At 37.4% G+C, this 72089-nt stretch overlaps 4 protein-coding genes and 3 long non-coding RNA genes across 8 annotated transcripts; 3 read left to right on the top strand and 4 right to left on the bottom strand.

Moving 5' to 3' along the window:
- Window positions 1-539: 539 nt before the first annotated feature.
- Window positions 540-1461, bottom strand: LOC145816133 (uncharacterized). Its single transcript, XM_082912380.1, has 2 exons — window positions 1210-1461; window positions 540-803 (listed from the first exon to the last, which is right to left on the bottom strand). Exons 1-2 carry the CDS (start codon window positions 1459-1461, stop codon window positions 540-542), a joined length of 516 nt encoding a protein of 171 aa, XP_082768506.1.
- Window positions 1462-17477: 16016 nt separating this feature from the next.
- LOC145816127 (uncharacterized) lies at window positions 17478-26452 on the top strand. Its single transcript, XM_082912374.1, has 6 exons — window positions 17478-17551; window positions 22249-22396; window positions 22728-24994; window positions 25098-25403; window positions 25504-25591; window positions 25679-26452. Exons 1-6 carry the CDS (start codon window positions 17478-17480, stop codon window positions 26450-26452), a joined length of 3657 nt encoding a protein of 1218 aa, XP_082768500.1.
- A 1377-nt stretch (window positions 26453-27829) lies between these two features.
- LOC145819630 (uncharacterized) lies at window positions 27830-46885 on the top strand. 2 transcript variants are annotated; one of them, XR_014360392.1, is made up of 2 exons: window positions 27830-27960; window positions 46594-46885. It is a non-coding gene; the product is annotated as an uncharacterized LOC145819630 (long non-coding RNA). The 2 variants fall into 2 exon arrangements; XR_014360391.1 differs by lacking the exon at window positions 27830-27960 and adding an exon at window positions 44205-44607.
- Window positions 46886-49741: 2856 nt separating this feature from the next.
- LOC145820221 (uncharacterized) lies at window positions 49742-51365 on the bottom strand. The gene is made up of 2 exons (XR_014361400.1): window positions 51096-51365; window positions 49742-50043 (listed from the first exon to the last, which is right to left on the bottom strand). It is a non-coding gene; the product is annotated as an uncharacterized LOC145820221 (long non-coding RNA).
- Window positions 51366-51461: 96 nt separating this feature from the next.
- Window positions 51462-53139, bottom strand: LOC114315660 (uncharacterized). The gene is made up of 3 exons (XR_014361399.1): window positions 52729-53139; window positions 52370-52644; window positions 51462-51575 (listed from the first exon to the last, which is right to left on the bottom strand). It is a non-coding gene; the product is annotated as an uncharacterized LOC114315660 (long non-coding RNA).
- An 8045-nt stretch (window positions 53140-61184) lies between these two features.
- Window positions 61185-70541, top strand: LOC114309050 (putative disease resistance protein RGA1). Its single transcript, XM_082912371.1, has 6 exons — window positions 61185-61628; window positions 63418-63530; window positions 63639-63803; window positions 64616-64679; window positions 65373-65556; window positions 66718-70541. Exons 1-6 carry the CDS (start codon window positions 61329-61331, stop codon window positions 70539-70541), a joined length of 4650 nt encoding a protein of 1549 aa, XP_082768497.1. The 5' UTR covers window positions 61185-61328.
- Window positions 64738-66479, bottom strand: LOC145820222 (uncharacterized). Its single transcript, XM_082915245.1, has 2 exons — window positions 65271-66479; window positions 64738-64950 (listed from the first exon to the last, which is right to left on the bottom strand). The coding sequence occupies exons 1-2, from the start codon at window positions 66334-66336 to the stop codon at window positions 64916-64918; spliced, it is 1101 nt and encodes a 366-aa protein (XP_082771371.1). The 5' UTR covers window positions 66337-66479; the 3' UTR covers window positions 64738-64915.
- Window positions 70542-72089: the final 1548 nt, after the last annotated feature.

Below are 72089 nucleotides of genomic sequence, written 5' to 3'. Positions count from 1 at the left end.
AGCACATTACAACATATATATATATATATATGCTTGACTAATCTAATTGATTAATCAAGGTTTAAGATTAATCAAATAGGCTTAATTAAATTAAATTAATCTAATTATTTTGATCCGAATCAATTTTTAATTAAATTACACCGTAGTCTCCAAAAATTATGCTAATCATAATAGTACAGTCAATTTTGATTTATGTTGCCTCTACGGCCTTCAATTTCAAATTATAACGGAATACAAAACAGATTTTCCTACAATGGACATATATGAATTCAAAAACACATATAATCACATGATTAGCATCCAAATTCACATTAAGAACATAATCACAAGTATAATTAAAGATTAACGGCATACCACAGAATGGGGTTGTCACATTCTTGCCCCCATTAGGACGTTTTGTCCTCTAAGCTTATGTTACCTTCTATTAGAAACAAATGTGGGTACTGTTTTCACATCTCATCTTCTTTTTCCCACGTGGCTTTCCTTCCATAATGCTCTTTTCATTCCATTTTCACCATTAGAATGGATTTGTTTCTCAGTTATTTCACTTGTCGATCAATGATCAGTTCATGCCATTCTTCATATTCCATATTCTCATTAAGAGCTATCCAGTGGTAGTCTATAACATGAAATGGATCCCGGAGGTAGCCCTTCAACATTGACACATGGAACACGTTGTGCATTTGTTCCATACCTTGCGGTAAAACAACTCTATAAGCAACTGGATCAAGTATCTCCAAAATTTGAAATGGCCTAATGTAAAGGGTTGACAATTTACTCTTCTTACCAAATCTTGACTGGCCCTTCATCGGGATGACATAAATAAAGACATGGTCGCCAACTTCATATTCGAGAGGCCTTCTTCTAACATCCGCATAGCTCTTTTGTCGGCTCTAAGCAGTTTTGAGCCTTTGCTGAATACCTTTGATCTTTTTAGTAGTCGTCTGTACAATCTCAGGCCCAAGTAAGATTCCATCCCCAACTTCAGTCCAGCATATTGGAGATGTACATTTTCTGCCATACAAGGCTTCATATGATGCCATACAAATACAGGAGTGGAAACTATTGTTATACACAAATTCGGCCAACGGTAAGTAGTCCTTTCAACTCTCCTAAAAATCCAAGGCACGCATTTTGAGCATATCTTCCAGAGTCTGTATGGTCCGTTCTGATTTCCCATCAGTTTATGGATGGAATGCAGTGCTAAACCAGTTCTGTTCCCATTGCCCATTGCAAACTTTTCCAGAATCTAGATACAAACTTCGGATCTCTATTCGACACAATAGACACCGGCACTCCATGTAGACAGACAATTTCATCAATATAAATGATAGCCAATCTATATGCATCATAACTAGTTCTAATAGGAAGAAAATGTGCATATTTAGTCAGTCTATCAACAATAACCCATATAGAGTTCATACCTCTCGGAGTTCGAGGAAGACCAACAATAAAATCCATAGTTATATGCTCTCATTTCCATTTTGGAATAGGGAGAGGTTAAAGTAGACCGGCTAGTTTCTGGTGTTCAACTTTGACTTGCTGACACTGAAGGCACTTGTATACATATTCTGCAATTTCCCATTTCATATTAGGCCACCAGTAGTTCTGTTTCAAGTCTCGATACATCTTGTTGTTACCCAGATGCATGGCAAATTTCGACTTATGGGCATCATCTAGAATTCTCTTCTTTAAATTAGAGATGTTCGGAACATACAATCTATTCCAAAATTTTAACACTTCATTCTTAACACTATACCCCAGTTTCGGATTCACTTCAAACTCATCAATCACCTTTTTGAGGAATTCATCCTCCCATTGCCTTTGCTTAATCTCATCAATAACTGCCAGCTGAGCTATAACAACGGCTATCATTCCATTATGTTCATGTAATAACACTTCAATTTCTGATCTTTCAAAGTCTTGCAGAAGGTCTTTTTGTTTAGTGAGTAGGCAAGCTAAGTTCCCTGTTAATTTTCTACTCAAGGCATCGGCAACTGTATTGGCCTTTCCTGGGTGATACTGAATTTGAAGATCATAATCTTTTATCAGCTCGAGCCATCTTCTTTGCCACATGTTCAATTCTTTTTGGGTAAAGAAGTACTTTAAACTTTTGTGATACTTGTAAACTTCACATTTGGTCCCATACAGGTAATGCTGCCAAATTTTTAAAGCAAACACAACTGCAACCAATTCTAGGTCATGCGTTGGGTAATTCTTTTCATGTGGTCTCAATTGCCAGGAGGCATAAGCAATCACTCTTCTGGTCTGCATTAACACACAACCTAAACCTTTGTAAGAGGTATCACTAAATATCACAAAATCTTTCGTACTTGAGGGCAATGTTAAAACTGGTGCAATAGTCAATCTTGTCTTCAATTCTTGGAAGGCAGATTCCCTTTCATCATTCCATTCAAACAGTTGTCCCTTGCATGTTAGTTGGGTAAATGGCACAACTATCTTGGAGAAGTCTTTTACAAACCGTCTATAGTACCCTGCTAAGCCCATGAAGCTTCAAACTTCCGTTACATTTGTTGATGTAGGCTAGTTCACAATTGCCTCAATTTTCTATGGATCCACTAAAATTCCATTTTTGTTAATAACATGGCCTAGAAACACAACGTCATCTAACCAAAATTCACATTTCTTTAGTTTAGAAAATAACTTCTTTTCTCTAAGTGTTTGCAAAACAGTTCTTAGGTGTTGTTTGTGTTCAGTTCTACTCTTTGAATATATCAAAATATCATCAATAAAGACCACGACAAATTCATCAAGATAGGACTTACAAATTTGATTCATAAGATCCAAAAATGCTACAGGTGCATTAGTCACTCCAAATGGCATAAGAAGAAATTCGTAGTGACCATATCTTATCTAAAATGTGATTTTCTCAACATCTTCTGCTTTTACTTTTAATTGGTGGTACCCGGATCTCAGATCAATTTTCGAAAATACTTGTGATCCTTGCAACTGATTAAACAAATCATCAATATGGGGCAAAGGGTATTTGTTCTTGATCGTTACCTTATTCAATTCCCGGTAGTCGATACATAATCATGAAGTCCCATCCTTCTTTTTCACAAAAAATACCAGCGCACCCCAGGGCGAAGTACTCGGTCTAATAAAACCCTTATCAAACAAATCTTGTAACTATTCTTTCAGCTCTTTCATTTCAACAATAGACATTCTGTAAGGAGTTTTTGAGATAGGTCGGGTGCCTAGTACAACATCAATAGTAAACTTTTTTTCTCTATCAACCAATTTCCCTGGCAATTTATCAAGAAATACATCTGAAAGTTCTCTAACAACAAGAATACTCTTTAATTCAACATTCATAAGTTACTCAGTCATTACACTACATAGGTAACCCTAACACCCTTTCCTAAGCAGTTTACATGCTTTCATTGCTGAAATCAGATAAGGCGGAGGTACTACATCGTTACCCACAAACACAAACTCATCATGTCCTGGAGGTCTAAGTATAACTTGTTTTGTTACATAATCAATAATGGCACAATACTTTGATAACCAGTCCATTTTCAAAATTATATCAAAATGTCTAATATCCAAAGGTAACAAATCCACATATAAGGTAACACTTCCAATATTCATATCATAAACACGGTACACATATGTACACAACACAGACTCCCCAAATGGAGTAGATACACATAACAAGTATGGCAATGATTGTAAAGGTCTATTCAATCTAGATGAAAATGTAATAGACACAAAGGAATGTGTTGATCTGGAATCAATTAACACAAAAGCATCTTAATTACATATAGAGATAGTATATGAGACAACAGCTTCAGTATTTTGCGTGTCACTTGGGATGAGTGCGAAGACTCTCCCTTGCCTCAATGTGTCTCAGGTAGCAGTTGGTCTCTCAATATAAGTTCCCAAATTATGGTTTAGTACCTCGGTGCCCTAAAGACACCTGAACAAGAAGAATCACAAGGAAAAAATTACAAATGCTCTTTCGACCTACATACTCATCGAGGTCCAAGAGATAAGGGATAACACCAACCATTGTACTCCCAAGGACAACAATAACTCCCTACTAACAATAACACACACAACAACCACCGAATAAACAAAACCCAATTTCAAAGGGAAAGAAAACCACCATAAAATCATAAACACAGCCAACACTGGCAAAAACAAATGATACACTACAATGCACGGCTCAATACAATAATCCTAGATAGCCTCACACTTAGCAACATCACCAATTCTTTATACAACCTGGCATTTAAAAGTAAAACAGTGAAAATCGTTCATGTGTATATGTAGTTTTTTTTTATCAAAAGGTATTCTAACTTATACCATTCACCATCAAAACACATTACAATCCATAATTTATATATATATATATATATTTTGAAACGGAAGGTGCTATTTAGAATACTAAACTAGTTACATCCTCAAGACTCGTCCATATTTAGTTTCCACTCAATCAACAAGCTATTTATTAACACAACTTAGTGTGGACTCGCTGTTTTCTCGCGCCCCTGCCTTTCGAAAAGGGTTTGAAAAGAAAGGCCTCACAGTTTGGACTCCCGCGGTTCTGAATCTAGTCTCACGAGTGCAATGTGAAACTGATAATCACCAAAGAGTTCAAATCCGGCAAACCTTTTGGAAAATCGATTTTCAATTAAATAATGCCAAAATTAGACTGCTTTGCCAGATTACAGAGTCGCCACCTAAATATTTTGTTTTGGAAAAATTTAGGAAACCCTAACTCGTGCCAAAGGCCATGCGTCCGTCATCACCAAAGTTGCCTCGGCTCGGGAACTTGGGTACGAGGGGGGAAGGTCATGAATTGAGCACCCCCGCTCGCCCAATCAAGGATCGGCCTCTATTAATCATGATATGCTCTTTTATAAACATTATGCGTCCTTGTTCTGATTATTAAACTAGCTTTACTATGTGATGCGCACATGCAAGTATAGATTAAATTTGCAAGAATTGAAACAATTCAACTCATGTTTGTTTGCAAAAATGGTTTGAATTTGCCACCCTCAAGTGGGCTTAAAGATGTGGATTTGCCACCTCAAGTGGGCTTAAAACATGATTTGCCACAACGAAGCGGGCTTAAAACATACATTTGTTGAATCGTTCCAATTAAAACAACAAAGCCTTCATCCACAGGCATTCATGCAGTTTAGCATTTAAACACATAGCCTCATGGTAAGCATGCGAAACATTTCAATATGGCAATCACACTCCTGCAAGTATGCTAAAGCATAAAACTTACCGAGTACTCCAAGCCAAAACAGAAACTAGTTAGAAAGATGTATGATCCTAACTATGTTAAGTGTCTAATGCAACACATGCAATATGCAATTAATAGGCTCGGCTACTAATATGGAATTTGCAACACTTTGATAGCATGCGTTGAAACATGTATTCAAAGAAGTATTGAAATGACAATGCAGTTTAAATGATGCGCCGGGCCTCGGTGCATGCAAGACAAATGAATGGATGCAAACATGCGAGCATAAGGTATGCTAATTGAAAATGTCCCTAATCTAACCATCAAAAGCAATTAAATAAAAGAGAAAAAGACGTGGGATTGGAAGACATGCACACCCGCACGCACACTTATTACAACATTATGTCCTCACGAAGGAGGGTCCGAATGAATAAAAGCTAACTAACTAGCTACGCTAATTAAGCTAACTAATTACAACAATTGAAATGAATTAACTAACTTATTCTAAGCTAATTAAATATTACAAACCGGAATTAATGAGCTAAACACTAACTAATTAAGTACCGCACTTTAATTAACTAGCTATTCTAAGCTATCTAAAGCAATTAAAAGGCCCCGAGGGCGAGGGACACATGCATGCTTGGTTGGCTTCCTCCCAAAAATCCACCGCCTTGCCATCGGATGCCTCTGTTTGTGCTTGTTTGAACATCGAAGATTCTGCTAACTTCCAGAACACCTCTGTTCCTCTTCAGGAACACACTGAGCAACTTTTTCATTGATGGCCGGTCGGCTACCATTGGTGGCCGATTGGCTACTACTGGTGGCCGTCGGCCACCCCTTTCCCAAACCTTTCTTTTTTTGCTGCAACAAAGATCAAACAGAGGCAAAGCAGTGTATTCTCAAGGTTTGTGTGTACTATTACCCTCCTTATCATTACACAAGTTCAAAGAAGTGTAATTCTTGGCCCTCAAACCATCAACCAAGCATTTCCATGCATGATGGTCAAAGAACTAAGTTTGTACAAGCTTAATAAGTGCAAAGCAAGACTCAACAAAACCACAACCCTATTATGCATGATCAAGGGTGGTGATGACAAAGAAAAGTGGCATGTTTCATCACTTTGAGTATAAAACGTCCCATTTTCCTGGTGTTCAAATTAACATCCGATCCGAACACATGCAATGCAACACGAAGATGTTTTATCTTGCCTCTTTTACTTTTTCATTTCTATTTACTCATTTTAGCTTACCAATCCATTCTTTAATTGATTAAGTCCAAGGTAAGCGTCCTCTAATGGAAGAGGCGTCAACCAAGGGATGGTTTAAGGCAAGAGAGAGGTCATGCCTTTGGTTCATAGAAACCCTTAAAAGAGGATTGAAACCATTAAGCACAAACCTCAATCTCAAGCTTAAACACAACCCCAAAGCTAAACAACCCTCAAAGCCAATGAAAAGACGTAGAAAGGAGGGAGGTGGCAGATATTTAGGTGCTGGAATTAGGCATGAAAAAGCATTAAAACATCCATCCAAGGCACACAAATGATGCTCAAGGCCCAAAAACACTAAGCTAGTGAAGGAAATTGCACCACAAGCACACAATACAAAGCTCAAAGGACTTAACCAGCCCTAAACAGAGCTAAAACAAGTCAAAACAGTAGCAAAAACATGCTGAGATTAAGCCACAAAATGCTAGAAAAACATGCTCACTTGTTAAGCTATCTAAGCATGTAAACAAGACACAAGGAGGGGAGGCTAACCCCTCCAATTTTGGACTTCAAAAGAAGGTTTTTTTCACTGAAATAACTCTGATTTTCAATGGTTAAAAGGCCCAAAATATTTGATTTAAATATGAGAAAAGATGGCACAAAAAGCTTCACAAGCTAAGAAACAAAAGAGGGGACAACCCCCCTAACTCACAAAGACTCAAACTACCATTTTTATACCTCAAAATAGAGTTTCTTATACCTCAAAAACAGCTTTAAAATAGTTGAAAAGGATGGCAAATCAAGCATGCACAATAAGCTTAAATGAGGAAAGTTTAATACCTTTGAAGCAAAATGTAATTCAGCCACAAACTCAAGCTCAAATCCCCTTCTAAGGCTCAAACCAAGCTCCAAGAGACCTCAGCTCAAAGGTGAGAATGTTTGGTTAAGGGTTGATGTGCAAAAGTGTAGAGAAAACTAACTACAAAGCACAAAATAAGAAGAGAGAGAGAGAGAGAGAGACAGAATTTTGATCTGAAGTGTCTAACTCCCAAAAATGGGGGAGAAACCCCCTTATATATAGAAAAACAAGCTTTGAGCTTCAATACATCCTACCATACATGTGTATGAAGATGCAGCTCAGTGAGCAACAGCTGGCACATTTGGCAAACAAATATCTGAAAAAAAGAGACTGGTGGCCGTCGGCCACCACTAATGGCCGATAGGAACAAGTCATGGCCGACAGGCCACCCTCTCCTCCAGGTTTGAAACAACAAGCTCTTGATCCACAACCAAGCACAAAATAGATAGGTTCAAAGACTTTAAAGACAAGGCGCTCGCCAAGAACGCTGGGTGCTCAAAACAAACACAAACAAAGATAATCATCGAGTGTTCAAATGATGACATCCAAGTCTTGAGGACGGTCAAAAATGGGGTGTCTACAGTTGTCCCTCTTTGACAGAACTCAGAAGTCATGAAATGACGTGAGTGAACATCAAAGCCCAGAGACTACCCATTTTTGATAGGGCCGAAGACTTGGACAAACAAACAAGCGAAACAAAGAACGGTTACACCCACAGGCTGCCTACGTATCCCTTTGCAAGGAATCAAGCCATCGTAGTTCTGGGGTAGAATGCAAAATGATACATAATTGAAATAAAATAATGCAAAACTAAGAAGGTTACAATGTTTCCACCCCTAACCCGAGGAGTTTCCATCAACTCGAGACAAGCTTCACCCAAGCCTCACCACTATATATAAGAGACTTAACACTCACAAAACCCTTCCAAGACATTTCTTAAACTTGTCACTTTACTCATATTCAACCATTCTAAAGTGACTATTTGTCAACCAAACCCTAATATTAACCAATCGACTAACTACTCAGTAAAACTTTAATTTTGACTCTCAAACATCCACAAGTTGCCCTTGATCGTTTACTCCGAGATGGAGCTCCCCACACCATTCCCTACGCTTTCTAGAATCTCACTATATTCCTAAATATATATATATATATATTGCAATAGCACTGTTTCCAATAATCCCATCACTCTTATGCCGATAAGTAACACCCTTCCCTTTTTGCCTGAAACAAGACCTATAAGGTCAATTGCACTCCATCTATTTCGAACCACATAAACAATCGTGGTCCACAATATACCTGTTACTCGAAAACACAACCCATACTTCCTCCTAAGAATCACTTCTAGCATCTAGCTATTAAGTTCCCTTCATACTCATGAATCCTGAACACGCCTTGACCATGTCACTCAATACTTGAATATCTCAAACCCCCTCTTTACCCACACATAACTTCTAGCTTATAATAACATCACAATTCTCACACATCTTCCAAGTCATCCCAACTATAACCCTTTTAAATCATACAACTCCCACTTTTCATAAACACTTTAATTCAATGTAAGGCTTATAAGTCAATATATTCTTCATTCAGGGAATAGAAACAATTACAACAAAATATTAAGATTTATAAATTTTAAAAGCACTTCCCAATAGAAATAAGTTCCAAGGTTTAATTACATTACTACACAATTGGGTTCCAAAAATATGCATACATATACATATACAACATATGTCTGCACAAAAGCCTTACTTACAAGGGAAAGTGCATCACAATACCAAAACACAAAAATCTTCACCAAAACACCACATCACAATCATCCCTGTCTAGACTGCTAAGACAAACCCTACCCACGCGAAGGGCAACAACGCCTAACATGGCCCATCTATCTACACTTAGAACAAAAAGGTGGTCTTCTACTCTGCGACCGACTCTAGGAAATCTGAGTCTGGCTAGATCTTTGTAACAACCCCACTCCATGATTAGCTACTAATCCATAATTAAGAACATTAATCAAATGATTAGATGAAATCATGTGTTAATTGTGCATTTCATGTGTTATTTGTGATCATATCTGTCTGACGTAGGAATATCTGTTTGAATTTCCTTTTCGACATGTGAATTGAAGGCCTTATCGGCATCCAAACATAAAATCGATTAGGTTCACATGTTATTTAGGAATTTTAGGATTTTATGGTTAGTTTAATTGGAATTCGATTCAGAATCAAATAATTAGAATAAATTAATTAGTCTAATCATACTTAATTAGCCTAATGTTAATCAAGCCTATATAAGGCACTCGTGACTTCTAGACCACCATATACACATACATTTCATTATCTTTGTGAGCTCTAAGCTGTGAGTGAGAGAGAGAGAGAGAGAGAGAGAGAGGGAGGGAGAAAAAGAGAGAAAAGATAGAGATTAGAGCTAATTTTAAAGAAGAATTGAGATCAAACTAGGAGAATTGTTTGAAAAGTGAAGGAAATTGGAGGAAGCAAACAAGAATTGCTAGAATCCAAGGGAATTAAAGCTTCAAGGTAAGAAATCAACTCTAAATTTATGACATTGAGTTAGATGAAATGTGAATTCAAGAGAATTTAGCGAGTAAAAAAACAAGGATTGAGCTTAGAAGATAGAATTGAGATCAATTCATGCATTGCATGCATAATGCATGATTTTTGAGTTCTATTTTCACAAATTCTTACATGCAAGTGCATATTTTGGCTATAGCTTGAGAGTTCACCATGATTTTACATGAAAACATTTATTTATTCATGTCTTAGAAGTTTTCAACTCAAAACAATGCATGTGTTATACATGAAGTTTTAAGTTTGACTTTGAATAATTGACATACTTTCGGGCCTTGAGTTTGCGAAATGGTCTTTGATTCATAATGTTGTACAAATTTTCAAGAGTTTTCTCAAGTTTTGGCCCAAAACAATGAACTTTGAAGCTTTGAAATTGGACTTTGAACTTGGAACTGAAATCTGGAAATTCCAAAATTTGATCATATCGCTCGAGCGAACAAACCGTCGCTCGAGCATAAATTTTGAGCTCTCAGAAGTTTTGTAGAGATTGATGGTTGGCTTAAGCGACCAAAAGACTGCTCAAGCGACCACCTTTTGTTTTGAACCTTGGCTCGAGCGACCAAAAGTTGGCTCAAGCGTGAAATGAGAGCTCCCAGTACTTTTGCAGGCTGTGCAGACCACTCGAGCGACCAAAGCTTCTCTCTAGCGAATTGCCATATTTTTTGAAATTTTGCAAAATGTTTCAAAGTGCATAATTGCATCCTCATTCCATCTTAGGCATTTTAAGCCATGGTTTAGGCTATAATCATGACGAAATGAATTAGAAACACACCAAGAACAAAGTGAAATAAGTCAAGTGTTTTCCGAGCGTGTGTTTCAATGTGTATCTGTAATGTGTTTGTGTAGGTCACGTGTTATCGTCCACTTGATTAGTTTGCTCTGTCTGTTTTGCTTCTGGTGTTATCTGTGAGTAATAACTCTATAAAGCTATGTTGACTATAAGTATTTTTCGACTGATATCACATGATCTATTTTTTGAAATGCTATTTTGTGAATCATGAATGAATGTCCAATTTTCTGAAATGCATTCGTGGCATCCTTCGCATCATGTGCATCTGTCATGTGTTATCTGTTACCTAGTACTAGGGTTTCACGCGGGTTTCATTCATGGAATTGATTATGCATAATCATTTACTCTGCACATGGGTCTTAATGACCGTCTCATGTGAATATGGATCTATATGACCAAGTACTTTGCACGTGGGTCTTTATGACCAATCAGATCTATTAGGATGTACCGTGCATGACTATTTACAAATTTGAAAGAAAATCCATTAGGAATTTGGCATGTTTGCTCACTGGTCAAAAAGAATTGTTGTGTGACTTAGACAAAAATGAAATTGAAATTGTTTTGCGTGAATAAGGTGGAGTCTTAGTTGTTATTTCTGCATAGCCAGCAATTATTGAGGAAGTTAAGGAAAGCCAATTAGAAGATGAATTTCTGAAAAAGATTGTGGAAGAAATTGACTTTAAACCGAGACCGGGATTTATAGTTAAAACTAACGTGTTGCAATTTAATGGTAGGCATTTGTGTACCAGATTGTTCAGAGCTGAGAAAACGTATTATGACTGAGGCCCACAACTCTAAATTTCCTATGCATCCGGGAAACATGAAAATGTACCATGACTCGAAACAACATTTTTGGTGGCCTAGAATGGAGAAGTATATTGCTGATTTTGTAGCAAAGTGTTTGCATTGCCAACTAGTGAAAGCCGAATATCAACGACCCGCTGGATTATTTCATCCACTTCCAATACCGAAATGGAAATGTGAACATATTACGATGGGCTTCATTGTCTGTCTACCTCGTTCATCTAGAGGTATGGACTCTATCTGTGTTATTGTTGATCATTTGACTAAGTCTGCTCACTTTTTACCTGTCAAAACTTTTTATAATGCGGATAAATTGGCTAACATCTATGTGAATGAGATTGTGAGACTACATGGGGTGTTGATATCTATTGTATTTGACAAAGATCCACTATATGTTATTAAGCCAACTCACGTGTTTTTGAAAGATAACTATACTTATGAAGAACGACCAATACAGATTGTGAACTGCCAGATTAAAAGATTGAGGAACAAAGAAATTTCGTTGGTCAAAGTTGATTGGCAACAACACGGAGGAACCTATGCAACGTGGGAAACGGAGGAAGATATGATGAAAAGATATTCGGAATTGTTTCCACTAGACCCGATGTTCTTCTGATATGAAAGTGCTTAAAGTTTGAAGGACCAAACTATTTAAAGGGGGAAGAATGTAACAACTCCACTCCGTGATTAGCTAGTAATCCAAAATTAAGAATGTCAATCAAGTGATTAGATGAAATCATGTGTTAATTGTGCATTTCATGTGTTATTTGTGATCATATATGTCTGACGTAGGAATATCTGTTTGAATTTCCGTTTCAACATGCGAATTGAAGGCCTTATCGGCATCCAAACACGAAATTGGTTAGGTTCACATGTTATTTAGGATTTTTAGGATTTTATGATAAGTTTAATTGGAATTCTATTCAGAATCAAATAATTAGAATAAATTAATTAGAACTAATCACACTTAATTAGCCTAATGTTAAGCAAGGCTATATAAGGCACTAGTGACTTCTAGACCATCGTATACACATACATTTCATCATCTTTGTGACCTCTAAACCGTGAGAGAGAGAGATTAGAGCCAATTTTGAAGTGGAATTGAGATCAAGCTAGGAGAATTGCTAGAACAGTGACGGAAGTTGGAGAAAGCAAGCAAGATTTGCTAGAATCCAAGGCAATTAAAGCTTCTAGGTAAGAAATCAACTCTAATTTATGACAGAGAGTTAGATGACATGTGAATTCAAGAGATTTTAGCGAGTGAAAAAACAAGGATTGAGCTTAGAAGATAGAAATGAGATCAATTCATACATTGCGTGCATAATTCACGATTTATGAGTTCTATTTTCACAAATTCTTACATGTAAGTGCATATTTTGGCTATATATTGAGAGTTCACCATGATTTTACATGAAAACACTTTATTTATTCATGTCTTGGAAGTTTTGAACTCAAAAAAATGCATGCATGTGTTATACATGAAGTTTCAAGTTTGACTTTGAATAGTTGACATACTTTCAGCCCTTGAGTTTGTGAAATGATCTTCAATTCATAATGTTGTACAAATTTTCAAGAGTTTTCTCAAGTTTTGGCCCAAAAGAACAAACTTTGAAGCTTTGAAATTGGGCTTTCAACTTGGAACTGAAATCTAAAAATTCCAAAATTTGGTTGCATCACTTGAGCAACCAAACTGTCGCTTTAGCATAAATTTCGAGCTCTCAAAAGTTTTACGGAGATTGATGGTTGGCTCGAGCGACCAAAAGACCGCTCAAGTGACCACCCTTTGTTTTGAACCTTGGCTCAAGCAACCAAAAGTTGGCTTAAGCTTGAAATAAGAGCTCCCAATACTTTTGCAGACCCTGCAGACTGCTCGAGTGGACTGCCCTATTTTTTGAAATTTTACAAAATGTTTCAAAGTGCTTAATTGCATCCTCATTCCATCTTAGGCATTCTTAAGCCATGGTTTAAGCTATAATCATGAAATGAATTAGAAACACACTAAGAATGAAGTGAAATAAGTCCAGTGTTTTTCGAGCGTGTGTTTCAATGTGTATCTGTCACGTGTTTGTATAGGCCATGTGTTATCGTCCGTGATCAGTCTGCTCCGTCTACTTTACGTCTAGCACTATCTGTGAGTAACAACTCTGTAAAGCTATGTTGACTATAAGTATTTTTCAACTGATACGATATGATCTATTTTTTGAAATGTTATTTTGTGAATCATGAATGAATGCCCAATTTTTTTAAAATGTATTCGTGCCATCCTTAGTATCATGTGAATCTGTCATGTGCTATCTGTTACCTAGTACCAGGGTTTTACACCGGTTCCATTCATAGAACTGATTATGCATAATCATTTACTCTGCACGTGGGTCTTAATGACCATTCCATGTGAATATGGGTCTATATGACCAAGTACTCTGCACGTAGGTCTTTATGACCAATTTGATCTGTTAGCTAATGGATGTACCACGAATGACTGTTAACAAATCTGAATACGTATATGAATCTATTTCTAATCTAAATTCTGATTTCTAAATATGTTATGGACATCATTCATCACAACCTTTACTCCGTTGTTATTCACTTGGCTCCAGCTCGTTATTTTATATATGTATGTAGGTGTTCAGGTGCGCAACCAAGCTTAGGACTTCAAGTCTGGATCTGTTCTGTCAAGCCAACCACCGTGCCTCACGTAAAGGTTCCTTGAATTTAGTGTGGTCAAGTTTGAAATGAAGTCTTAAGTTTTGGTTTACTTTTGTTTATCTGGACAAGCTTTTGTTTATTTTCTATATATAAGGCTATGTCCCTTTTGTTATATCTGTACACGCAATGACGTCATCATATATGTAAATAAAGTTTTAAATTTTCTATCCCATATAAGTCTGCACAGCTTTATGGACATTGTACTTTAATATTTGTTTCCCCTAGCCCCTTGTCTTGTTAATATGTTTCAGAGGCCTTCGGTAATCTTAGGATTACTGGCCGGTGATGATGCTAAACCTATCGGGGCAGGTTTGGGTCCTGACAATCTTTTAACAAATGAACCTGACGAGGTAAAACTAGATTGATGCTGTGAGTGGGATGGTGATTGAAATTCAACTCTCTGTTGCCTCCTACTAGGTCTCGTGTGCTCTTGAACCAAAGAACTCGCCAATATGCCCCTTTCTCTTTCATACTGACCAGCCTCAAGATTAATGACTTCCACATGAGCCGCCGCTTTTACTAATGTGTGATAGTTCCTATGCATGCACCCCACTACCTTTCATTGGATATCATCGCATAACCTCTCGTCAAACTCAATACAACACTGCTCCTCCGTTGCTACCAAATTTGGAGCAAATTCACACAAACTAAACCTTGCCTCAAAGTGTGCCAGAGGTGTAGTACCTTGGCACAACTCCACAAATCATTTCCTCAATCTTTCGCGAGCAGAAGGAGGAAAATACGTGGCCCAAAAGGCCTCAGTGAATGCAGCCCAGTTGGTGCCTATGGTATGGCTTACATACTTCCACCAATACCCAACTTCTCCATTTAGTGAAAAAGTTGTTTATGCCACTCTCAATCCCTCATCTGTGACTCTAAGCATATCAAGAGTCTTAGTGACTTGCTCTAACCAACTTTCTGCCTCTAGCGGTTCTGACCCTCCTGTGAACTCTGGTGGGTTAAAGCGAAAGAACTCCTTAGTGGTCTTGAAGGCATAAGACTCGTCGCCTTCATTGCGTGTTAAAGCCTCACGCACAGCTCTCACTATCTCACGTGCGATCTCCTCACCCACAGCCAGTGTTGTAGGTGCGGGTACTACTGGGACTGTTGTGCCCCTATCGGTACCCTTAGTTCCAACACAACCTCTGCTAGCTTGTCCTAACATCATATCAATGACAACATCAAACATCAGTCAACCAAACTCTAAACCTTTCCCGAGACACTTACTCGTCCTACCAAGACGCAAAACCAGCTTAACATGTAATCACATAGCACATAAACAGTTTCAAGTAGCAAACCATGTAATCGAGTTAAGTCTACAAGGATGACCACTTGTCCCGGAACTTCCAAGGAACTCCAACTGAAAACCATGTTGATCAGACGCGTTTCTAATGAGATCTCAAAGCAAGTTAGCTGGCTACAAGCACTACCCCTTAAACTTAACTTATACTCACACAATGTAACATATAATGTCCTACACCTCATACTTCTTATATACAAACGTCCTCACCAACCGAAGCTAACCCATTGTGGTAAACACCGTTTCCCATGATCTCAAGGTTTTCAAACCCGGTTAGCTCTGATACCAAGTTGTCATCCCCCAAATTTTATTACCCGGAAACATTACTAAAACCTTTAATTTAAGTTCATTTACTCAATACATTTATATATACAAGTGACCATTACACTTGAGTAGAAGAAAAATGATCTCTCACGAATGAATACAACAATATTACATGCTAAGATCCACATGGAAATACCCAAGACAGATAATTACATGCGAAGATACTCAACAACCTCAAGCCATAGTATACATTTTGTTTACATGCAAAATGACAAATACACATAAAAGAAAATAAACTTCTTGAAATCTGCAACTGGTGTTTCTGAATCTTTCTCCCTGAAAATGGTACAAATACATGGAATGAACAAATATATCTAGTAGGAATTTTCAATGATTCTCAATAATAAGATCTCTAGATACATGCGATCATGAATGCTAAAGAATGATACATGAATAAGTAATGTGCTATTTTCATACTCAAAATACAATACATATAGGTAATACCTTTCTCATACAGAAGTCCATGAAAATTTTCAAAGAAAACTTTTTTTTTTTTTTGTTTCCGTATCATTCTAGTATAGTTTTTCCAAAGTTCTTTCAAGAATCCCTTGTTAACATTACTTAAAGGTCAAGAACATAAAAATCAATCATTCTACCATAATTCACACCAAGCCATCAGCCCATCATAACCCACATAAAATGAATCAACTCAATTTCATCTGTTCAACTTTACACAATTAACTTATTCATTTTTCATTATCACAATCACATATATAGATCTCATTATAATTATTTTAGATAAGTCCAAATAGAAACTGGCTCCATTACCAAGCCACATTATCACACCACACGCTTTTCCAGGCACCACTCTGGAAGGAATGCAGAACCTCTGTTAAGCGCCATGCTTTACCAGTCACGAGCCAGAAGGAATGTGGAACCTCACGCTTTATCGGGCACTACTCCGGAAGGAAGACGGAACCTTTATCAAGTGTCACGCTTTTACCGGTCACAAACCGAAAGGAAACGGACCCTCAACATATCTCAACAGACCACATGCTTTACCAGGCGCTACTCAGGAAAGAAGGCGAAACCTCTATTAAGCGCCACGCTTTACCGGTCACAAGCCGAAAGGACACTACAAGAATTTACACAATTGGCGACCACTTTTGCCGACCAAAAAAATTTTTGTCGCAAAAAAATGCCATTTGCCGACCAAAAGTAAATGCCGTCGCTAAAAATTAATACTATTACCGACCAAAATTTTTGGTCGCAAATAAGTAATTTTTTGTGACCAAATTACACCATTTGTCACCAAAAATATGGGCAGGAGAATGACATTTAAAAGGGAGCTGTGTATGTTATTTTAGCGACTAAAAAAATTTGGTCGCTGATACCAAAACGACGTCGTTTTGGTATCAAAATTCATTAGCCGACCATCAGTTTCGTAGGGGATAACTTTACTAATTCAAACACACATAAGAAATGCTTACGCGCCTCTTTTAGACCTCAAGCGAATTCGATCAAAGCTCATTCGCGCCAATCATCTCACCTTACCATCAACCTTGCTGTCCGCCGTCAGCGCCTCTCCACCGTCTGCGCCTCCGTCCCTCTTCACCATTTCTGTTTCGTCTTGGGGATTTCTGATTCATCTAGGTATTTGTTTCAACTTATAATAGTTTCTCTCCGTTTATGTCTTTGTGTCTCATTTTTTCTGTTTGATTCCTCATACTCGTCTTGTTCTACAATGTCTCACCCACTAGGGCCCTTACCATCGCGATTTGTCGGAGCATCTTCAACTCGCCCTAAAATCAATTTCAGGTATAAATCTTCTGTATCACTCTCATGAACTCAGTCTCTGCCTGTCTCCCTCTCACTGTCAATGTTTGTGTTGATGTTTGCTACTGGGATATGTCGATTATAAGATTTCGTTATGTTGTTTGTGAAGTCCCCCAATCTGTGATGTTCTTGTAGTGTTTTTTTGCTCCTATTTCTTTTAAGTATCCCTATTTATATTGGGAAATATACTTAATGGGAATAAAATTTCTTTGGGTGCTTTTGTAAGTTATTTGGAATTTGATTTCCGAACAAATTAGTTGGTTAATAGATTATAAATTCCTGAGATTTTTTAAGTACCCTTAAATGAGCCACAAGCTGTACAAGGACTTACCATATATACCATCCTTTAGAAGTTGGAGTTGATTTTTTATGAAGAGACAAGGTAGCACATCTTATTTTAGCCAAGTTGGACTTACCATATATGCTCATCATTTTTCAGTTTGAAGTTTCTTTTCCCATTGTGCTAGCAAGTTCATAGTCATGTTTACTCTTAAGGGAAAGGATAATGGTCTAGCTAATACCGTGGATCTGATTTTTTTTCATACCATGGGATGTTGGATGGATTTATATTTATTATGAAATTACAGTACTATGTTTAGTAAGAGTTGGGATGGAGGAAAGTTAATCCGACGAGTACCCGTACGAAATTAATTATGCCAAGGCACTGAGAAATTTAACCCATGGTTTTGAGGGAGTATTAATCTATCCGCACAACTAATCCCCTTGTTGGTGAATCAAATGTGAGACATTACAACATTAGGAGACAAATCCTAAACATATGGGGTCTTATGTTTTTTAGTTTAATACCCTAATCCTGACACAATCATGTCGAAAAGGGTAGAATATGTATATGTTTATCTTTCATCTTCAATGTTGATATGTACAAGATGTTTTGAAGCTTTAAGTTTTCAGCCCTTGAACTACTTATCAAGTTTTTATATTGTTCATCCTATAATTGCTAAGAAAGGCTTGCAAATTGCTTTCTTAATTTGCAAATATATTTTTTCGTAGGCAAAAAAAAATAAAAACAATATAAAAGCAATGAGACTTTTCAAACTTCAAAAACAACAAAATAAAAAGGATAAATTACGCGCAAGTATTCCTTGTAGTTTGCTCTCTGTAGTTTTAATTGACTGAATTTTAATCCCAGATTTCGAATTATGTGTCATTTTGGTCCAACTAAAAATATAGGTTAAGAAACATTGGATGGAAAATTAGCATGTCATGTGATTGGTTTTCAAGGGCAAATAGACATTTCATTCGCCCCTATCTTTCATCTCCTTCCTCACTCACAAACAGAGCCACCAACCCACCACTGTTCCACTGCCATCAGGAGCCGGCAACCAAACAACAATCCCAACATCCATTTTATATCTGCAAGACATCATAACTATCGAAAATTATAAAACAAAATCCAATTTCCATCCCTAACATAAAAATCACAACACAAAACAAAACTAACATAAAAAGTATGAGATACCTTTGCCAATTATTTTCAAAAGTATTATTATTATGTAGCCCTCTTTTGGATCCCAGAAAAATGTTGGGTTATGTGTCTCATGAAGAGCTTTGGGAAGACAATTGTAGCAAGATTTAATATATATATTATGAGCCATTACTTAACATCTCATTTGGGACATCTAGACAAGATATATAGTTATTATTTATGGCGCCTCATAAATAAGAGTTCAACTTATACCATTCTGTCATGCTCAGAACCAGATTTGACATATTTATTTATTTGTATTTTTCATAGCCATTCATAATCTCGTGCTCTTGATTGGTTGTTTTTTATTTTTATTTAATGTGTTGATCTTCATTTCTTAGTTCAAAAAAAATGATACGAAACATGATACCAGCAAATTAAGTGTAATGAAGATAAAACACTATATGCATATTACCTATTAACCTCTTGTAAACTCTCTCTATTGTGAGTGGGAGTTTTGTACACTTACAAAATAATTAGCATATAAGTTTTTCGGCTGTGAAGCTGTGACTTTTAGGAAATGATTGCATGGGTAAAAAAATTTTAATAATCATAATATATTAAAGAAAGAAAGGAAAGAAAAACTATTAGCCAGCACCAATAATTGGAACGGACACTAAATAAATAGTTGAGATGAAAAATCAACATATGAAGCATTAAAGTAATTAGTACAAAAACAATTTTAATGATGTAATTTTCAAAATTAGCTGCTGAATTCAAATGGGTGCTCATCAAGTGCTCAAAAAACAAAATCAAATCGGGTAATGATTTCCACAATAGTAGGTTGTTTGGCACAAAAAAGTTATCTCATATTAAAAAATATTACACATAGAGAGAGAGAGACAGAGAGAGCATCATTTAGGGTTGTCCCAGTGCTGGGATCTAAGACTCCAAAGGCAATCTAGTTGATAGGTTAGACTTTTTTTTAGTGTTTCCCCCATTCAAACTTTGGTCTCTATGTCCACTTCCCTATCCGTCCACTGAGCCTCTTTCCCACACAGAGCCTAACCCTCCCAGGCCCCTACAGACCCCAATACCATTACCAACAAAAGATACTGTCAAAAAATCATAATACTTAAAGTCACCAGAAGATGCATGGAAGTTCCAAGCTTCCTTGCTTATTACACAATATTTCCTATAATATGCTACACATGTTACCTCGACCTAGATTTGATTTATCACTGGATTATTTTTGTTTTGTTTTGTTTTGTTTTTTTTTTTGGTTTTTGCCTATTATGCAGATCGGCACAACAAACACCATGTACACACCATATTTACAAAGTTTTATATGCTAATGATCACCCAATGATTAGTACTAGTCTTGATATACGTGCTAAATATGTATCAAAATATGTAAAAATTTTAGTGTTCTAACTATTTTGGTATTACCTTCCCTTAAAGATAGACCATAAGTTGTCATTAGCATGATCCGTTGAAAAATAATAGTGGATCTTATTATTTGTACATATGATAGGTCCTATATTTATACATATGGTTCGTACGTAGGAGGTAAAAAGAAAGGGGGGTAAATATTCATGTATCATTTTCTTAGTCATCAAACCAAGACATACTCTCTCAGGATGAACTGTCTAGTACAAAAGCTGACTCCATTTTCATTTGGCAGACTTAGCTCTAACAGCATTACACTCTGGTAGGGGCCTCCGCATCAACCATAACTCAGTTGTACCAAATTTGCAGTCATGTGTGAAGAAATTGTTTCTCTAGTCGATTATAAACGTACCTATTTGCCTTAAAATAGCAAGAACATCAAGTACCCAAGACAAAATAGAAACTTCGTTGCAAGTCGGTAGGGGCCGCCCCATCGATCACTCTCGGTGAAGAAAGACTATTGACTAGTTATATACCAAAACACAGAAAAAAAATCTAGACTACACATTAATTTTTCTTTATCACTCTCAGTGAAGAAAGACTATTGACTAGTTATATACCAAAGCACAGAAAAAATCTAGACCACACATTAATTTTTCTTTATCACTCTTGGTGGAGAAAGGCTATTGACTAGTTATATACCAAAACATAAAAAAATATCTAGACCACACATTAATTTTTCTTTACACTTTTCTGTGCAGATAAGTTTCCCATCTACTAAATATGATAAACTAATGCATGAATACAAAATTTATCTTGAATAATAACTAAGGCAAAAGTGTAGCACATCCTAGTACATTGATACATCTGCTAAAATTAGCGAAAATAAAAGGCCACAAGGAGGATTGAGAACAAATAGTATTGTGATTGTAACTGTGTGGAAAAAACGGACCAAGGTAAGTGGAATCTTTCTATATTTTATGACTTCTCTTGGAGCACAAAAGGGAGAAACAATTATTCGCAAAAATATTCAAACAATAAACAGTCTTCATACTAGTTTCACCACTGGTATATGTTTGACTGTGCTGAATGGATCACTCAATGCCCATTAAATTCTCCTTCCATCCTTCATTTCCTGGGCCATTCTAAAAACTCCTCTCCTCTTACCTCTATTCAAATAGGAACTCAAATATAAATTTATTGAGCAATGTGTTGTTCCAAAGAAACACAAAAACTTGTGTAAAAAGAGATTGGTATCGTCATAGACTCATTTTCCAAAGGCACAACAAGGAAAATGTGTTGTTCCAAAGAAACACTTGGTAGTTTGTTCTAAAATGTTTCCAGCTCCTCCTTCCTCCTCTTCCTCTTCTTCTACGTCACCTCCATTTTTCTTGCCAAACTCTTTCACTATTGTGGCAGTCCAATCTTCCACTATTCTGTTCTGCTGATCTGTTTCCCCTGCTGTAGTGTTCCTCTGCTATGTTGATCCATAAAAGAAAATAAAAAATAAAAAAAAACTCAGATTATTGCTACGACTGCTAGTTTGTTAAAAAGAGGGTCTGAGGGTTGAAGCTGTTAGTCCTGCTAATAGTCTGCTAGTCTGTAATAGTGTTGCTGATCTGTTCGTCTGCCAATATTCTTGGAATTAGTCTTCCATTGAGTGTAGCTGGCTGCTTTTGTTGGGCTACTTGAACTAAAGACCTCCAAACATTAATGGAGTATAGTCTAATTATATTAAATTGATGAGATATGTTGTATGTTTTCCAAATTCATAGTGTAATTTATTTATTTAAAAACAAATGTTGTTCATGTATGTAGAATCAGCTCTTTTACTCTGCTGATTTTCAACTCTTGGCTGTGTTAGTTGGTTTGATTGTGCTCTGCAGTGGCTATTGGCTGTTTTGTTTGTTGGTTCTGTTGCTTCGCTTTGTTTGTTGGTTTCTCACCAACTGAAGCTTGGAGCTTGTGCTAGCTCCAAGCTCCTCTTTATTGAAGGATCTTTTCATACTTTGGTTGTATTCATCAATAACTTTTCTTTTGCTTATCATTTAGCTAACGAATATTTGTTACGGTATCCATGTTAGCATTGTTCTTTTGATTGCTTTGTTTCATAAGTGAAACATAAGTTGTTTCATTTGGTGTGGAATTGTAGATCCCTATTTGAATAATTCTTAATGTAGCAAGCATTGCATGCTTGTAGGTTGCTTAATTTAGTTTATTTTATTTTCATTTTTGTGAATCTCTCCTTCCCGTTACTGTTAGGAAATTTCATTTTGTAGTTTCTAACACTTTCTGTAATATTATGTAGATTAATTATTGTAATGGTTGTCTTTAACCTTTCAGATGGCCCAAACAGACAAGGGTTGGATGACAATAAAAAATAGATTAAGTAGTAGGGAGTATCAAGAAGGGGTGAATTCATTTATTGAATTTGCGATGAGAAATGTAGGCTTGGAGGATAAGCTTCGGTGTCCATGTATTGATTGCTTGAACGACAAAAAACATACGATCCACGTTGTTAGGATTCATTTGATTCGAAGAGGGATATCTCTTTCTTACAAGACCTGGGTGCACCATGGGGAACTTGTTCCCGTGTTTGAACCTCACATACCGAATTCAGGTCACCATGACATATATAGTGAAACTGTAGGGGAAGATCAGGATGACGGGGATGATTTGCCGACTATGTTGGAAGAGGTTTGTAGGGGTTTTGCAATGGATGATGAAGGGGATGAATTACCTGCTACTTTTGAGAGTGTGGATGGGCGAAACTTTGATAAGTTATTTGAAGATGCTCAACATAAACTATACCCGGAATGCACAAGGTTCACAGTGTTGTCATTTATTATTAAGATGCTTCACATTAAGGTGTACAACAAGTGGAGCAATAAGTCATTTGATATGGTTATGAAAGTTTTCAAGGACACTGTACCTGAGTGTGATGAGACTGTTCCATGGACCATATATGGTGCGAAAAGATTCTTACGTGACTTGGGTTTGGGCTACATTCCCATTCATGGTTGTAGGTATGATTGTGCACTATTTTGGAAGGAGCATGCACATCTTCATAATTGCCCCAAGTGTGAAGAGCCTAGATACAAGTTGGACAACGGAAAGGGTAAGAAGATCCCTCACAAGATTTTGAGGTACTTTCCATTGACACCAAGATTGAAGAGAATGTATATGTCCAAGAAGACCGCTACAGATATGAGATGGCACAAGGAGAAACGTGTGGATGATGGAATCTTGAGGCATCCAGCTGATGCTGAGGCATGGAAAGACTTTGATCGGCAACATCCTATGTTCGCCATGGATCCACGAAATGTAAGGCTAGGGCTCGCCACCGATGGTTTCAATCCATTCAGAAATATGAGCACTTCATACAGTATGCGGCCTGTTATCCTAATGCCTTACAACCTCCCACCATGGAAGTGTATGAAAGAGCCTTTCTCCATGATGTCATTGCTTATTCCTGGACGATCGGCTCCTGGAAGAGATATCGATGTTTACTTACGGCCATTGATTGAGGAGTTGAAGGAGTTATGGGGGGATGGGGTGCGAACTTATGATGCGAAAAACGAAAAGTCATTTAGAATGCATGCTGCACTGATGTGGACCATCAACGACTTCCCTGCATATGGTAACATGTCCGGGTGGACTACTAAAGGTTATTTGGCTTGTCCCACTTGTAATGAGGATGCATCATCACAAAGGTTAACAAGTAAGATAGGGTACATGGGTGCTCGTCGTTACTTGCCCGAGAACCACAGATGGCGAAGGAGCAAGTTGTTTAATGGACAAAGTGAGGTTAGATGCAAACCGTTGGAGTTATCAGGGGAGCAAATATTAGAGCAAATTCAAACTGGGACATACAAGCCGTTTGGAAAACATCCAAATAACAGGAAAAGACAAAGGGACAAAAATCCAGTGTTGAATTGGGCAAAGAGAAGCATTATGTTTGAATTGCCTTACTGGAAGACGCTTAAGCTTCGACACAACCTTGATGTCATGCACATAAAGAAGAACATTTGTGACAATTTGATGGGGACATTATTAAATGTGGATGGGAAGAACAAGGACACAAAAAAAGCACGGATTGATTTAGCAAATTTAAAAATTCGAAAGGAGTTACACCTACAGAGTCGTGGTGATGGGTCATTTGTGAAGCCTCCAGCTGTGTACAGATTATCCACGAAAGAAAGACAAGGCTTTGGTGCTTTTTTGAAATCAATCAAGTATCCCGATGGTTATGCAGCAAACATCTCCAATTGCGTGAATACTGACAGTGGCAAAATCTCAGGACTCAAAAGTCATGATTGTCATGTGCTTCTACACCGACTACTTCCGGTTGGGATGCGCCGGTATCTTAACAATGACATTGGTACGACTTTATTTGAGTTAGGAAATTTCTTCCAACAACTGTGTTCAAAGATGTTGAAGGTGACAGATTTACAGAAACTAGAGGACCAAATCATACTTGTACTGTGCAAGCTTGAGAAGATATTTCCTCCAGCTTTCTTTGATGTCATGGTTCACTTGGTTGTTCATTTGCTGCGCGAGGCAATATTGGGAGGGCCGGTGCAATATCGATGGATGTACCCAATTGAACGGTAATTATTTATGCTCTTACCATATCACTGTCATCAACCTTTAATGGTAGTCTATATTTTGGCATTGTAGTATGGACATAGTAAAAAAAATTTTCTCTTGTAGGCTACTTGGAATGCTAAAAGGATTTGTTGCCAATAAAGCTCATCCTGAAGGATCAATTGCGGAGGCATACATTTCCAAAGAGTGTACAACTTTCTACTCGATGTATCTTGATGGATTTGAAACAGTGTTTAATCGAGAAGAAAGGAATGATGACGGTGGTGATCACGGCTTGGGGTTAGCCATCTTCTCTCAAAAAGTTCGTCCATTTGGTCTAATCAATAGGGCACTAGATGTGCCTCTCCACGAACGAGAGATGGCTCAGTGGTTTGTCTTATACAATAGCTTTGACGTGGAACAATATCTACAGTATGTTTTCAGGCCTCAAAAAAGTTAAATTCGCCATAACACGTATTGTCTGATTATTCGTAATCATATGTCTTACTTATCTACTATTCTTATTAATTAGGGAACACAAGAACATTTTGCAAAATGGAAGTACATGTGACACCACAGAGAGGCAACGGGATGAATTTCCTAAGTGGTTCAAAGAACGTGTAAGACATACCTATCTATCCAACATGTGAGCACATTATGCTATAACCAACTTGAACAAAGTAACATAACACGTATTGCTTATGTAGATAAATCAGTTGCGGAATCAAGGGTCGCCGGAAGCAACGGATGAATTGTGGTCGTTGGCCAATGGTCCTAGTGCAATAGTCAACACATATTCGGGATGCATTTCTAATGGTGTTCGATTTCATACCATCGATCGTGATAACCGTCGTAAAACTCAAAATAGTGGGCTGGTTGTAGAAGGGGAGCATGAGGGTCATTCAATGCGTTTCTACGGTTACTTGAGGAAAGTGTGGGAAATGACATATTTTTTTAGACATCGAGTTGTTTTGTACCAATGTGAATGGTATAACACCGGTAGCAAGAAGACTTGTCTCACGGATACACATGTCACAAGTGTCGATGTGAAAAGTCGATGGTATGAACATGATCCCTTTGTATTCCCAGCTCAAGTAGAACAAGTATTCTACGTTAATGATACCAAATTATGTGGGAATTGGAAAGTTGTAGAACGATTCCACTATCGAGGAATATGGAATGTGCCAGAGATGGATGGTTTACCTGATGATGCTCTAAATAGTGTGTTCCAACAAAATGAAACCACCGAGGTTGTACCAATTGTGAACGGAAACGGTATGCAAGTTGAAGGCGGTGGCAATCAAGGGGTTTTGTGTAGAGATGATATTGAAGGTGAAATTATTCCAAATACAATGGTTTCACAATCTCATAGTCAAACACAAGTCGAGGGTGTTGTTGATGCTTTCATTTGTGATACCGACGAAGATGACTTCATTGAGGACGATGATGAGCAAGAAGAAGACGAATTTGACATTGTTTAACTATATAAATCGTGACATAGAACCTTGATGTATTTAATACATATTGTTTGAGGACATACTACAACACTTTGTGCTATATATGTTGCTGCTGTGCTGTCCGTTTAGTTGGAGAGTTTGGTCTAATATTAACTTGTAAACTGCTGCTCTGGTTGTTGTTCTGTTCTGCTGCATTTGATTTAGAGTGTGTTCAGTGCTGTATGTCTACTGTAGTGCTTGTTCTGTCTGTCTACTGTAGTGTACATAACTGAAGGGCTAGCTGTCTGTAGTTCCTGTTCTGTTTTTGCTGATGTGTTGATCTGTGGTGACTGTTTTGTTTTGCTTTGCTCATGGCTGTGTATCTGTTTTGTTGCTGTGTTGGCTTAAACAATCTTGGTGCTTGTAGTGGATGTAGGGCTGCTGTAGTTCAAGGCAGTGGTTGTCTTCTCTGCCTGTCCTGTTTTGGTGATCTGTTTTGGTGCTTGGAAGGGCTGCTGTAGTGCCTCATCTGGTTTTTATTCATGGCAGTGCTGTAGTGCCTAATATTGTTGGATTTCCTGGCTTTATTTGCTTTTGTGTTGGTCTCTCACCAACTAGGAGGTTGGAGCTTGTTATAGCTCCATGCTCCTCTTTATTGATGTACTTATTCATATATTTCATCAATAAAGTCTTCTTTTTGCCGATCAAAAACCCAAAAAATTTAATATGTCATCAATATCACTTGTAAATTTATGTAGATGGATTAATATATATGTATGAAAGTAAGATTTTCATGGATGTTCATTTCTTAGTTATTTTATTTGTTAATTATTACTGTTGACGTATATGTATGTGTTCACATTAACAATTTGTGCTTATCTATGTGCTCATTGTGCACTTCTCGTTTGATAATGTTAAAATGTAACAGAATGGCTCCTGCAAAGAAGATGCGCCGTTTACCACCACCGAAGAGGGCATTACTTGAACCCTACTCATCCTCGACTGATACATGTACACCTTATCCGGAAGGTCTTGCAGCAGATGGATTTGAGCCTATTGGACCATCTCTGTCTCAAATTAATGTGTTGTCAGGGTCTGAGACTATTGCACCAATGCCGTCTCAAACTAATGCACCACATGGATTTGAGATTTGTGAAGCATCCCTGTCTGAAACGCAGGCACCATCTCCTCAAAGTCAAACAAGTGGCGCAGGTAATTAAATATGTTTCATCTACCTTCAATGTATCCATTGTTTATATTTTTACATTAGTAAATACACTAATAACATTATCAAATATGTAGGTGCATCTTCATCAAGGCAAGTGTGGGGACCAACAGTTGGAAAAGCAACAGCAACAAGAGTTACCAACAATAATGGGAACAAGCTCCACATTCCAATCACTGAGACATTCAATGCATTCGAATGTGTGCTAGCGACCCCAGGAGCTAATGAGATTGGCATTCAGATTAGGAGGATGTGCCCCATTCAAGGTGTTAAAAGTTGGACTGTTGCTGATCCTGCGACAAAAGGGGTTGTTGTACAAGCTGTCCGGGTATGATTTAATTTCTTTCATAGTATGTGTGGATTATGGAAGAAGTGCACTTTTCATGTGCATGTAGGATGGGAATTTGTTTTCTTTGTTGGTTATGAAAGCTTGTCATGCATAGTAAAACTCTGCATATCTCGTTTCACAACAGTTTTGATCATGCATAGTGCACTTTCGTTTCATGCATAGTGTATTTTTTATCATTTTTCATGTATGTACCGTTAGAGGTTGGAATTTATTGTGCAGGTATTTCTATTTATAGGTTCTTTGCTTTTTTGACAGTAATGTCCCAATTAATATTACTATAGTTTAGATTCAATGTTTGGGAAGACAAGTTAGATTCAATGTTTAGGAATAGAGTTTTATTTGTCAATGTTTGGAATACCTATAGTTATTAAATGTTATATATATATAGAATGGTATAGATTTATTTAATTTTGTAATTTCGTATAGAATGATATAGATTTATACTAAATTAAAAAAAATGTTATGTATATCAAAGCGGAAGAGGGGGTTATAATTATTAATGAATCGTGTTTCATTGATACTCTAGAAGAATTATATGATAATAATATTTTAAACGTTATCTTACTGAGTACTTTATTTAAAATAATAAATTACTGAGTACTTCAGCACATCAGCTGATGTGTAAGAATGAATAAGAATAAGAATGAATCACCATATACTAACAATGAATCGTGTTACACATCAGTTGACAGGTTCATATGAATATGTCTATCAGTGTAGCTGGGCCTAACTTATTTTCGCTCTAAGGCGACCTAGGCTTGTTCACGAGCTTAAATCTCCTGATTCAAACATAATTGGTCTAATGATTATATTCAAGAAAATAAATCCAAAGAAGGAGAAAATGGCATATGAATATAATGTCCAAACAATTTAGCGCTTGTACACGTATACAAAACTCAACTTCTTGTGATATGATTAGAAGGTCTGTGTTATCTGTGCTCTTTAATCGATTTAGCGTTCAAGAAAATAACTTTTCTGGACTGCTCTACCCTTAGTATATAAAGTATGAGACTTAGACTAGGATACACTGTGGTTGAATCCACACCTAAAGGATTTTAATTTCTCAATCCTTTATTTCATCTGTAATATAAGCCAGATCAGATTGTGTTGTGGAGGAGCACTGATGCAATGAGTTGTGATGAGCCCATTGAGCTGGAGGCAGAGCAGCTCTGTTATGATATAGTTTTTAGGTGTTGTTCTGTTTGCTAGTGAAAGGTCTGATGATCTGCTGTTGAACTATCTGCTGATCTGGTGTTCTGTGGCTGGTTAGTCTTCGTTGAACTATCTTTTAGTCTATTTGGCTTGTTGATCTGTTCGTCTGCTATCAGTCCTTGTGCTAATATCTTGGTGCTAGTCTGGTAGGTTATGGTGACTGTTAAGAGGGTGTGATTGCTGAACTAATCTGTTGGTAGTCTGCTGTTAGTGGCTAAGAAGCTAAACTAATCTGATAGTTGCCGATCTAATCTGTGGGTAGCTTGTTAATCTAGAGGAACCTGTTAATGTTGTTTTTGCTAAGCTCATCAGTGGCTGCATGTAGTGGTTGTGTTGTTGGTTGCTGAATATTAGAGAATTAGAAATTAGAAATTAATTCATTTCCTGAATATTTTATTTCATTCTTTGGAGGCTGCTGAATACATTCTTAAACTATTTATCTGCTATGCTTCACCTAACCTAGTTTTGCTGCCGAGTGAAAACTTTGACTAAACTATATTTCGCACTATTTTTTTAATCTTTATTTCTTCTGAAATAAGCAGTAAGTAATGCTTAGATTGCTTATTTGAGAGAACCACTGTTTGCCATTGCCCTTGGCAAGTGAAACTGTTGGCTATTATTTCTTTTGTATTCTTCTTGACAAGCCCAATAAAACTACTATGACCATTGGTGCATCTATTTCAAGAATAGTGAACTCCCTTCTGAAAGTGTGTTTTGAAAGAAAGGGATAATACCAACATCTATGAGGATTTAGAGATGGAAGTGGATTTTATCGGTGGTGTTTTTTGTAACTGTTCTCTTTTAATGATATTGAATAAACTAGTTCGTAATATATTTCACATTATTTTGTGGTTAAAAGGATCATGGGCTTAAGTTTTAACTTTTTATGCTGTTAATTTGCGTTTAGTGTGAAAGGGAGTCTCTAGTTAGGTGAAAATACTGAATCTGTGACTTTCAATCTAGAGATTCTGAACTTCACTTTAATTACTATGTTATGTAGATGATCGGTCTATTGGCATCAAATCAGCATGAAAGTCATGGCTGGGGAATTTGAAGTCACAAACTGACGTAGGATTAAGTTTTTAGACACATATGTAACTACTACTACAAATTTGGGGCACTAGAGCCTAAGGCCAAAACATCAAGCATAGATGGGTTAGGCATTGGGTCTCCAAATTCATGTTTGTTGCTCATCCTGATGCAGAGTTTCCAGATAACTTTATTAATTTTACAATGATGAAAGTAACAGGTTTTTTGTTAACACGACTAAGCACTCAAGTTTGTGTACTTCTAAGGCTTCTATTCAGCAGCCACAATTGGAAATTCTATTAAAAAGGTCCTAAAATTTTAGTTAGACTTAATTTGTCACTGAATGTTCAATTATCTTGGAGGAACATGATTTTCACTTATAATCTTGATAGACAAATTTATTGCTCAGTTTTCAATTTTCAAATGTTGTACTTGAAAGTATTTAGTCTAATCAAATAGGAGGGTATGTTGGTCCTGATGAAATGCGTGATTGTTCCCAAAGTAAACTCGAACACCATGTCTTTTTTTTTTTTAAACTGTGTGATTGCCATGTCCCTTTCATGTCGTGCCTTGGTCTTTTTTTTTTTTGATAGTTTTTTTAAGTTGTTGTGTAGGCGTTTCTATCTCATTTCCATATATATATATATATATTTTAGCTTTGCAGTCATTGTCCCTTATGTTTCGAAGACTGCTTTCCAAGAGCAACTTGAGGAAACTTTTTTGATCCAATAAAGTTTTAGGATATGCTGCCAGTACGGTCATAATATTTTCCAAACATCAACATATTATTTATTCTCAATTCGCAATGGTTTTTTTATCCAAGGACAAAGTTTTGCATTGTCTTCTTTCTTCCTCTTCTTCTTCTTTATCTTTTTATTTATTTATTTTTTTGTAGTATTTTCCTGTCATCAAAATGAACTAGTGCATATTTAGTATGTTAATTTTGTAGGCAAGTAAGTGAAACTGATAGTCATCTCTCAACCACTCTCTCTCTGCTATCCATTCAGTAGTGATATTTAAATTTGAAATAAGAGGATTTGACACTAATCATTAGTAGGGAATAGCTCAAATTTAGATTTGATAATTTAGATATAGATTTTATTGTTGAACTTGATGTCGTTAACGTGATAGACTTTTAATTTAAAAATGTAGTAGTTGTTATTTTAAATCCTTCATACTGAAGTTGTACAGAGATACTAACAAAAATACTTTTCTTTGTTCCCTTTCAGATTCCCAATAAAACTATAGTAACAAACGCTCCTATTATTTTGTAAAATTTGACCTCAAATTTCCTTCATTTGAAATCCATCTATACAAAAAGAGTCTAAATTTGTTGTCATTGAAATGATGCAGATTTTTACCCTTTCATTGTGAAGACAGATTTGATTTCTTATGAAGAATTGTACCAAGACTGTGATCTGAGATTCACTAAAACTATTACCAAGCTGTTGATTGAAGACTGAACCAGATCAAGAATATGTCTTTAGTTTTGAGTAGGAAAATTAACTTGGAAAGTAATTGTTACATTAGCAGAAGTTTGTAGCTTTCTAAAAGGTGTCAACTGTCTCTACAATGTTTTCTACTGCATCTCCTCTAGATTTAGAGATGGAAGTACAACAATTGGCATCTCCTCTCCTCTAGTTTTAATAATGGGATAAAAAAGGTAAAGAGCTATGCATCAGTGCGTTGCTTTTTTGCATGAATGAGACACCTCAAAAAAGTATTTGACCACCTTTTAAAAGTATTTGAGTCACATAACTAGATTGTAACGCCCTCAAAATAAACCCATAATAACCATAACATTAACATGCATTTATAAAAGAAAATGAATCATTTGAGTTAGTCATCAGAGTATTCTTATTGACAGACTCTACTTGTAACATCCTGCAACATCAAAATAAATGCCCTAAGGGCTTACATCTTTCCAAGCTAACACTTGGACACAAAAAGGATGAGTACTAACTCATCTACAAGTTAAGCCCTAGGCTTGAATGTTTACATGAAATCCCAAAAATAACAAAATAAAACATATAACTAAAGACAAGTCTTCGACATCCCAAACATCAAATCTTTCCAGGCTAAGTCCGTGGAGGAAGCTTATCACCTGAACCTGAAAATGATGTTCCCATGAAGGGTGAGCCACAGCCCAGTAGAAAAATACTAAACCAAATATAAGCATTGAATAAAGCTATAGCATTCAATAGATGGTTAATCAAGATAATCAATTTTATTATTAAACAGTCTCGTAACACTAATGTCTAAGACACATTTCACTTTCCATTATTATCAACATGGCTCAGAACCTGGCCAAACTTACAACAATGAATTATATAACATAATCACATTACTTCCAATATCAACAAAACGAATGAGACTCATGCTCATATCAAAACACTTCATACTTCCCATTTGATACACATTTTAGTGCTGTATCAATAATCATGTAGAAACACTTCAATATAATAAGCACACATAAAAATGGTGCTAATGGAGTCCATCCCCTATCTCCTCCCAAACAAAAATCCGGTTTAGAGGTCCATCCCCTATCTTCCCCTAAACCGTGGAGTACATCCCCTATCTCCTCCCACACACAAAACAATGTATGCAAATGCAATGCTCAATCAATACACGTATTTTCTATATTAATGCAATAGTCAAAATTAATGACTTAACCAATGTGATTAGTTTCAGTTATTCCTAATCCACATGCAATGTCTACAACAATCATGACTATCCTCCACCGATAGCCCAAAACAGTTATTTCTAGACTGGAAATAAATATCTCAACAATTTAATAGGTGAGTGATTTAAATCATCCAACTACACCATTTAATCAATAAATTCCCCAATTTCATGGGTTTAACCAAATTCCCCAATTTTCCTTAAATTAATTTCTCCAATCAATTTAGCAATTTAACTAGGTTTTGTTCCCAAAATTATCAAAGTGTCCCCAACCTATCAAAATACCAAACTTAGAACAAAGCTTATAGAATAGAGTAGGAAATCCCTACCTTGAAGATCACAACTAAAATAGAGAAGATGGAGATGATGATCCAAAATCCAAAGTGCTCCAAATCCTCTCTTTTTCAGATTAAAAGAAAGATCTCGTGAAGCTCTACCTTTCTTCCAAAGGAACTAGGGTAGAAGACCACCGGAAATAGATCAAATCTAGGAGAGAAGGTAAGAGTAGAGAGAGAGACTCTCAAGGGGCGGTTTTTAAAAGTTAAGAGATGAAAAGGTAGGTCAAAAAGTGATCAGAAAAGTGAAATCACGGACTGATGTAGTCGACTCTACGCTCGAGCGTAAAAAGCCCCGCTCGAGCGTAAGACACAGAATCATGCTCGAGCGTGAAGAAAGCCGCTCGAGCGTCGATTGCACCCTTTCAGAAGTTTTGCAGGCGCTACGCCCGCTCGAGCGTCAAACTCCCCGCTCGAGCGGAGGAACAAAAACAAGAGATCACGCTCGAGCGTAAAAACTACCGCTCGAGCGGAAGAACTGCCGACCAAAATACTGGGAGATGGAAAATCCCGCTCGAGCGTCAAAACTCCCGCTCGAGCGGAGAAGCAACAACGAAGGGCCCGCTCGAGCGTTAAAACCTCCGCTCGAGCGTGAAGGCCAAAATCTGGGCATCACCTATTGGCATCACTATCAACCAACCTGTAACAGACCCGTCCAACACAACCTATAATTCAAATACTAAGAGATTAAAGGACAACAACAACCAATAAGTAATGACAGGATCCACGGAACCTAAGTCCGGATACAATAATCTAAAGAGAAAAGACCGGGGTCGCTATAACCTTCCCCCCTTAAAGAATTTCGTCCCCGAAATTAAGCACAAGGTTTTAAAAATAAGTTTTCTCAAATTCCAACAATATGTTAACTCAATAATAAACAACTTGACCCAACACCAGCCATTCCATCTCTCAACTAAGAGACATGCCACAATATTCAAAACAAACATATATTTCAACCTGCATTAACACTATGCAATTTTCTTTCAATTTCAACAATTTTCAATATATTCAATATAGACAATGTTCCATTAAACTTCCATTTCGAGGTAAGTTTCAAAATATTTCCATTAACCAAAACATTCTAAATGTTTTACAGCTTAAGACAAATATAAAAAGCTTTAAGGTTTGACAATATTACAAAATCTAACTACAAGATTACAAATCATTAAACATGTCCGGATATTTCTCGCGGACTTCCAACTCACGTTCCCATGTGGCTTCCTCCACCCCGTGATGTTTCCACAAAACTTTCACCAAAGGAATGGTCTTGCCTCGCAAGACTTGATCCCGCTTATCCAAGACCCTAACCGGTCTCTCTTCATACGAGACATCCTCATCAACTACTAAATCGGTCCAATCCAATACATGTGATGGATCCGGCTCATACTTCCGAAGCATACTCACATGAAACACGTCATGTACTCCGGATAACTGCGGCGGCATAGCTAAACGATAAGCAGTCTCACCAATCCTCTCAAGGATCTCAAAAGGACCAATGAATCGAGGGGACAACTTCCCGCTCTTCCCAAACCTCATCAATCCCCGTCTTGGTGATATCTTCAAAAAGACGTGATCACTCACCTCAAACACCAAAGGTCTTCTCCTACGGTCGGCGTAAGATTTCTGACGACTCTGGGCTGTAACAAGCCTCTTACGGATAAGCTCAACCTTCTCCGTCGTTTCCCTCACTAATTCCGGACCCAACAGAGGTGCATCACCCACCTCGGCCCAACAAACAGGAGACCTACACGGTCGGCCGTATAAGGCCTCAAACGGTGCCATACCGATACTAGACTGGAAGCTGTTGTTGTAGGCAAACTCCACCAAAGGCAAGTGCCTCTCCCACGACCCACCAAAGTCAAGAACACAACCCCGAAGCATATCCTCAAGGATCTGAATAGTACGCTCGGACTGCCCGTCAGTCTGAGGATGATAAGCTGTGCTAAAGGTCAACTTAGTGCCTAAGGCACTCTGCAAGCTCTGCCACAACCTGGCAGTAAAACGAGGATCTCTATCTGAAATGATCGTCACTGGAACCCCGTGTAACCTCACTATGTCCCGAATATATAAATCGGCCAGATGATCAACTGAATCTTTAACACGCATAGGAATAAAATGCACCGACTTAGTCAACCGGTCCACAACTACCCAAATAGCATCACTACCCCGTTGAGTCCTCGGAAGACCCACAACGAAGTCCATAGTGACATGTTCCCACTTCCACTCGGCAATAGGCAAGGGTTGCAACAAACCCGCTGGCCTCTGATGTTCGGCCTTCACCTGCTGACAAGTAAGGCACTTAGATACGAAAGCTGCCACATCTCTCTTCATACCCCGCCACCAAAACTGGCGACCCAAATCCCGATACATCTTAGTACCTCCCGGATGCACCGCAAGGCGTGAATGATGAAACTCTCGGAGTACCTCCTCTCGATGAGACTCCGGCACAAATAGACGGTCTCGGTATCTCACACTCAGGTCGGGATACACCGTCAAACCTTTCTCAACCTTCCCACCAGAAATCTTCTCACGGAGGGATTCTACCTCAGGGTCGCCCCTCTGAGCCTCTAACACTCGAGTCACAAGTGTAGGTTGCGCAACAACAGAAAACAAGGCCGCAGCCTCAACGGATTCGCCCAGAAGCAAATCAAACTCTCCAAGTGCACCTAACATCTCCCACTCTCGGATGGCTATACTAGCTATGTCACCAACAGGTTTCCTGCTAAGGGCGTCGGCCACCACATTGGCCTTTCCCGGATGATAATGCAATTCAAAGTCATAATCCTCTATGAACTCCATCCACCTCCTCTGCCTCAAGTTCAAGTCTTTCTGTGTAAACAAATATTTCAGACTTTTATGATCCGAGAATACCTCAAATCTCTCACCATAAAGATAATGCCTCCAAACCTTCAAGGCAAATATCACAGCTGCTAACTCTAGATCATGCGTAGGGTAATTCTGCTCGTGAATTTTCAACTGACGTGAACCATAGGCAACTACTTTCCCTTCTTGCATTAATACACAACCCAGACCCTCTCGTGAGGCGTCACAATAGACTGCATAACCCAACCCTCTCTCTGGAATAATCAATACTGGAGCGGTAGTCAGTCTAACTTTCAACTCCTGAAACGACTTTTCACAAGTCTCACTCCATACAAATTTAACTCCCTTCCGAGTCAGTCTAGTCAACGGTGATGCTAACCTGGAGAAGTCTTTCACAAACCGACGGTAATACCCAGCTAACCCCAGGAAACTGCGGATCTCAAACACACTCTTAGGCTGTGCCCAATCTTGCACTGCCTCTACCTTGGATGTATCAACAGACACTCCTTCACCGGATACCACATGGCCTAAGAATTTGACTTCTCTCAGCCAGAACTCACACTTCCCAAACTTGGCATACAGCCTATGGGCTCTAAGTAACTCAAGCACCACCCTCAAGTGTGCCTCGTGCTCCTCCTCAGAAGGCGAATAGATAAGGATGTCGTCCACAAAAACGACTACAAACTGATCCAAGAATTCCCGGAAGATCCGGTTCATCAAGTCCATAAAGACTGCCGGTGCATTGGTGAGCCCGAATGGCATTACCAAAAACTCATAATGGCCATACCGCGTACGGAATGCCGTCTTCGGAATATCTTCTTCCCTGACCCTCAACTGGTGGTAACCCGATCTCAAGTCTATCTTCGAGAAACAACGGGAACCCTTCAACTGGTCAAACAGGTCATCGATACGAGGCATAGGGTACTTATTCTTAACCGTAGCCCGATTCAATTTCCGATAATCTATGCAAAGTCTCAAAGCACCACCTTTCTTTTTAACAAAGAGGGCCGGTGCTCCCCACGGCGAAACACTAGGGCGTATAAAACCCTTGTCTAGTAACTCCTGGAGTTGGATCTTCAACTCAACTAACTCGGCTGGGGCAAAACGATAAGGTGACATAGAAATCGGCGCCGTGCCGGGCATTAGGTCAATAGAGAATTCAATCTCTCGATGCGGTAGCAAACCAACAAGATCCTCGGGAAAGACGTCCGAGTACTCACAAACCACCCTTGGCAACACAACCTGGGTCTCATCATCCTCACTAATCAAAAGGTTAGCAAGTAGCCCACTAAGCTCACTCCTTCCTCGTCGAACATACCCCGATGGCAACACATCACCAACCCGGTCCCCCAGAAAATGAAAATACTCTCCGCTCACGGTACAACAAGTGACCCTCTGGCGGTAGCAATCAATAACTGCCCGATATGACGATAACCAATCCATACCCAAAATAACATCAAAACCTCTCATAGGCATAACTACAAAAGAAAATGGAATTCTATGGTAATTAACCTCTATATCACAACCCCTAACACCGTGTTTCAAAATCAATTCACCCCCAAGAGGCGACACTACACAAATAGGAGATGCCAACTGTGCTAACTCCAACTCCAAAACAGATGCAAATGCAGCAGACACAAAGGAATGAGATGCACCCGTATCAATCAAAACATTAGCAACCGAGTTGCAAAACAAGAAAGTACCTCTCACAACGGATGGAGCCGGTACAAGATCCTGCGCGGTAACAGCATACACGCGCCCAGATGACCTCTGATCAACCAGCTCACCCCTAGGAGCATAAGATTGCTACACCGACTGAGACGATGTAGCCCCCTGATTAGCCCTCGAGGCCTGACCCGACTGAGCTGGCTGTTGACCCTGAATCTGCCTCAAACCAGATGCACCAGGTGTGCCACCCAACTGGGGGCAATACCTCTTCATATGCCCTGGCTGACCACACTGATAACACGAGAGTGGCTGACCTCTACCCTGACTCTGGCTCTGAGATCGAGCCGAAGAAGATGCTGCTCTCTGAACTCCTCCCCTCTGAGGACAAACTGGAGACTTGTGGCCCAACTGGCCACACTTGAAACAGGTAATGTCTCCCTGACTGCCTTTCCCCGAACTAGCACTCGGTACAGGAAAAGTCGATCTCGAAAAGCTACCATGAGACTGCTGGGGATTAAAACCCTTCTGTCTCCTACCATCACTCTGACTATCCTGACTCCTCTTGGAGCCCTTCTGCCCTTCCTCCTCCTCTTGCATCATGATCTCCATATGGGCTGCAGCATCAACCATACGCCCATAATCCCGAATCATAGTTCCCCCAACTCTCAGCTTGAGGCCACGCCTCAACTTCCTCTCAAACTCAATACAACGGCGTTCCTCAGACGCCACCAATTCAGGTGCAAACCTGGATAAACTAGTAAATGCAGCCTCAAACTCGGCCACTGAAGAACTCGACTGCTTAAGCTGGCAGAACTGGTCTCTCAGCTTCTCCCTAACTGCTGGAGATAAGAACTTCTCCTGGAAAGCATTCACAAAAGCCTCCCATGTACCTCCTATACGCCCCTTAGTGAACTTCCACCACTGACCCGCATCCCCCTTCAACTGGAAAGATGCCAAGGTCACTTTCAACCCCTCGTCTTCGATGCCAAGCATCTCAAACGTCTTCGTTGTCTGTTCGAGCCATTCATCTGCCTTAAGTGGCTCTTTAGGATCACCCACAAATTCATCCGGATTGGACCGGAAGAACTCCCTCTTCAGAAAGGAAGGTCCTGCATCCACAATACCAGCCTGAGCTTGATTCTCAGCTCTGAGAATGCCTACTAACTCCCTGAATGCCCCCGCTATCTCTCGAGCTAAAGCGCCCAAAGCCTGCTGGCCTACTGGCTCGGCCACATTGGCCTGGCCAATTCCCTCCTGAACTATCGGAATCTCCTCTGGCACTGGCACCTCCTGCCTACCCGGCCTACCACGCCTACCGCGTCCTCGTCCTCGTCCTGACATCCTAATAAAGGAAACAAAGACATTAGCACATTAATAAATGTGCCAAAGCTAAACACTCGCGTCCTAATACAATGGACAACAATAATTCATTCCACGTAAGCACATAATCACATAAGCACCTACGAATTTCATTCCCGGATAATGATAGTCCCAATGCGTTACTATAGTTCCGGTTGGAAGCAGCAGTGATCAAGTGCCTTTCCAACAAGACTACTAGAACTCAAGAGTCCAATCAACATCCTAGAAACTACATTCCATACCCACATAATCACATAAACATGTTATCATATAAGCATATAACGTTACACTAAGTCTCTATCAAACGAGACGAACCCATCATGATACTAATCACTTCCCACGTACCCAAAGTATTCAAACCCGATACGCTCTGATACCAAGTTGAAACGCCCTCAAAATAAACCCATAATAACCATAACATTAACATGCATTTATAAAAGAAAATGAATCATTTGAGTTAGTCATCAGAGTATTCTTATTGACAGACTCTACTTGTAACATCCTGCAACATCAAAATAAATGCCCTAAGGGCTTACATCTTTCCAAGCTAACACTTGGACACAAAAAGGATGAGTACTAACTCATCTACAAGTTAAGCCCTAGGCTTGAATGTTTACATGAAATCCCAAAAATAACAAAATAAAACATATAACTAAAGACAAGTCTTCGACATCCCAAACATCAAATCTTTCCAGGCTAAGTCCGTGGAGGAAGCTTATCACCTGAACCTGAAAATGATGTTCCCATGAAGGGTGAGCCACAGCCCAGTAGAAAAATACTAAACCAAATATAAGCATTGAATAAAGCTATAGCATTCAATAGATGGTTAATCAAGATAATCAATTTTATTATTAAACAGTCTCGTAACACTAATGTCTAAGACACATTTCACTTTCCATTATTATCAACATGGCTCAGAACCTGGCCAAACTTACAACAATGAATTATATAACATAATCACATTACTTCCAATATCAACAAAACGAATGAGACTCATGCTCATATCAAAACACTTCATACTTCCCATTTGATACACATTTTAGTGCTGTATCAATAATCATGTAGAAACACTTCAATATAATAAGCACACATAAAAATGGTGCTAATGGAGTCCATCCCCTATCTCCTCCCAAACAAAAATCCGGTTTAGAGGTCCATCCCCTATCTTCCCCTAAACCGTGGAGTACATCCCCTATCTCCTCCCACACACAAAACAATGTATGCAAATGCAATGCTCAATCAATACACGTATTTTCTATATTAATGCAATAGTCAAAATTAATGACTTAACCAATGTGATTAGTTTCAGTTATTCCTAATCCACATGCAATGTCTACAACAATCATGACTATCCTCCACCGATAGCCCAAAACAGTTATTTCTAGACTGGAAATAAATATCTCAACAATTTAATAGGTGAGTGATTTAAATCATCCAACTACACCATTTAATCAATAAATTCCCCAATTTCATGGGTTTAACCAAATTCCCCAATTTTCCTTAAATTAATTTCTCCAATCAATTTAGCAATTTAACTAGGTTTTGTTCCCAAAATTATCAAAGTGTCCCCAACCTATCAAAATACCAAACTTAGAACAAAGCTTATAGAATAGAGTAGGAAATCCCTACCTTGAAGATCACAACTAAAATAGAGAAGATGGAGATGATGATCCAAAATCCAAAGTGCTCCAAATCCTCTCTTTTTCAGATTAAAAGAAAGATCTCGTGAAGCTCTACCTTTCTTCCAAAGGAACTAGGGTAGAAGACCACCGGAAATAGATCAAATCTAGGAGAGAAGGTAAGAGTAGAGAGAGAGACTCTCAAGGGGCGGTTTTTAAAAGTTAAGAGATGAAAAGGTAGGTCAAAAAGTGATCAGAAAAATGAAATCACGGACTGATGTAGTCGACTCTACGCTCGAGCGTAAAAAGCCCCGCTCGAGCGTAAGACACAGAATCATGCTCGAGCGTGAAGAAAGCCGCTCGAGCGTCGATTGCACCCTTTCAGAAGTTTTGCAGGCGCTACGCCCGCTCGAGCGTCAAACTCCCCGCTCGAGCGGAGGAACAAAAACAAGAGATCACGCTCGAGCGTAAAAACTACCGCTCGAGCGGAAGAACTGCCGACCAAAATACTGGGAGATGGAAAATCCCGCTCGAGCGCCAAAACTCCCGCTCGAGCGGAGAAGCAACAACGAAGGGCCCGCTCGAGCGTTAAAACCTCCGCTCGAGCGTGAAGGCCAAAATCTGGGCATCACCTATTGGCATCACTATCAACCAACCTGTAACAGACCCGTCCAACACAACCTATAATTCAAATACTAAGAGATTAAAGGACAACAACAACCAATAAGTAATGACAGGATCCACGGAACCTAAGTCCGGATACAATAATCTAAAGAGAAAAGACCGGGGTCGCTATATAGATTGTCAAGAAAGTCTCATTAATTATATCTCCAAGGTTGCTGAGGTTTTTTTCTGTAATAGTTGATGAATCATCAAAATAGCCTGTTACATTTTTTACTACATAATACAAGTGAGATGCAAAAGTACCTGATTCATTAGCAGTAAGAAGTTTTAATGCTCATGTATTGGATAAATGGGTGGGAGTAGTTTGTAGTTAACCTCTGCCTTTTTTCTTTGGGAACACTATGTGAGAATAGTAGGTTCTTTTAATAGATTTTATTACAGGTGTTTTGGTCTGTATTCTGAAACGAAACAATTTTTACATGTTACTGATGGTGTTTATTTTTGTGCTTCATATTTTTGGCTTTCTAATTCTAAACTCGGTCCACTTTTGTGTGACATGGAAAAAATGTCTGTCGAGAAGCATTCATATTTTTGGCTTTCTAATTCTAAACTCGGTCCACTTACTTTCTTGTTAACGCTGCTTTGGTAGTGCCTTGCTGAATTAGCTTCTATAAAACTACTCATCCATTTTATTTTTAATTTAAAAAATAAATAAATAAAATTGTGGATATCTGCAGTTTGTTTAACCAAAGATTTGAAAATTCCTTTAACATCCTATTCCCTAATGCTTTGTTGTCCTAGTCTCAAACCATTGCTTATGGTTCTGACAATACTTGATTAAGCATTTATGATCATTTTAGCTTATGAATTTCAATGTTTCATATGTGCACTTGATAACCTTTCTTGGATGATAGCTGTCATGGACCTTTTGAACTCGTGCTCCAATTTTAGTTTTGAGATTTGTGATTAAAACTCATTCCTCTTCATAACCAACATATATATATTGGATTTTGGGCGGAATGCCAAATCAATTTAAAGGATTGCACCCAAATTAAAATTTTGAATTTGAAGGCACAAAGATCCTTCCCTTAAAGCCAACGCTGAATTATGTAGCTGGATGCACCTTGAAAGAATCTAAAATTGCATATCTTTTGCAAGGAATTGTAAAAAGAGTGGAAACAACTCAAAATAATAGCAATTTTATGGAAGTAAATGTGGGTGCAAGTGAGGGTTTTATCCCGTTCCATAACTTTCACTTGTATCAAACACATTCACATGTACCTCCATGAAAGTTGCAATTATTTTGAGGAGTTTTCACGATTTTGTAATTCACCTCTTTTTGTTGAGTATCAATATTGAAATACGAAACAGAAAATGAAATATTATTGATCTTGACAAGGATCTTCATCAAACGAATGGTTGACGTCAAGATGTTTGTTGAATTTACAATCACATGCGTCAAACTAATAGAGGCTAGGCTACAAACTGGGGCCAAGGAGAGTGTAGGACTGGAAGTACTGGCAGGAGGTCTGGGGTTCATTGGAGACTCACGATTACCAGGGACAAAGGGGAATGTTTAGGTGAGAGACAGAGTGGCCCAACAGAGAGAGAAGTGAGGGGCAATGGAGCACCAGTATGTAAGCACAAGGCTCTCAATCCAGTGCTTAGGAATGACCTCTCAAGAGATGATGCCTATAAAAGCTTGTGATTTGAGGGTACTGCCTTAGATTTATAGAAGGTTGGTTATGTCAACAAACTTCTTGGATATTTTAGATTGTCAAAAAAGTCTCATTAATGCCTGCTGCTGATGTATTGTTTTGGGGGACTGCAGCAGCGGGGTTTCTTGCTGAATTGTGTTGGTTCGGCCTTGTTTTGCTGTTGTGGATATTTTAATAGTGCAAGGGGTGATTGTTGCGATTACTTGATCCTTAGGAATGTGTTTGCCATTGCCATTGCCATTGCTTCACGCATAATAGTCAGATTACATGACAAACTATTTATTAAATGTGTTCTTTCTTTTATGAAGTGATGTTCTTTTTCATTAAATTTTGCACGTCGCCGTAATTAAATATCACTGTAACTACATATTTTCAGCATTCACATTGCATAATTGCAAGTTTCTTATTTGGTTTGCATTGATAATTATAGGATAAATTTGAAATAGGGGATAATTATGAGGACAATGCACTATCTCAGCAAGTTGTGGAAAAGAAGTGTAGCGTGTTACATAAAGATTGGAAATGCAGAATGAAGAAGAAATGGGAGAAGCTTGTGGATGCTGGAACTAATCCCTATGCTCATCCATACAAAGGAATCAGATTAGATGATTGGAAGTATTTGATTGACGAAGTATGGTTAGATCCTGCAAACAAGGTATGTCACAAACCCTTACAATTTGGATTTTTGTATCTAACCATGACTTTAAAAATTGACTTAGTACTTTAACTATATATGTAATAAACCCGTACAATGTGGATTTTTGTAGCGTCGCTACGACGCCGGAAAAAATAATAGGAGCAAGCTACCCTACAATCACACTAGTGGGTCGCGATCTTTTCCGGCAGTGATGAGTATTGCGGTGAGATGTATTTCGTTGATTTTATTAACTTTATCCACACTTATTTAATATGTTACCATATTAATGAAGGCGTGTTCTTGTTGGTGTTTGGCATATCATAGGTGAAGGAAAATGGTGGATTGTTGCTAGATCTCTGTAATTTCTACAAGGACACTCATCAACACAAGAAGACAAAACAGTGGATTGATCCTATATGCGGTGATTTACATGCAAGTATTCCAATCATTTGGACACTTATACATGCAACTTTTGTGTTTGTCTTATATTAACAATATTTATATTTTACAATTATAGGAGCAAATGACAAGGGTGTGGGATGAGTCTATCGAGGCTGGAACACCGAAGAGGCAAGAGGATATATCAATAGTGGTTCTTGGTAAGAAGAAGGGATACTTGAGAGGATTTGGGGTTGGACCAAAGCCTTCTTCTTGTGATACTAGGTTCTCTGCTGCATCACAAGCACGTGACGAGCAATTGAAAAGGCTTACATCCGAGTTGGAGGTAATGCGTGCGGAGCAGCAGAGCAACCGTGAGGAGCAACAAAAAAAAGAAGAGGAGCAACAAACGAAAGAGGCAGAGAATAAAAGACAACGTGAGGAGATGCAGCGGCAGCTTTTTGGACTTCAGAGCATGTTGGCGCAAGTATTAGAAAATCGCAATCCACCAAATTCTCGACAATAGATAGTCATGGTAATTGGTAAGTGTGTTAAACCATATTTGATTATATTTATGTTCAAAGTAAAGGCGAATAAACGTTTGATGAGAATATCATAGAGAAATCATTGTCTTTAAACTAATTTTAGTTCAATATTTAAAATATGGAATTTACAGTTTCGTTTATGTTGTATAGAAACTTCAAACATTGTAATGGTCCACTGATCCATGGATGACTAGTCACCAACTGAATTTTTGACTGTTCCATGGAAACCAAAATGTGATAGAGAAGGCAAAAACGAGCCGGTTGGGGCAAAAAGTTGGAAACAACCTGGAAACAACCCGAGATCGTAGTGGTCACCTCGGCGTAGATCAAACAAACTTGTGAAAGCAAGCAATGCTTCGATAGGACGCATTATTAGTTATGTAGGACATAAAAGTGTGACAAAGTAGGCAAAACCGGGGCGTTTGGGGTCCAAAACTGCTCTAAATTAGCTCCTCTCTATTTCTTTTTTTTTTTCCTTCTTTTCTCTTCCTTTGGTGGTCTGCATGGTGAAGTATTGCATCAGTCATGAAGGTGGACTGATCTGGAGCAATTCTGCTGGTCTGCATCAGATCTGTCTGGATGCTTGTGGTGGTGTGCTCCAAATCAATTCTGGTGGTGTGCTCCAGATCTGTAGTGGTCTGCTCCAGATCTGTGATGCTTGTGGTGGTCTGCAGCAGATCAAATCTGGTGGTCTGCTCCAGATCTGTCTTGCTTTTTCCTCATCTGTCAATCATCCTCATCTGTCTGGATGGTCATCCTGATCAGTCTAGATGCTTGCTTATGGAGTAAACTGGTGGTCTATATTGTGAAATTAGAAATTTTCACAATTTTTGTAAGAAAAAATGTCGAATTTCACAATTTCTCAAATTGAGAAACTAAAAAAATTACAATGCTTAAGAAACTGCAAAAGTGCACACTTTCTGTATAGAAATTGAGAAACTTCTTGATTTTTAAATATTGTGAAATTTCTAAATTTCAAATGCTACACATTAGAAACTCTCCCAGAAAAAGTGCACAAATCATCATCATGGATTGTGGGCCTTATTCAAGATAATATAGTACTGAGAACACCATACATTTAGTTGTATGCAAAATGTTAGTGTTTGTATTTATTTTGATGGAATATGATCTTCAGGTGGTGATGTCAAATGACATCGTTACAGAAGAAAGAATACAAATTAATAGTCAACTATATATGGTGGTGACTATCAACACCAATTCATAGTTTGTATTTATAGGTGACAGTCAACTATCAATACAAAGTATTAATGATCGATGTATCAAATTTATTAGAGAGCTGCTATATATTATTTGCTTATTTTAAACGTTTTTTTTTATATCACTGATCAATACATGCATGATAAATATAAAGTAATATATTAGTATTTGCTTTTTCTAATACTTATCTCTAAATAAAAACGATTAGAAATAAAACAACCCAATAGTCACAAACTCAACTTTTTTGCAGGTATAAAAAGTTTCGTTTTACAAGTAGACTGCCTACCTCCCCTTTGAGGAGTGAGTTGGTTTGGTTAATGAATCGAACACCCTCTGTGTAGTCAAGTGCCACACCCCTTATCCGATCTTTCGGCATTGGCATCTCCCTTTGCATCAGTTCCGATATTGCCATGTAATGAAACATGTTCATCATCCATTCATTCATTATTTATCAATCTACATATATAGGTTGCCAAAATAGGAGTTTAATTTAATTCACATGAAAGGTTCATTGAGGAAGATAGGAGTTATTGACAATATGGATCAATTTTAGTTGCCGTGTTTGGTTTCTGCTGTGTGGCACTATATTGGATCTGGAATGGTGGCTGATCCAATTTATTCTATAGACATAAGAATGCTATTGTTTTATTTACAATTTGATAATGGTAGTCATTTAATTTGCTAATGTGACCTTTGCTTTTCATGGACATTTTTCATTATTTGTCCAATTTTAATTGACATTATTTATCTTTTTCTTTGGTACAGATGGATGAACTCGTGCACAAAGCTAAATTGTACAGGACAAATTGGCACTTTTTGCATTTTTGGAAGGATTATATATTTTTGTATAGATGTATATGGAAAATATTAGGGTAGACTAGTAGTTATATTTTTGGATACACTACTAGTTATATTTTTGGATGGGTGTGTATAGAAAATATTTGGTAGACTAGTAGTTATTTTTTTGGGTTGATGTACATGGATAAAAATTTCAAACATAATAACAAGTACTTGTTATGTTTTAAATTTTATGGTAGATGAAATATGTAGTTTCGAATTATTTGTGGATGTAACCTTATAATAGTTGCTGACTTTAATTAAACAGGTTCAGAAATGGTTGATATATGTATTTTGTTGAATGTTGATGATTCAACTTATTTGTTGGTTTGAATGATTTCTTCTTTTTACAGATTATATTGAATAAATTGGATGGATTATTATAAATTACAGGTTTATTTTGTTGGATGTTGGCGACAAAAATTTGGTTTTGTTTTTATAGTTTTGGCGACCAATTGATTAGTCGCGAAATGTCACAATTGGTGACAAATTTTGGTCGCAGAATGTCACAATTGGCGACAAAGTTTTTTGGTCGCAAAATGTCACAATTGGCGACCAAACAAATTTTGGTCACAGAATGTCACAATTGGCGACAAAGTTTTTTGGTCGCCAATTGTCACAATTGGCGACCAAAATTTTTGGTCGCGAAATGTGACAATTGGCGACGAAACAAATTTTGGGCGCAGAATGAGACTATTGGCGACCAAAATTTTTGGTCGCGAAATGTCACAATTGGCAACCAAAATTTTTTGTCGTCAATTGTCACAATTGGCAACAAAAAAATTTGGTCGTTGAATGTGCTAATTGGCGACCAAAATTTTTTGGTCACGAAATGTGACAATTGGCGACTAATAAATTTGGTCGGGAAAATATCACTTTTCGTGACCAAAGTGTTTTAGCAACAAAATAAATTAGTCGCGGTAATTAAATATTTAGCGACCAAAAATTTAGTCGGAAAATCCAACTTTTGCCGACCAACCAAAATTTTGGTCGCGAATTACTTTTGCCGACCCTCAATTGGCGACCAAAGTAGCGACCAAAAAAATTGGTCGCGGATAACTTTTGCCGACCAAAAAGTGACTTTTAGCGACCAATTTTTTTGTTGCCAAAAGTGTTAATTCTTGTAGTGGGAAACGGACCCTTATTCCAATATCACCATCCATCAATTCATCATGTTATTCCTTATTACAATTTTGACAGAACCAACAACATCATTCATTACTTCCATTACACATTAGTCTAACAACACATCCACCGTAAGCATAAAGGTTTATCTTTAGAAATAATCACAATTCTTGTGTTTCATTTCCTCTTTTACTTCTCCACATTAACATCAAATTTTAATATTCAATTATACAACACAATTATTTTCATACACTTCTTAAAATTTCCAAATTTTAATTTTCCAAGCACAACCTTCATATCCTATTATTATTCTAGCAACAAGTTTAGTCTCATTACAAGTACTAATTTATTCCAATCATACTCTCAATTTCATTAAATTAAAGTTAATTAAGGCAATTTCTCATATATAAAATAAATCCATAACTAGGGTTAAACCAAATTTTAGGGCTTTACCAAATTTTAGGGCTTTTAACCTTAAAACACAATTTCATATTTTAACTACTTAACACTTTCATCATCCTTCTCAATTTCACATTTAATCTCCATAAATTGAAAGCCCTAACTTTCTTTACATGCGCTTATAAAAATCTCCTCAAAAAGAGGTTTTTATGCAATAGAAATTTACCACCCATTTATCTATAAAAATATACTAATGAGAAGCAAAGAAAATCCCTACATCTAGCAAGAAGAGAGGATACCCAAAATTTCAATTTCAACGAAAGCACGATATGCTTGGATGGATAAAAAGCCCTCGACGTGCTCTTTGTTTTTATATAAGGAACATGGGGTAGAAAAGAGATGAAAACCAAGCTTGAAAGCTTAAAACCCACAACAATGGTGGAAATGAGGAAGAAGAGAGAGAAAGAGCAAGAGAAAATAAGAAAAAGTGGACCAAAATTGACTTTTAAATATGCTGAATTCGGACACTTCACTCAAGCGACTAATCCTTCGCCCGAGCAAGCAATACGAACTCCCACAAGTTCAAACCAGATAAAGCAAACCGCTCGAACAACCACTCCTGCGCTCAAGCGAAAATCGACAACTCCTAGAATCTCATACCTGCAAAAGTACTGGGAGCTTCGCAAGACTACTCAAGCAACTAGTCCATCGCTCGAGCGATGAGAAAAGGAAAAATAAATTTATGGAGTGATACAGAGAGTCAGGTTTGAGAATTTTGTGTTGTTTTGGTACCTGCATGGGGTGTCAGGTGCCCAATTGCTTTGTTCTAAGATTATCGTTGGACGAATGTGGAAAAGAATTTTTGGGTGTCCACTGGTCTTGCCGTATTGGAGTTGGTAAAAGTGGAAAAACAGATGATTTTTGGTGCCCACATCCTACCGTATTATAGTCGATAAATGTGGAGATACTTTCGACTATAATGATATAAGTATATGCATTATGGACTCATGTAAGGGATTCAAGACTTATTTACCTCTTGTGTTGATAAAGGTTTTGCAGTAAACAAGTTTGTTTCATTTATTACACTGCTGGAAATTCTGGTTTTAGAGGCGTTTAAAAAACGCCGTAATAGGTCCTAAAAACGCCGTTAAATATTTTTGTGGTGTTTAGCACCAAACGTCGAAGATACAGCCGTCGCTATAACTCTGTGGCGCTTTATAAACTATATGCCAATAGGCGGCGTTTTCTAAAAATGCCGCTAAAAGTTCTGCCAACGGTAACATGACGTCATCATGCTATTTAGCGACGTTTTTAAAACGCCATCGTATATCTGATGCTATTTAACGACGTTTTTAGAAACGCCGTGATAGCCCCTTTTTTTTTCTTTTTTTAATTGTGCTAATTTTAGGTTATTGAACCCAAAAAAAAACTATAATAAAACTGAAACACTAATATGAAATAATAACTCCCATTCACATAGTAAAATCTTATCAAATGAATTACATTAAGGAGTCACCAAAAAAAAAAAAAAACATTCACACACAAATCGTTTGAATTACATTAAGGAGTCACCAAAATTGGATGTCCCTCTATTTGAGCCAAAATAGGAATCTGAGTTCACCAAAATACAAATCTGGACATTTGAGCTAACTTGATATTCTTATTCTCATTCACAATAACCACATTCACACAAATCATTTTCTTACCATATCAACCTAGTTCACCACAATTGGATGCCCCTCTCTATGCATTGCGTCTCTGCAATTATATTCGGAATCTGAGTTTTGTTAACTTGTAATCCAGCCTCTCCATCACTGTCTCCAATGCACTTTTTCCATTTATCGCTGTTGTTCCCTGAACTTAAAAACATGAATACAATTTGGGTGGGGGGGGAGAGAGAGAGAGAAGTTGATATCAGTAATCATAAATAATAGAAAATGCATCTAACCGTTGATAGCAATTCCAAAATCTAACAATCTGCCAAGACTTGTACTAAATTTGGCACCAATATTAGCAATGTCAACATGCAACAACTTTAATGGCATCTCCATTAGAGCATTGTGCACTTCATAATTGATGCATATATATTATCATCATGTGTACTTTTAATAGCTTTAGTTTCGTTTTTACTTCAGTTGTCAAGCATGTCATCTTTGCTAATATATAAAAGTAGAACACTAATTTTGTGTATATTTTTCATTTCCCTAAACTATCCAAAGAAAATTAAATTATGCATTATGAAAATCCTTTTGCTTCTATATTCATTTGAGGGTAAATGGTCAAGTAAACACATTATTCTAAAGAACTCCCCACAACTGCCTAGAACTCCCAGTTAGTTTTAAAAATTCTCTTTCCTAATTAAGAGGCTACTTAGTACACCTCTTTCTCTCTCTCTATGCACTATTGTTCAAAAATTGGCTAACTTAGTGGTTCTTTGTGGCACTTGCACTCATGTAATGAGTGCCACCCCACTAGTTTCTGTAATATTTCTATGCATTTGATGGGGGTCAAATCCTTTTGATGTTATAGGAGTGGCAGCATATCAAGAGGTTTTAGAGGAGAGTTCAGGCATTGGCAAATTATGCTGATGTAGTAAGAGACAAGCAGTTGCAAAAGTAAGAGAGGGAGTGGGGGTGGTTTGAGACAAGCTGTCAATTTGTCAAGATAAGATTCCTTCGTAATTGAACAAAACAATGAACACATCGCACAATGGCACAAGGAGATCAATCACCAAAAATAATATAAAATCATATTTAATGATTAATCATTGTAAATTGAGGCCAACAATAAAATTCTCTGTAATTGATCAAACAAATAAACAAATAAACTGTGATAGTCATGTCCATTTGATTTCAATTGAAGTATACTATACAAATACTACTAAAAAGTCAAAAACTTATACGTACCAGCTGAAACTGAGCCATGTGATGTATTACCGCTACATGATGTGGTAGGAAGACTGCCTGATGGATGCCATGATAACAATAAGGGACTTAGGCACAATTGAAAGTACAATAGGCATCCATGAAGTAACTAGTTAGTCTCTATCAATTCATCCTAATTGAAACTATTATAATACTTTTGTTTTTCTCTACTGGTACTCCTGACATTTACCTTGATGAAATTCCGACTACAGATTCTGCTTATATGCTAGTTCCAATAGTAAACCCCACAAATATCAACAAATCCTAAAAGAACTCTATCCCACTCTTCCCCCCATTTTTCCTCCCCGACCAGACCATCTTATCATTAGTATCAACCAAATCCTCACCCTCCCTTCGGCTTTGCATTCCCCCTCGGATCTGCACTTCCCTCTCTTCCCTTTGTGTCATTTTAAATGCTAAATCCAATTGGAATGATGTCAGCTTGTGTCACTTTCATATGAACTGCAGGGCAAAATAAAAATCATTAAAATGGGTCCAGCTAAATGTGACTGCTTCCACACTACGGAGGAAGCAGGAGGCATATCTATTACATAAGGACTGATCTCTGAACTGCCCATTTTATCATGAAATCTGTGTGCTATTTCTCATGGTATAAGTTTCCTTGAACTTACAATACATACATCTATACTATTTATATTATTACATAATATAATGTGAACACATATTTTAAGGTCCGTCACGCTACCTCTTTGTCCAGAAAACCATGCCATATGTCTGTGCTTTTCATCATAAAAGGGATAAACATGTAAATATCAAGTCGCCACCGAAGTTCAGAGAAAAATCATGACAGTTTCAACTGCCTACCGTCAACCATATCTCTATTTAAACAGAAATAGAAATTCATATTATGAATTTTACAAAAAAAAAAAAGAGGACCAAAATGAATTGCTACGCATTGCATGGGCCCAAATGCTAATATATCTATATCTATATATATATATATATATATGTATACACAAGTACATATTTCTTTTAACAAGATATACTAATTAGACATTTACATATTTAACATGATATGTACACACAAGTGCAGAATTCAATTAAAGAGAAAGATGATGATGATGAAAGTGAGAAAATGGGTTGACCATGGGGTTTAACATATGGCTAGTTACTGTTCGAGAAAGCTCATGCCCATAGGTGAGAATTATTTTTCTCCAACCACAGAGACAGAGAGCAAGGAAGGTACCCTGAATGAAACAGAAAAGGAATAGATGTATAAATAAAACTGAACTTACCATTAAATTTCACATTTGGCTGGACAAACTCTGGCCAGGTCATAGCAAATTGGATCAGTTAATAATATACATATTAACTGGAACCTGGATCTGGCTTAGACCCAAAATAATTAGGTTCTTTTCTCAGTATCTCAGCTTCTCTAGCTATCTGGATATCTGAAGGCCAAAAATTTTAGTGTATAACTTTCCAAATAAAGCGAGGGAGTAATGCTAAGACTATTATAACCAAGACAGAGAGCCAATATGCAGGTGACTTTGCCAGATGGTATATTGTCCTGATGAAGACAAAAAAACATATTAGCTCCACATTGTGAAATGGACAAAATATGCAGTGGTCCTATTTGAATCAAAACACTAACCCATAATTGGGGAAGATGGGTATAGAATCCAATACCACCACACAGGCATAAGTAATGATTATTGATCCCCAAACTGAAGAATGAGTAAGTAGCAACCACCGCTTAATGTCCATTGCCAAGTGCATATTAACTAGGATAACAACTGCAATCGTCCACAAACTTCCCATGCCCCATATGTCAATAGTGCTCTCCCTATAGGTGAATAAAAGTACATAGAAGAGAACAAGGCTCTGCCATAGTGTGTCAATCATTGTGATCCAGAAGAGGTACATATTGTAACTCTCCTGTCTATGGCCTGCACCATAGAGTTTTGGAAGCTGAAGTAGTGTCTTACCACTCAAGTCCTTGTATAATGTATCTGTGCAGCCAGTCAATATTCCCACACATATAATCAAAGACGATCCTTGACCTGAAGCACACATTACTAGTCAGAAACATGAAAAAAGATGCACCTCATTATAGGTGCTTTTATAAACAGTATTAATAAAAATATTCTCACTTTTTTTCTTCTCCTTTCTTTTCTTTTCTTTTCTTTTTTCATCTTCTTTTGGGAAAGGAGGGAATTAGACGTTTGTGATCCATAATATCAGCCAATAAAATTAGATGTCAGAAAAACCTCCAAGCTATCCCTGAGAAATTTAGATTTCTATTTTTTGTTTCTTAGAGTTGTAAAAAATTGCACTAATTGAAGAACATGTCTAATAGCCTTGAAAAATGTAAATGCATCTTTCAGGTAAATCTCTGTAGGCATGTAGCTAATAAGACCACAACAGTAATCTACCTCCCAGCTCTTTCTTTTCATATGTTAAGGAAGAAAGAACTATTTCGAGGTGTGGTACGCATTCTTGGAAGAGGTGCACTACTATACAAAAACAAATAAAGATAGGTAAAGCTAATAACTTGTGGTCTGAAATACGTTTTTCAGCTTTTGAAGCAGAGTTAGCAAGCGATTCTGATAAAATTTTTAATTTATCAACCTGCATATTAATCAAACACAGTGAAAATGAGAAATGATGAAGTATGTTTTTAAATAAGCATAGAATATAAATAAATCTAATCATTGCCCAACTGTACAATCAACTTTAAGAAATGATGAAGTATGTATTATGAAAAGATAACACAATGTCCAAATCACATATGCCTAGCAGATGGGATGCTTACGTCAACAAAACAAACCACATTTCTTAAGACGGGCAGACTTACTTGTGAAACCCAAGAAAACACTGTCATCAAGAGGAAAACCATACCTTTTTTGCATGAATCTCTGGAGAATCCCCGTTGTTTAAGAGTTTCTTTTTTAGTAAAAGTTCCTCCAGCCTGGAACACAGTTGAACTTGTTCAAAGGCTTCTTTCAAAGCCTACAGGAAAAACAAAAAACCCATTTGGTTTTATGAGTTTTACCATTTTCCCTAATTCAAAAGGCGTATATAATATATACACACACAAACATAAACTTAGTAAACCTAAAACTCATTCAAAATGAACCTAATGATCAACAATAGAACTCTAGTAACTTTTCTATTAAATAAAAGAGCAACACATAGATTGATTTTATTTCATTAGAATAACAATTTCAAGTGTCGCTTGTAGTATTGAAAGATTAAAATCCAAAAACATTACAATCATTCTAAAGGTTTTTTCAAATCAGTAATTGGCCCAGATATGTAATCTCACTATTAGATGTGTGTGAGTATTGAATCAATCTCACCTCTACTGGTGCAACAGTTGTTTCTTCAGTTGAGGGCTTTTTGGGCTTCTCTCCATCTAGAATTTTATGTATGTCTAAGACTTCGAAATCTACTCTGAGAGGAGATCACAAAACAAGGGAACGAAAAGAATTACAATTTTAGTTTTATCACTTGCACGATAATAATGTACATGCACATGGCCGCAAAAAAAAATCTAATGTATCAAAAAGAAAACTTAAACCTGAGCTAAAACTCAAAAAATCAACATTTCCATAAGTACAACAAAAAACTAATAAGTTACCAATTACAAGGACAACATTAGTATAGTCAAAGCATATGGGAGAACTGCCCCCTTGGTAGACACAGGAACACACCTCAATAGATATGGATACATAATTATTATATGCCATATGTATTCAAAGATAATAATTTTTAAAATATGGAGGAGCATAGATATAAATTTACATTGCTAAACAGAGCACATACAACTCATCAATCACTAAAACACAGAGAGAGAGAGAGAGAGAGAGAGAGAGAGAGAGAGAGAGAGAGAGAGAGAGAGAGAGAGAGAGAGAGAGAGGGAAATGAAGAGTTTCAGAGAGACGGTGGAGCTCACCTTAGTAGACGATGGTGCAGGCAGCGGAGCTTCGAAATCAAAATCGTTCTGAGATGAAATCATTGAGACCGATCTGAATCTCTGCGAATGATAAGGGTTTAGAGAGGGTTGAGAGAGAGAGAGAGAGCTCACCTACCTCGTCGATGCAGATGGTGGTGGCGGTGGAGCTTCGAAATCAGAGATTCAGATTAAATCGAAATCAGAGAAGGCGTGAGGATTCAAAATAAGGGTTTACAAAGGCTTTATTCTCAGATTCAAAATAGGCTTCGAAATTGAGAAAGAGAATCACCGAAACATAAATTTCGAAATCGAAATCGAAATCGATCTGTTGAGATTGCATCATTCTGAGATGAATCAGTGAGAGATGAATCGATAAACAGATGAGTCAGCAAGAGATTAGGGCATCTGTTTAGAGAGAGAGAGAGAGCGAACGAGAGACTGAACGATAAACAGATGAGTGCGTAAGTGACTAGGGTATTCACCAGCTCGCCTATATAAAAGAGAGGAAGCGCCTTCAAATAGTGAAACGACGCTGTTTTGATATTAAAAAAAATGGCGTTTAAAAAACGTCGTTAAAAATTATAAAACGTGGCGTTTCATAAAACGCCGTTAAAAAAAACGTCGTCAAAACTCATATTTTAATTGTGAACTTCGATTTGTATTCCAGACTCGAAGTTCAAGAAAACAAAGATTAATAGGGGAAAACTCATCATAATCAACACGTAGCACCACCCCCAATAGCACTCCCCAATTGAAAACTAGCTTCCACCAAAAGACACTCCAGTGGCAGACCATGCAAACGAACCTAAACTGCATACTGCAAAATTTTCAGATGCTCAAGCACCAAATTTGGTCGCCCGTACTCAATAATGAGCAAAGCACCAGCCACCTCATATGGTCCTTGGGCCACCACCCTATGCATGTCAGCTTCACTCGCAAACCGGAAAATATAAAAGTTTCCATGATGCCCAGCCACTTCAACCCCACTCAAAGCTCTCCAATGCTCATCAATAAAGTGTTGCATCAGATAAGTCACAAACTGACAATCCAACAGATTACCCCCCACCAAACACCTTTTGGAACATATATGGTTACCCATACTCCACAATGGCGCCGACATCGTCAAGCGAACTCCCCTGCGCTGTTGTGTATACTGCAAGCGATTTAAAAAACGTAGATGGGGTAGACCTCGACGTTCCTCTGAATATTCGCTTCCCTGATCCATATCACTACTATCCGTCCAAGTCCTTCCCTTATATAGCCCGACATACTACCCAGAAAAGAAGACTGTACTTCAGAAAGATCCAAAAGCTGACTTACCTCTTGAGGCAAACACGAACCCCCTTCCCTACAAAAGAAACTGACACTGATCCTTAACTCAAACCACAACGGACAAAGGAAGACCCCACTGGTTCCCCAAAACACAAAAAACCTTACAGAACAGAGCCTATGGAAGATACTCTATATCAACCTTAACAAATCCACTAACACCAGCCAAAGAAACCAACTGCGATTGCAAAAAGAACAAAAGTAGATAACACCAACCAAAGCTCGTGGAAAGAGATAGAACAGATCCTCTAAAGGTTTAATGATATCAGCAGTTTCTTTGTCCTCAACTAATATTTAATTTTACAAAAGGTCAAGGTGTCAAAAGTTAAGAATATAATAATCATTCTAAAATTAATTTTAAAGAAAATGGAGAATTGTTGTGGTGTAATTTTACGACCAAATAAATGTGTAATTCACCACAAAAATTTATAATAGCAATCACAAAATGTGTAACTTTGCAATAAATCAACGTAACAAAATAATTTAAATTTTGGTGATTGATATTGCAAAAATTTTTGGTTTTATTATGACATTTTTTGTTATACCAATTTATAACGAGATTATATATTATGTAGTTAATATTGCGAAACTTTGTAATGACATTACTTTTTATTTTCGTGGTAAATTTTATGTAATATGCACCACTAAAGTGGTGCACAATATAACATTTCTTAAGAAAATAATTCTATAAAATTTCAACTCTTAATTTATTTTTATTTTTTTTAATTATATGGTCTGTTGGCAGTAAGGGGCATAAGCCAGTGGCAGGCGTGTAATTCAATTTGTGCAACTAACCTAACTGGAGGGCAAAATAGGAATCAAAGTACAAGCCTTCTTCACCAAAGCATTTTTAAAAACAACAACAAAAAAAAATTAATTTTTGGTACACGGAAAAAAGGGGTGGCACGGGCTTAGCCAAACCCCAGTCCCGGGTTGGAAGTATTTTCGTGTCAAGCCCTATCCACTGAACCCATCCCGAGGAGCACCAAAGCAATTCTTATATATATATTTTTTCTTTTCCACTTAAAGAGGATGTGAAATGTGGGGGAAAGTGGAGTAAATTTATTTTTAAAAAGAGATGAATAACAATGAGATAGATATAAAAGAGATAAAATAAATATAAAGAAATAAATTAGATTCTCATCTTAAAATCTTGCCATCATATAATAACTTACCAATATCTCTTATTAAAATATTAAATACCTTAAAAATATGGGATTTCACTGCGTTAGTCCATCCATGATATATATGAGGCTTTGATCCAAAAAAATTGAATTCTTTATGTTAAGTTTATTTCATGTTTACATTGGATGATTACATGATTTTGATCAATCCAAATGATTCTTTGATTTCATTTTACAATATATACAATGTGTGTGTATATATATATATATTGTGTATGTATATATATATATATGTGTATTTGTTTTTGTTTGGGAAAAGACCCAGAGTAATGAACAGAGAACAGAAAACAGAGAAGAGTGGTTTTTTTTTTTAAAAAAAAAAGAAAATTGTAATTTCATCTTTCCCATTTTAATTTATTTTAGTTGATTTTGTTTCTCTCGTATCTATCAGCTACCAACCCCTTTTCTATTTCCATTATTGTAGCCTATATATATATATATAGGAAAAATTAGTGAAACATTCCTCTCTAACTTTGTGTAGTAGGAGAGGTCCAAGATGCTTTTTTTATTAAGCTAAGATCCCTTAACATTTTCACAAAAAAAAAAAAAAAATCGACTCAGAGAAATTTTGCTTGACTCATAGAAATTTCAACCCCAACTTAGAGAAATTTCTCTGATTTCACAGAGAAGTCGAATTTTCTCTATAAAAATGTTGAGGGACTTTAACTTGTATGTCCTTTATTTTATAAAATCTTAATATCAGAGACTTTAAAATCCCATATATATATATATATATTGCGTATGCATGTATATATATGTATCTGTTTTTGTGCAAAATATAATTAAATGAAAATTAGTTTAAAATGTCAGAAATTAAATAAATAATTAGAGGTTTTTTTTTTTTTCCTTTTGATGGGTGGTTATTATGTTATTTAATTGAATTAATGTTGTTTTTATTGTTGCTTAAGTTAGAGGTTATGTGCAGGAGAGAAAAAGAGAGAAATAAAACAAGAGAAGCAAAAATTAGGTAGAAGGACAAAGGGTTATCAAGCTAATTTTACATTATTTTTTAACGGTGTTAGAGTTGCAATTTAATCCAAAATCATAAAGGGATTGTCTGCCTATTTTTGAACAATAGGGGTAAAGTTTCGGCCTTAAACCAAGGGTTAGCTGAATTTTGCCCAATCAAATTATAAATCTCCACCTTTCTTATTTCATATACTCCACATCTGTCCATTTCTTGGTGAAAATGAAATGCTACCATTATTTTTCAACCTTCTCAACTGGGTTTAATTGTGTTGTCTTCTATCAGCACTAATAAAATAATCAATAATATTATTAAATAAATATTAACAGGGATGAATCTAGAATTCTAACAATGGGGAGAATATATACTAAACCAAAATTTGGGGGAAAAAATTACTGTCTAAAACATCAATTTCTATCAACAAAAAGAAAAAAAGAGTAAAAAATAACATGAAAAACATATATAAATAAGTATTTTTATATATATATTTTTGCTGAACTACAAAAGATGGCAATTTTAAGACATTTTATTAATACTAGTTATGAGAAACAAAACTACTTTTTTTAAAGATGTTATCGTTTGCCCAAACTATTAATTTTTATACTTTGCACATTATGTTTCATAGATATAGAATGCATGGATTGTGCAACTAATTAATTTTCTTTAAAACCTAGAGAGGGTGAATTCGTATAATTTAAAAATAATTAACAACTAATACTAATATATGAGTGAGTGAATTCGTAGGGGGCAATCGCTTCTAGATGTGTATTTCTTACCGTGTCTTACAAGGTGATGAGATCCATATATTTGTGAATTCTATAGCTTGTGAGAGAGATAGTGAGAAATATAGTACTACAAGCGATGCTCTACTATTTTTTTATTTTTTTTGGAAAAGCAACGAAGAATATTATTAAGCTTATGTAAGAAAAAAGAGAGAGGACGAGATGCTCTACCATTATTAATAATATTATATTCCCTTTTCCTTTTGTCTTTTGAATTTTTTATTTTTTTAACACTTTACACTTTATTATTTAAGCAATGAGAATCCAATTCCTAAAATAATCTTAGGGAGTTTGAAAATTGAATTATCATTCAAATGGTTGCATTCCATTTCATTTTGTTTTTATTCGATGGGTTCGTTTGGAATGTGGGTTGACTTTTTGGCTTTTTGACTTTTTTAGCTTAAAACTAAAAACTCTCGTTTGAGATAGATTTTTTGATTTTTTTGACTTTTGTGAAAGAAAAAAATGAAATGGTTATGATTTGGATGCGGTGTTTTATCTTATTAGATTAAAAAACCTATTTTATTTTTTTTATGACTAAAATAGCTAAAAAACTAAAAAGCCTGACATGTGAAATGAAGGCTATGGGCATGTTTGATTGGAAGGATTAAAGCATGGGATTGAGATTATTAATCCGTGGGTCCAATCATCCTATGTTTGTTTTGACATTTTGGTTTAGGAATATTAATCCAATGGATAATTAATCCAACAAATTTGTAGGATTATTAGTAATGGGGTAGGGGTGGGATAGTTAATACCACACTAATTTGATAGCATTATTAATACCTCACTATTGACGTTGTGAATCAAACATGGCCTATAAGTATTAAAGTTTATAACTATTAACCCAAACCTCCATATTTTTTTCTCAACTTTTTTAGTCTAAAAAGACAAAAAGTGCACTTTTTTAGGACACCCCAAACCAGCCCTTAATTTTATTTTGACCGACCTATAGGGAACCCTTTTTTTTTAATATTTTATTTACCAACACAAGTACTTTAAAAATAAAATTCTCATATCCAAATAAATTTTTTTTTTTTTTTGAAATTTAAAATATTTATGAGGTATTTTCAAAACACGGCTTCGAAGTTAAAGTAATATTTTTTTTAAAAAAAGTTTACAACTTGAATTTAAAAATTTTATTTATTAAAAAAAAAAATTTGGAGTTCGGTAAGAAACTCTAGATATATTTGTTGTTTCATTTTCTTTTTTTGGGAGTAAATTGCACTAACCTGTCTTATAGTTTAGAAAATATACATAGAGTTTAGAAAATATACATCGAATTTCACAAGTTAAACATAATATTTTTTGATACTTTTAAAGTTCACATAATATTTAGTCTTATTTTCATCACTAATTTGTTAGTCGTATAATGAAAAAATAATATTGTAATTTATTTTACTTTGAAATGTGTATTTTATCTTATTTTCTTTTGTATCAGTTTCAGGCACTTTAACTCTACCAAAGAGAAGAATGATATAATTATACCAAACTTGTAAAGCTGATTATATATATGTATATAAATCTCAGAGGTAATCATTCTAATTTACCTTTTTTTTTCTGTCTTAAAATTTCGAACTTTTATTTGCATTTATTTATTTGTTTTAACATAGCATCATTTTTTAATTAGAAAATTGTACGGAAAAAAAATTATACCCTGCATACTTAGAGAACAGAGAACCATATACCCTGCTTGCTAGAGAGGAGGGAGGGAGGAAGGGCCCTGCTTGCTTTATACCCTGCTTTTCACCAACCAAAAAAATTATACAAAACGTTTGTCCCGAATCATATACCCTGCTTGCTAGTAGGGAGAGAGGGAGGGAGGGAAGGCCTTACTTGCTTTATACCCTGCTTGCTAGAGAACACAGAGAACCATCCAAAATCATATTCTTCATTCAATTACCTACCTACCAAACTTGTTTGAAACAGAAACTTGCTGAGTTCCAAAAATTTGCTCTCAACTCTCTCTCTCTCTCATATTGCTTTGTTTCATACATTCCTTCCTGGGCTCTTTCACAACAAAGACGAGTAGACATGGATGTGGTGGGGATCTTTATCTCTCCATTGCTTCAAGCTGTGATTGACAAGTTGTTGTCCCCTGATTTAATCAACTTGGCGCGTCGTGAGGGTGTCAACACTTCCATCAAGAAGCTGAAGAAGTCATTTGAAGATATAAACGATGTTCTTGCTGATGCAGAGGAGAAGCAGATATCCGACAGGGCTGTCAATAAGTGGCTGAAAGAGCTCCAGCATTTGGCTTATGATGCGGACGATGTGCTGGACGAGTTTGCCACTGAAGCTCTACGAAAGAAGCTGATCAGGGCAGAGACTGATTGAAATAAATATTGAGAGAGAGAGTGATTGAAAGAGCTAATACACTCTGTGATTCAATTGTGTATTAAACATGAAGAGAAGGCTCCATTATATAGGAGAGCTAATACAACATCATTATGATACTACATTATGAAAGCAAACATATAAAAATACAAAGTAGCCGAAAGTTGAAGGCACTAGCCGAAAGTTGAAGGCACTACCTAAAGCACTACAATAAATCATCTGATGGAGAAGCACTACCTATTAAATATATATTAATGATATAAGCATGCAGTTGGTTTTATTAACAAATAGCTTGCTTGATTTCCAATACTCCCCCTCAAGCTACGTTGTAGATATTAATCATTCCCAATTTTTCCGTCAGATCTTCGAAGTGAACGCGAGCAAGAGCTTTTGTGAGAATGTCAGCCTTTTGATAGTTTGTTGGAGTGTAGCTGACTTGAAAAACGCCTTCTTCAATCTTTTCCTTGATAAAGTGTCGATCTATCTCCACGTGTTTCGTTCGATCATGATGAACCGGATTCTTAGCTATACTGATGGCGGCTTGGTTGTCGCAGTATAAAACCATGGGATGCTCAGATGGAACCCGTAATTCTTCTAACATCCTGTTCAACCAGATTCCCTCACAGATACCTAGTGCCATAGCACGAAATTCTGCCTCAGCACTACTACGGGCTACCACTGACTGTTTCTTGCTTCGCCATGTAACCGCGTTCCCCCAAACAAACGAACAATAGCCAGAAGTTGATCTTCGATCAGTCAATGAACCGGCCCAATCTGCATCTGAAAAAATCTCAATTTTTCTATTTGTTGTTCTTTGGAAGAAGAGACCCTTTCCCGGTGTCCTTTTTAGGTACCTCAATATTCTGATCACAGCAGTCATGTGTTTTTCGGTTGGATTATTCATGAATTGACTGACCACACTAACAGAGAAGCCGATGTCTGGCCTTGTATGAGAAAGATAAATGAGTTTTCCCACAAGACGTTGATATCTCCCTTTATCACTTGGTGCACTACCGTCACTTTCTTCCAGTTTGATAGTTGTGTCCATAGGTGTGTCTGCCGGCTTGCATCCTAGCATCCCTGTTTCATTCAGTAAGTCTAGAACGTATTTACGTTGTGAGACTGCTATACCTTTCTTTGACCTAGCAATCTCCATTCCAAGAAAGTACTTAAGGTTTCCAAGATCTTTAATCTCAAATTCCTTTGTGAGGAATTTTTTAAGTAAGCCAATTTCCTCTTCATGATCACCTGTTAGAATTATGTCATCCACATAAACAATGATAATTGCCAATTTCCCTCCTAGGGAGTGCTTCACAAATAATGTATGATCGGATTGACATTGAACAAAACCGTACCCTTTCACTGCCTTAGTGAACCGTTCAAACCAGGCCCTGGGAGATTGTTTGAGACCATACAAGGATTTTTGGAGTCTGCAAACTTTGTTGGAATTTAATGTTGTCTCAAGTCCAGCAGGAATGTCCATGTAAACTTCTTCCTCTAAGTCACCATTGAGAAAGGCATTTTTCACATCAAGTTGGTGAAGTGTCCAATCGAGATTAGCTGCCAAGGATAAAAGTACACGAACAGTGTTGAGCTTGGCAACTGGAGCAAAGGTTTCTTGATAGTCAATGCCATAGGATTGGGAGAATCCTTTGGCGACCAACCGAGCTTTATAACGTTCTACATTACCATCTGCCTTGTGTTTTACTGTGAAAATCCACTTACACCCAACTGGTTTCTTACCTCTTGGAAGATCAGTAATTGCCCAAGTACCATTCTTTTCCAGAGCCCGAACTTCCTCATTGACTGCCGCCTTCCACTTCGGATACTTGAAAGCTTCCTGAATATTCCGAGGAATGGGTATCTCCGTGATGCTAGACGTGAAGGCACGAAACGAAGGTGATAGCTTATCATAAGAAATAAAGTTCCCAATGGGATGCTGAGTACATGATCTAACTCCTTTTCTCCAAGCTATGGGCATATTAAGAATACTATTTTCTAACTCAGAATTATCAGTACTATCTGTGGGAGGAAGATTGTCACCTGGAATGTTGCTTGGATTAGAACCCGGTTCAGCCTCATGGGATTGTTGAGAAATTGCTCCTTCCTCCGTTTCCTTTTGGATGTGCTCATTATCCCGCAAGTCAACAATGAACTCAGAATTTTCGGCAGGTAAAGATTGATTCAATGACTCAGGAGGTGTGGGATTCTTGGTGGTGATGGATGGCTCACTAAATGACTCAAGGGTCCAAAATTGATTTTCCTGGGGTGGAGTCTCCCCCTGAAGAACGATTTTAGGGTAGTAAGACTGGGTTTCAAAAAATGTGACATCCATGGAATTGTAGAATTTCCTTGTGACCGGAGAGTAACACTTATACCCTTTTTGATGTGACGAATACCCAATGAAGATACACTTGAGCGACCTAGGATCAAGTTTACTTCGATACTGTTGATGGATATGAACAAAGACAGAACACCCGAAAATTTTTGGTGGGATAGTGGAGATGAGGCGAGTAGTTGGAAAGGATTTTAGGAGAAGTTGACAAGGAGTTTGGAATTGTAGTACCCTAGATGGCATCCTATTGATAAGGTAGGCTGCTGTAAGAACAGCTTCCCCCCAGAAGAATTGTGGAACATTTGTGGAAAACATTAGCGATCTAGCAACATCTAACAAATGTCTATTTTTCCGTTCAGCGATGCCATTTTGTTGTGGGGTGTCAACACATGAACTTAAGTGAACTATCCCTTCTTTGGCTAAAAATTCTCCTAGAATGGAGTTGAAATAGTCCCGAGCATTATCAGATTTTAGAATTTGGATTTTTGACTGGAATTGTGTCTGAATCATAATTTGAAAATTTTTGAAAATTTGGCTTGTTTCAGATTTGTCTTTCATGAGGAAGACCCAAGTTAATCTAGTATGATCATCTATGAATGAGACAAACCACCTAGTACCAGTTACATTTTTTATTCTTGATGGACCCCAGATATCACTATGAATTAGTGAGAATGGACGAGACGCTTTATAGGATTGAATGGGAAAATGGGACCGTACATGCTTAGACAATTGACAGATTTCACAATCAAAAGGTTTTGGAGTTTTAAATAATGAAGGAAATAAATGCTTGAGATACATAACATTCGGATGACCTAAGCGATAGTGCCACAACATAATTGCTCTATCGTTATTTTGACACGAAACCGAAAAAGAACTACCACGAATTGCCGTTTGAGGTTGTTCCTGTGGATAGTGGCGTTCCTTAAGGATGTAGAGTCCAGAGCATTCCTCAGCATTGCCAATCGTCTTCCCCGAATCCAAATCCTGAAATTCACAATGAGTGGAGAAAAAATTAGTAACACACCTCTTTTCCTTAGTGAGTTTACTAATTGACAATAAATTACAGTCCAAGTCAGGAACAAGGAGAACAGAGTTGAGAATAAGATTCCTAGACAGCACAACTGAACCTATACCAGCAACCTTTGATAGTGAACCATCTGCTATTCGGACCGTTAAATTATTTTGACATGAGCTATATGTATCAAAAATTGTTGCATCTCCCGTCATATGATCAGATGCTCCTGAGTCCACAATCCAAGGTTTTTTACGTTTCTTACCAACAGTAAAGGCGTTCAAAGAATTACCTTTGTGAGCCAAGGTTCCGGATCCAATGATGTGGTTGGAAGACGAACCAGATTGTGACTGTAGTAGTTTCTGGAGCATCTCCATTTGCTCCTTGGTGAAAGGGCTTGCTTCAGGTTGTGGTGATCGTTCATTTGTACCTACATGATTACCTCGTCCTTCTTTCTCAAGAGGCTGACGTGGCTTCCAATCTGCTGGCTTTCCATGAATCTTCCAGCAAGTTTCTCTCGAGTGACCCGGCTTTCTACAATGATCACACCAAGGCCTACCTCCTTTATTGTTCTGACGGTTGTCAATAGGAGCGAATTGAGTCTTAAGAGCCGAGCTTTCTGCCATATTCAGTTGTTGATGGGATCCCATCATGAGTTTTTTCCGGCTTTCTTCGCGACGGACTTCAGAGAATGCCTCTCTAAGGCTAGGTAGCGGTTTTACTCCCATAATTCTTCCTCTGATTTCATCAAGATTTGTGTTTAATCCTAACAAGAATGTAAACACACGCTTCCCTTCGACAATCTTTTTATACAACAAACCATCAGCAACACACTGCCAGTTATGAACCTCAAACGTATCAAGTTGACGCCATAGACGAGTAAGGGTATTGAAATATTCAGTTACCGTAAGATTGTCTTGACGTAAATCGTGGAGGGAGCTTTCAAGCTGGATGATTTCAGATGTGTTTTCCTTGTCTGAAAACGTTTCTTTTGCCATGTCCCAGATCTCTTTGGCAGTATCAAATGACAGAAAATTTTCGCCAATGTCAGTGGTCATAGAGTTGACGAGCCACGACATGACCATGTTATTTTCAGCTATCCACCTTTTGTAGGTTGATGCTGTGGTTTCTGGTAGTGCTGAGGCTCCGGTGATGTAGTCGTCTTTCTCCTTTCCCCGTATAAACATTAATATGGATTGAGACCATTGCAAATAATTTTGCCCATTCAGTTTATGGGCGGTGATCGGAAGATGAGAGGTTTCCATTTGATGAGAGGATAAAGATGATGAGATGATAATATCAGAAGAAGAGGAGGATGAGTCGATAGCCATTCCAAAAGCTGGACCGTATTTAGGCATGAAATAGAAGAATAGATTTGAGTAGAAGAGAGAGACAACAAAAAAAAATATTGATGATGAGACAGGATTACACCTGCTCTGATACCATGAAATAAATATTGAGAGAGAGAGTGATTGAAAGAGCTAATACACTCTGTGATTCAATTGTGTATTAAACATGAAGAGAAGGCTCCATTATATAGGAGAGCTAATACAACATCATTATGATACTACATTATGAAAGAAAACATATAAAAATACAAAGTAGCCGAAAGTTGAAGGCACTAGCCGAAAGTTGAAGGCACTACCTAAAGCACTACAATAAATCATCTGATGGAGAAGCACTACCTATTAAATATATATTAATGATATAAGCATGCAGTTGGTTTTATTAACAAATAGCTTGCTTGATTTCCAATACTGATGCTGATGTTGATGTTGGTGAGGCCAGCACATGTAGGAAGGTACGACGATTCCTCCTTTCTACTTGTTGCACTGGTTTTACTCCAAGTACGATTTCATTCAATTTCGCAATTGAGTCCAAGTTGAGGCAGATCAATGTTCGGTTACAAGATGTTACTACAAGAATTAAGGAACTTGGTTTGGTCAAAAAGGCTATTGGGGGGATGAAGTCTACAAATGTGTGGCAGAGACCAGAAACTACATATTTGGTGAAAGAGCCTTGTGTTTATGGTAGAGAAGAAAAGAAAAAACAGATTATTGAATTGCTTCTCAGAGATGCAGCAACTCAAAACAAAGTCGATGTCATTCCCATCGTGGGCATGGGTGGGGTTGGCAAGACTACTCTGGCTCAACTCATTTGCAATGATAATGGTGTCAAAAGCCATTTCGATCTGAAAGCGTGGGTTTGTGTATCTGACGAGTTTGACGTTAAGAGAATAACAAAGGCAATTTTGGATGAATTCAATCTTGATTCATGCAATTCAACAGAGTTAAATACCCTTCAACGTAAACTTGAGGACAAACTGGCAGGAAAAAAGTTTTTGCTTGTCCTAGATGATGTGTGGAACTATAGAGATGAAGAGTGGAGTTCACTACAATCTCCGTTTCGAGCTGCAGCACATGGAAGTAAAATCATTGTGACAACGCGAATCACGACTGTTGCACGACAGGTGGGTACAATTGAACACCACGATTTGAAAGAGTTATCACCTGATGATTGCTGGTCAATCTTTGCCCAACATGCATTCAAGAATATAAATATTAGTGAACATCCAGAATTGGAATCAATTGGTAGGCAAATTGTTGCTAAGTGCGGAGGCTTGCCACTGGCAGCAAGGGCTCTCGGTGGCTTATTACAATGTAACCAAAATGAGCATGAATGGAAAATGGTACTAACTAGCAATATATGGGATAAACCATACGAGGAAAGCCACATTCTCCCATCACTAAAATTGAGCTATCATCATCTCCCTTCTCATTTGAAGAGGTGCTTTGGTTATTGTGCAATTGTCCCAAAGGATTACGAATTTGGGAAGGATGAATTAGTCTTGTTATGGATGGCAGAAGGTTTAATTGAACACCCAGAAGGTGGAGAACAAATAGAAGATGTAGGCCGCAGGTATTTTCACGAATTGGTGTCTAGGTCATTTTTCCAATTGTCAAGGCATAATAAATTGCTATTCATAATGCATGACCTCATCAATGATTTGGCTCAAGCAGTTGCAGGGGACATATGTTTTAGGTTGGAGAATAATTTAGAGGGCGACAAGCAGAACAAGATTTCAAATAAAGCTCGACATTCATCTTATGTTGGTAGTGAATATGAAGGAATCAGAAAATTCAAAGCTTTCGATGATGCCAGATGCTTACGAACCTTCTTAAGGTTTTCGGCGAGTGCATTCAACTACACAACAAGGTACTTGATTCATGATTTGTTGCCAATGTTAAAGTGCTTACGTGAGTTGCGTTTGTGTTGTTATGGGATTGATGAACTACCAGATTCCATTGGAGATCTAAAGCATCTACGGTACCTTGATGTATCCCATTCTCGAATTAGGAAGTTACCTGATTCGGTGGTAACTCTCTACAATTTACAAGTCTTGTTTTTGAAATTTTGTGTTAAACTTGAGAAGTTGCCTCTAAACATGGGGAGGCTAGTGAACTTGCGCCACTTTGACATGACTGGCGTGCATATTCCATCATCAGAAGAGATGTCACTACATATAGGTAAATTAACTAATCTCCGAACATTGTCAAATTTTATGGTGGGTAAAAATCGTGGGCGTAAAATAGGAGAGTTGAAAAACCTATCACATATTCAAGGGGCAATACACATATCAAGAATGGAGAATGTCAGCGATGTTAAGGATGCAGTGGATGCCAATTTAATGTCTAAGGAGGAGTTAAAAGAGTTATCACTAGAATGGAATGAATCTCATAGTTCACAGAATGACATAGTCGAGAGGGATGTGCTTGACGTGATGAGGCCTTTCAAATTTTTGGAACGACTCATCATCAGTGGGTATGGTAGTACAAAATTTCCAAACTGGGTTGGAGATGTTTCATTCTCTAAAATGGTATTCATGCGATTAGAAGGTAGTAAATATTGCACATCATTGCCACCACTTGGACAACTGCCCGTGCTTAAAGACCTTTACATTGAAGGAATGAGTACAATAAAGTGCCTTGGTTGTGAGTTCTATGGGCAGCAGTGTGGTGCCAAACCTTTCCCCTCTCTAGAGAGACTGAGCTTTGAGTTTATGACAGAATGGGAGGATTGGTCTGCTTTTGAAACAGAGGGAGTTCAGCCGTTCAGTCATCTCAGTGAGCTTTCCATCATAAATTGTCCCAAACTTGTTGGAAGATTACCAAATGATCTTCCTTGTCTTAATTCTCTCAAAATTGATGGTTGTCCGCAGTTGTTGATTGATGTTTCGAGCCTCGTTCAGCCATCACTTGCATCCTTGTCAATGAATAATGTTATGCTCCCAAGCCTTCCAGCACTCTTAGGGATGAAGAACACGATTGAACTTGGTTCCCTCACCTTGGATATTAGCCATGTTACAGTTCCCGACTCCCTCTGCGATCCAAGCACAATTGATGAAGAGTTACTGGCTACTGAAATGTCTAAGCATTTGACTTCAATAACTGCTTTGAGCATTTCTCATGTTGAAAAATTGGCGTTCCTACCGACATGGTTTACTCGAGATTTGATGGGACTCAAGAAATTGGGCATTAGTAACTGCGAAGAACTCATAACATTGTGGCAGAATAAGGTGAGAACACAAGTATGTCTCCCCTCCCTCTGCCATTTGCAGATTTCTGATTGTCCCAAACTCGTTTGCTTGTTTGAAGAAGAGCAAGAAAAAGGAGGAGAAGGTTCGAACGAGCAGCAACATGAGGGGCTGCCTTGCATGACGAGACTCGAGTATTTAACAATTGAAGAGTGTGGAACGCTGAAGAAACTGCCACAAGATATGCACACATACACATCTCTTGGGGTGCTTAGAATCCGCAATTGTGCAAGTCTGATCTCTTTTCCAATGAAAGGTTTGCCATCTATGCTGAGAGAACTTGCGGTTTCAGGGTGTGATGCTTTGGAGTCCCTACCCGAGTTGATGACACTCAATAATCTGCAAGAGTTGAAGGTTTCTGAATGTGCATCACTCACATATTTATTGTCAAGAGGTGGGCTACCATCCACACTAAAACAACTTTGGATTCGTTGGTGTGCAAAGCTGGAGTCACTTTTTGCAGAGGAAGAGATCAAAATTGATTGTCCATCTCTTGAAGATATTGAAATTACGGGTTGCAGCAGTCTCAAATCTTTACCTGAAGCCAATAATCTCAAGAATCTCAGTCAATTGCAGATATACCATTGTTATAATCTGGAGCCCCTGTCACTTGGTGGTCGTGATGAGAACAACAACATCAACCAACGCACTTCGCTTCAAAAGCTGTGTTTAGTTGATTGCAGAGCAGGAATGGTCTCCTACTTTGTGAAGGAAGGGAGTTTCCCCACCAACATCACTTCACTTGAAATCGGGAGGTTCGGAGTGGACGACGTGGGTCAACTTCCAGTTCCGCCTCCATCTCCATTAGAGTGGGGTTTGCACAAACTCTCTTCTCTTACAACACTCACACTTGATGGCCGAGGTTGGCCGTGGGGAGATACGGTGTCCTTTCCAAAAGAAGGGATGTTCCTGCCCACCTCTCTCATCAATTTGACCATCAGGAAATTCCTAAATCTGGAAAGACTGTAACGCCCTCAAAATAAACCCATAATAACCATAACATTAACATGCATTTATAAAAGAAAAAGAATCATTTGAGTTAGTCATCAGAGTATTCTTATTGACAGACTTTACTTGTAACATCCTGCAACATCAAAATAAATGCCCTAAGGGCTTACATCTTTCCAAGCTAACGCTTGGACACAAAAAGGATGAGTACTAACTCATTTACAAGTTAAGCCCTAGGCTTGAATGTTTACATGAAATCCCAAAAATAACAAAATAAAACATATAACTAAAGACAAGTCTTCAACATCCCAAACATCAAATCCTTCCAGGCTAAGTCCGTGGAGGTAGCTTTATCACCTGAACCTGAAAATGATGTTCCCATAAAGGGTGAGCCACAGCCCAGTAGAAAAATACTAAACCAAATATAAGCATTGAATAAAGCTATAGCATTCAGTAGATGGTTAATCAAGATAATCAATTTTATTATTAAACAGTCTCATGACACTAATGTCTAAGACACATTTCACTTTCCATTATTATCAACATGGCTCAGAACCTGGCCAAACTTACAACAGTGAATTATATATCATAATCACATTTCTTCCAATATTAACAAAACAAATGAGACTCATGCTCATATCAAAACACTTCATACTTCCCATTTGATACACATTTTAGTGCTGTATCAATAATCATGTAAAAACACTTCAATATAATAAGCACACATAAAAATGGTGCTAATGGAGTCCATCCCCTATCTCCTCCCAAACAAAAATCCGGTTTAGAGGTCCATCCCCTATCTTCCCCTAAACCGTGGAGTACATCCCCTATCTCCTCCCACACAATATGCAAATGCAATGCTCAACCAATACACGTATTTTCAGTATTAATTCAATAGTCAAATTAATGACTTAACCAATGTGATTAGTTTCAGTTATTCCTAATCCACATGCAATGTCTACAACAATCATGACTATCCTCCACCGATAGCCCAAAACAGTTATTTCTAGACTGGAAATAAATATATCAACAATTTAATAGGTGAGTGATTTAAATCATCCAACTACACCAATTAATCTATGAATTCATCAATTTCATGAATTTAACCAAATTCCCCAATTCCCTTAAATTAATTTTACAAATTAATTAATTAATACAACTAGGGTTTTTCCCAAAATTATCTAAGTGACCTCAACATCTTAAAATACCAAAACTTAGAACAAAGCTTATAGAATAGAGTAGGAAATCCCTACCTTGAAGATCACAACTAAAATAGAGAAGATGGAGATGATGACCCAAAATCCAAAGTGCTCCAAATCCTCTCTTTTTCAGATTAAAAGAAAGATCTCGTGAAGCTCTACCTTTCTTCCAAAGGAACTAGGGTAGAAGACCACCGGAAATAGATCAAATCTTGGAGAGAAGGTAAGAGTAGAGAGAGAGACTCTCAAGGGGCGGTTTTTAAAAGTTAAGAGATGAAAAGGTAGGTCAAAAAGTGATCAGAAAAGTGAAATCACGGACTGATGTAGTCGACTCTACGCTCGAGCGTAGAAAGCCCCGCTCGAGCGTAAG

The sequence above is a fragment of the Camellia sinensis genome, chromosome 2 (genome assembly GCF_055761805.1).
Source record: "Camellia sinensis isolate YWXY chromosome 2, ASM5576180v1, whole genome shotgun sequence".
NCBI lineage: Eukaryota > Viridiplantae > Streptophyta > Magnoliopsida > Ericales > Theaceae > Camellia > Camellia sinensis.
The sequence above is the reverse complement of the archived record's forward strand: the minus strand, read 5'-3'. Positions and strand labels throughout refer to the sequence as shown.

Coding starts and splice junctions, on each gene's coding strand:
- LOC145820222 (XM_082915245.1), bottom strand. CDS start 66,336: ATGCCTAAATACGGTCCAGCTTTTGGAATGGCTATCGACTCATCCTCC. Junction 64,951..65,270: donor CGGAACCTTGGCTCACAAAG/GTAATTCTTTGA, acceptor TGTGAATTTCAG/GATTTGGATTCGGGGAAGAC.
- LOC145816133 (XM_082912380.1), bottom strand. CDS start 1,461: ATGGATTTTATTGTTGGTCTTCCTCGAACTCCGAGAGGTATGAACTCT. Junction 804..1,209: donor GGGCAATGGGAACAGAACTG/GTTTAGCACTGC, acceptor ATCCCGATGAAG/GGCCAGTCAAGATTTGGTAA.
- LOC114309050 (XM_082912371.1), top strand. CDS start 61,329: ATGGATGTGGTGGGGATCTTTATCTCTCCATTGCTTCAAGCTGTGATT. Junction 63,531..63,638: donor CGTGAAGGCACGAAACGAAG/GTGATAGCTTAT, acceptor TTTCTAACTCAG/AATTATCAGTACTATCTGTG. Junction 63,804..64,615: donor GAACTCAGAATTTTCGGCAG/GTAAAGATTGAT, acceptor GATGGACCCCAG/ATATCACTATGAATTAGTGA.
- LOC145816127 (XM_082912374.1), top strand. CDS start 17,478: ATGTCTCACCCACTAGGGCCCTTACCATCGCGATTTGTCGGAGCATCT. Junction 17,552..22,248: donor CGCCCTAAAATCAATTTCAG/GTATAAATCTTC, acceptor TGGCTGTGTTAG/TTGGTTTGATTGTGCTCTGC. Junction 24,995..25,097: donor TGGATGTACCCAATTGAACG/GTAATTATTTAT, acceptor TTTCTCTTGTAG/GCTACTTGGAATGCTAAAAG.